The sequence below is a fragment of the Benincasa hispida genome, chromosome 7 (assembly GCF_009727055.1).
Source record: "Benincasa hispida cultivar B227 chromosome 7, ASM972705v1, whole genome shotgun sequence".
NCBI lineage: Eukaryota > Viridiplantae > Streptophyta > Magnoliopsida > Cucurbitales > Cucurbitaceae > Benincasa > Benincasa hispida.
Window position 1 is genome coordinate 36,031,862 of NC_052355.1, and position 72,089 is coordinate 36,103,950.

At 35.6% G+C, this 72,089-nt stretch overlaps 1 protein-coding gene across 2 annotated transcripts; it reads left to right on the top strand.

The window, feature by feature from the left end:
- The first annotated feature begins 14,976 nt into the window (after window positions 1-14,976).
- Window positions 14,977-53,958, top strand: LOC120081376 (nuclear pore complex protein NUP214). Of its 2 annotated transcripts, none has more exons than XM_039036195.1 (16): window positions 14,977-15,349; window positions 15,442-15,650; window positions 15,796-15,964; window positions 16,866-17,012; window positions 17,820-17,944; window positions 32,046-32,158; window positions 32,378-32,514; window positions 39,259-39,424; window positions 39,590-40,445; window positions 40,952-41,104; window positions 48,102-48,159; window positions 49,087-49,235; window positions 49,316-49,440; window positions 49,928-50,273; window positions 51,322-51,496; window positions 51,889-53,958. In XM_039036195.1, exons 1-16 carry the CDS (start codon window positions 15,136-15,138, stop codon window positions 53,799-53,801), a joined length of 5,055 nt encoding a protein of 1,684 aa, XP_038892123.1. In that variant the 5' UTR covers window positions 14,977-15,135; the 3' UTR covers window positions 53,802-53,958. The 2 variants fall into 2 exon arrangements, with proteins under 2 accessions (XP_038892123.1, XP_038892124.1); XM_039036196.1 differs by having other exon boundaries at window positions 49,102-49,235.
- Window positions 53,959-72,089: the final 18,131 nt, after the last annotated feature.

A 72,089-nucleotide genomic window follows, 5' to 3' on the forward strand; every position in this document is an offset into this window, starting at 1 on the left:
AAACTCACGAGCACTAATGACTGACTTTACAGAACAACTTCAAAACTTCTAATGATATGATAAACAATTGAATTATCATGATAATTGATATACCCGAATGCACTACGTACCCTTCAACCGCTTGCCAATTCCTGAAGCTACATATTAAAGGGGTGAAGTGTATGATAAATTTGGATGACAATTGAATTGTTACCATTGAGAATTAATCACCAAACTTAAACTTCATTGAGCCAGACAAGAACTCTCATTTTTGGGTGTTTGCCTCACCAACATGAGTTGAGTTGAGTTGGTATAATACATGAACTCATTGTTTGGCCCACCAAATTTAAATATTGGTGGAGTTGAGTTGGTATATTTTACTAACTCACTTCAATTCACCCTAACTCTCCCTTCTTCCCATGTTTTCAATGGCTCCACCCGTCGGCCACTGTCACATCTGAGAGCTAACTCCGGACTCCGACAACCATCTCTGATGACAAACTTCGGTGACCAACTCCGGACTCTGACAACCACCTCCGATGGAAACTTCGGCGACCAACTCCAGGCTCCGACAACCACCTTCGATGACAATTTCGACGACGAAATCCGGACTCCGACAACCATCCCCGCATGACAGCTTCGGCAACCAACTTGAGCTCCAACAAACTTCGCGCGACCAACTCCGACAACCAATTCTAGCCTCCGACAACCACCTCCGGTGACCCAACTCCGACGACCACCTCCGTGCTACCAACTCCATCGACCAATTGGCTCCGACAACAAACTCCGATGACCAAGTCCAACAACTACCTTTGTAGACTCCGACAACCACCTCTGACTACAAACTCCAATGAAAATCACCTTCGATGATCACCTTTGAGTGAGCAACTCGGACGACCAACTCGTTCGACAACCACCTTCGACGACAAACTCTGACAACAAACTCTAATACCACTTTCATGCAACTAACTTTGGACTCTGACAGTCACTTCCAACTACAATTTCTAGCGAAAATAATATTCGACGATCAACTTCGACGACCACTTTCGTCCCACCAACTCTGGGATTCGAAAACCACCTCCAATGACAAACTTCGAAAACCAACTCCAATACTCCTTCATGTGACCAACTCCAGGCTCCGACAACCACCTCCGGCTACAAACTCCCGCAAAAATCATCTTCGATAATCAAGTATGTTGTAAGGTCATTGATTATATATATATATCATTTTGTCTACATTAAGTAGAGTATTTAAACGTAATGAATTCACATATCAAATGAGTGTTAAGAATATTTAGACAAAAAATATGTATGTAGTTGAAAAGTATGTAACAAAAAAACCATAAAATGAAAATTTGTTTCCTGGAATATTTTCCAGCAAAAAAATTTGTTCTCTAATGATCCTCCAAATTTAGAGGAAATTAATGTAAAATGGTTGAAGAAATGTGGTGAGACTCCATTGGCTATTACGATGATGGGGAGATTTAATTTAAAAAAAATACATAGAGCAACAATAAGAAAAGAAAAAGAAGAAGATAATAATGAAACTCAGGAACAAAAATTGGTTAGAAAGTTTTGATTTCGCTTTAGTTTCTCATTTTATTTAACCATATTTCTACCAGAAATCTAATGGGTTAATTGTTTTTCATTGCAAAAAGAAAAAATCTAAAAATTAAAAGAAAATAATTGTAATTCATATTTTATGAAAACAAAGATAAGTAGAATTATTGAATGAAAAAATTTCAAAACAAAAATAGTAATCATAAAAGCATATTATTTAAAGTTCAAAAAACTGCCTTAGATATCCAGGACCCTAAACATAGGCATATAACCTCTACAAACATATGAACTCCAGACATTTTATTTCAACTCAGCATCCCAATAGGATGTGAATATCGGTGTTTACATAACCAAACAACTTCATTGAAAACAATATCAATCAGTGTATACAGGGTATGAATGTTGAAGTCCGTAAGTACATTTAAACAAAAAAAACAAAAAGTCAGAAAATCTTGCCAGGAAAGAAATCAATTTTTTTTCTCACTTCTTGGTCATCTTCGGCTTCTTCTTGTTCTGTTTAGCCTCCTTTCCATTCTCTGCTTCTTTGATTACGTCAAAGATAGCCCATTACACCCAAAATTTCCTCATATTCAACAGAGAGGAGCAGTATTCTGTTTTTTTTCCCTTGTAATTTGCAACTGAATCCTCAAGTTCTCTTGATCATTTCTTGCAATATAACGGATCCTCCTCCTATCAGATATTCGGATTTCATCCTAACCCATCCAAACCTAAATAAATAAATAAATAATCATAATAAACAATAATTCAAGAATCATCTAAAACCGAAAGTTCATAAAGAATCGCAATCTGATTTCTAATTTCCTCCCTCGAACCAAGAAAAATGTTTAGAGTTTAAAACTGAATTAACGAAAAGCATGCTATTAGGGTTTAGATTTTTTAAAATTCAAAAACTACTTATATAAGAAATCTCATGCAAGTAAAGAAGTCAAAATTTTTATGAACTCACTATGAATTTCATTACAAATTAAGCACCGACTTATATAGTAGAAATTTGAATGGATGACCTCTTGAAAAGAGTTTGATAACCCACCTCTCACAAAAGTATGAAATCTAACCTCTTGATTACGTCAGATCCGCTTTTCCACAACTTACGATATTAGGATGACCATATTTATGGAATGGCAATAGTATTAGGGCATGATCATCGCGTTAGGGAATATCTCGCATGTAAAAATGTGGTAGTGAAATATGACATAAGCAAAAAGTTAGATTCACAATTTTATAAGAGTGGATTATCAAATCATGAAGCACGGGAGAGTTTCTTACATAGATAGTTGGCCAAACTTACAACCTGCAAAATTTGATTGAATAAACATCTAATTAAGGGATGCCTAAACAAGTTTTGTTGAAGTAAAAATTAAATCATTTAGTCAAATTATAAATATGTAAAATTACAATTTTTTTTTATAAAATTACAAATTTGGTCCATATATATATAAAAAAAAAAAGTTAGAATTTAGTCATATAATTTCAAAAGTTAAAATTTCATCTCTATGGTTTGATAAATAGTAAGAGACTACAACTTTAGAGTGTTTTTATCAAGCCATATGCATAAATTCAACCTTTTAAATAAAAAGAGTTAAATTCTATTTTAGTTTAATTATAGGGATGCAATTTATAACTTAACCTTAATTTTTTTTATTCAAAGTCAGGACACTAAGATTTAGTCATTTTTTTTTAATATGCTCTCTATTTCTAAGTTTGTACGCTTCGATGTAGCTTCATCAATGTTAGCTACCAAATAAAAGGATTGTTTGGAAAGACCATTTGATTTTTTGGAAATATTAATTTAAACCCATTGAAAAGCTCAATTAACTAAAAAGGAAAACCGTTTTGACCAGACAATAGTGGGTTGACTAAAATGTCGTATGGGTTTCAGGGTTTGTCAGGAAAGAAATTGTTTAAACATTTAATTGAGAGAGCTTAATAAAAAAAATGCAAATTCATAAATTTTTAATTTGAGTTATGCAAAAAGGATGAACAATCGTGAAAAATATAAGACATGCAAAGAAATGAACAATCATTAGAAATTTAAGATATGCATCGAGGACGAGCTTAATAACAAAGGTAGAACTTGATTTTTTTTATTATTATTTTTAATTTGTTTTATCTTGAGTAATTTCAAATTTGTTTTTCTCCTAAATTTTGTTATAGATTGAATTTAATTAGGGCAATGGTAAATAAAGCAATCATGCTCAAAGTATAGTATGATTTAGATTCAACTTTTAGAACCTATAACTAATATATGTTATATTTGCAATTCGCTTTAAAGATGTTGTTATCTATACCTTTATTTATTAATCCTAAAAGTGCTTCCTAATGTAATTGCAATATGAATAGCTTTATATTCCATACTTGAAAATTATGATCTTCTCATTGATTTTTTTCATCTTTATTAATAAATAAATAAGTTTTATTTTATGATAGAAAAAGTCCATCTTATAAATCATTTAAATCATCGAACTTGAATATCCATCTTATAAATCATCAATCTTGAACGTCAAGTGACAGATGTTACTTTAAATCATTTAATATAATTATGGTTAAATTAGAAGTTTCGTTTATGAACTTTGAAGTTGTGTGCCTATTTGATCGTTGAACTTTTTATATATGACATAATTGATAATTCAATTTTTAATTTTGTGTCTAATAGATTTTCATCTATTCAGTTTATTTTAAATTTTATGGATCTACTATAGATACAAAATTGAAATTTTAGGGGTTCGTAGGACAAATTTTAAATTTTTATAAAACCAAATCGTTAATTTCTAAAAAAGTTTGAATAATATGTGAAATACTCATTGTATCAAAACTAAAAGTTCGAGAACGTATTTGACACTTTTGAAATTATCAAATAGACACAAACTGGACTACCCCTTCGATTGAGATTGTATTTGTAATCGCAGAGAGCGATTTTAGGAAAATGCTAACGGGCTTGATTGTTTGATAAATCATATTATTAATTAATTTAAGAGAATCATTTTTTAAATTATAAGTAACATGTGAAAGTTGATAATTAATTTTAGATTCAGTTTTTCTAAAAATATATTAAATTTTTAACCATTTACATAAATGGACAAAATACACTTTTGGTCAGCTTTTAAATGTATATTTATTTTATCCTGAATCTTGAAAATAAACATTTTAGTTGTCAAAGTTTTAAAAACGATTCTAAATCTTGCGAGGAAAGAAACCGATTGTTTTTTTTTTTTTCACTTCTCGGTCATCTTTCGACTTCTTCTTTCTTTGTTCTGCCTCCTTTCCATTCCCTGCCTCCAGTTCTTTGACATTAAGGATTACGCCAAAGATTGTTTTAGGATGTAATAATGATGAGTTATCTCAACTTCTATTTTGAAGAAATAGTACAGTCTATTTATACATAAAGTAACTCACTTGGAAATCTAAACAAATAATAAATTACAGATTTATGTTCACTACCATTTTCGGACTGTAAGCTTTTTATCATCTTTCCAAATTGATTTTAGCCAGATTTACAAAATGATTAAAGGCAGCTAAAGTATCGCTTTTCTGTTTCAACGGGTAAATCCAAACAAATCTGCTAAAATCATCAAGTAGTGATAGAGGAGTACGTCGATCCACAAAACACCACTAAATTAGCTAGTTCAATCAAGAATTCCTTGAATAGAGGGGGGTTTGTTGGTTTTTGAAAGGAAAATAAAAGAAAGTAAATGCAAAGGATATCAATTAAATGAGAGAAGAGATTTACAGCACAAAATAGTTCTTGTAAAATTTTAATGTAAAAAATTTCTTGGGAAAATTTGTTAGATAAGTTAATTTTATCATTGATCTAAAAAAAAAACTTTATGAATATTCATTATTCCATAACCTATTAGGTAAACCCTAATGACCCAATTAATTAAGCCAATTCATATATTTTTCTTAAGTTGCTTTAATATCTAGGGTTTCCATGATTATGACATTCAAGAAATCCTATAAAGTAAATTCTAAGAATGATTAATTTGAATATTCTAAACTAACAATTTCAAGCAAGAAACACGGAAATGAAGTCTTAATCCATATCCATGCAAGAATCTAAATTTTTGTAACTAATCTTACAATTATGCAAAGAAGCTAGGTAAGAATTGCCGACAATAATTTAATTAAATTGAGGTGTCAATTCTTTTCTATTAAATTCCATTGAAATTATGCCTAAGAATATTAAAGAACGATGAAATTCATAAAGGAAAATTACAAACAAAAAAAAACTCAAGAATCAATACTAGACTAAACAAATTTCCAAGAAAATTGAGTTACCTAGCCATGGATAGAATAAGTCTTCAAGTAATCCATTGAAACTGAGTAAGATTTGAATGAAAGAATAAAAAAACTCTCGAAAAGTACTGCTGAAATTACAAGAATTCTCTCAAAAAGTGTTCTGAATTTCGTGAAATTTTTTTGTCCCTCCTCCAATAAATCTGAAAATTTAATATTTATATGATAAGTGTAGCGGAACTACGCCGAAGTGGAGTGTAACGATGCTATGAAGACCTTAAACGTAGTTACCCTGATGTGTTACACTTCCTTGTGTAGGCGCGATGCACTTCCATCAATGTCCGTAGCGTAATAACGCTGGGAAGTAGCATCGTTACGTTGTCCTATTGTGCAGCTTCTACCTTAGAGCGTAGCGTGAGCATAACAGGAAGATGTCATTAAGCATTGTTACGTTCTGATGTGTGCCTGATGTGCGCTCAGTGTCACAATCGCTCTTTGCGGAAGCTTCTCTTAGCGATTGTGCGGCACTTGTTCCCGCTCACGAACAAGTCAGCCAACTCGAATACGAACTGTCGGTGGCACACCGAGTGCCTCTCGCAAACTCCACCCCCGTTTTAGGGAAAACGGTTTTTAGAAAACGGGTTTTGGAGAAAAGGTTTTCGTAAGAAGTTTTTGTGAGTGTGAATAAAGAAAGAAAGATTGTAGTAGGCTAGAAAGCAATAAGCAACAACAACAGCTTTATAGAGTACTACTCCGGGTATGGGGAAGTGATGATTAGTCTTATCCCCATATAGTGCATTCTGAACAAAAAGCCAACTGGCACCGCTATGCAATTGCAAAAGGGCGAGTGGTCACTTACAATGAAAATGTAAAGAAAGTAAGCTAACTAAGCTAATACGATACATGATATGAAAGTATGCTAGAAGGGGGTTGGATCGGACATGCGGCCATGGGCAACAGGCCCTGGACAAGCATGACCGTGACACTCAGCATAATGCTACGCTACTTCAAAAGTTGTTACACTGTGCAAGTTGTTACACTGTGCTTTAACGACAATTTCGTAATTATTTTGACTTTCTTCAATTTGTTTGATTTCTTGCTCCTTTTTAGCCCATATTTTTCTTAATTACTCCAAAGCACTCCCAAGATAGATTCACCTACAAAATCGATAATTTAAGTAAATGAATAGTATAAAATCAACATGTTTAGGGATAAAAGCATAACTATTTTTTAGTGCTATCAACAACCAATAAGGGCCTCAACTTTAAGGACTTTCTCAACAGATGAGAAGAACAATTGTCCACAGTTAGTACCTTATCGTAGGTGAAGGAATCAAATTCCCATGTGCTGTCGAAATTCATTTTGGAAATTCTTGAAAAATAGAGAAATTACAGAAAAATGAGATAAACATATGCATTCATAAGCATGCTTTAAAGTATAAGAGAAACATACCCTTGAAGACCTTCTTCAAAGCCTTCCAAGAACACGAACTAGGGACACTACTACTCGAAAACCTTGTTACTCTCAGGACAAGGAACATAATGGTGGGATTCTTTTTGTTTTGAAAGATCAAAAAGAAGGGTGTAGAGAGATTTTTTAGAGTGAATATTCTGTTGGAGTGGAAGTTATGACTCCCCCCATTATGCATAAACGTATAAAGATGAGTGGTCATTTATCTAAATCGAAATTGTATCCATGGAGATATAACCAAAACAAAATTGTCAAGGGATCATGCACATGATGTGTCAACGATCACGCACATGGATGTTAGCGATTGCACACTTGCGCAAACGATAATTTTGTTTTGATTGTATCTTCGTCGATACAACCTTGTTTTTCATACATTTTCTCGTGTGCTTTCATACCATTTTATCGTTTTTTTTATATGTTATCGATCATATCATGAGTGGGATTGATATAAAAACGATAAACATTTTTTTTGTCATTTACTAATTGGTGGTGTGGTCCATGTCGATACACAAACTTTTTTTCATCGATAAACAATTCCAGTTTTTATTTCTTTCTATATATGTTATCGATCATTTCAACATTCTTCTTCTCCCTTCTTCTAAAGTCCTTCATCTTTTCCACTTCCATTCAAGTTTCTCATACTCCATTGATGGCCAACCCAAGATCTCACTCTCAGCAAAAATTAAACTCTAACATAATCAAGAACAAGAACAAGAAACAAGAAACAATAACAAAACCCCATGGAAGGAGCTTCCACATAAGGAGCTTCCATGAAACAAGAACAAGAACCCTAATTAAAAGATGGTTTAGGAACTAAGGACAAAATGACTATTTTACATCTTTAAAAAGTCGCAAAAAATTTATTAAAAAGAGGCCAATTACATAGAAGTTTTCGGGTTTTGAGTTATTTTGGACAATTTTCCAAGAAAATTGGAAAATTGTCCAAAATGACCTAAAAAGCAAAAACTTTACTATGACTAACCTCTTCCTAAGAACTTTGTTTGCTATTGACCATTTTGACATGTGATACCACTTTTACCCTTAATATTAAATACTTCACCTTCTCTGTTTCCTTTGTATCTTTTGCTCTTCCCAACAAAAAATCCAATGTCATTTAAAAGTAAAGATACTTCAACATTTTGCTCAATTTCTTAGCACAAATGGAAAGAACACGAAAAAATGTAAAAAAAACAGTGGTTATTTAGCTAAAAGAAAGTTGCACCGACAAGGATATGAAAAAAAAAAAAGAAAATTATCGTACGCGTAGAAAAGGTGCGCGATCGCTGACATCACGATACGGATCTCTGATGTCATGGTGCACGATCGCATAATGGTGTGCGATCACTTTGCAATATTGTTTTGGTCATATCTTTGTCAATTTCAGTTTTGCTAAATGACCATTCATTTTCATATATTATTTCATGCTCTTTCCAATAATGTTTATAAAAAGAGCAAAATGTAAACGAATATTGAATATAAATGGCCCTACAATGTTTAAACTTCGATAAATTTTACTTTGGAGTATTAAAGTCGAAGATTGTCTAGTTTTTTTTTTGTTGTTGTTAGAATTACAAGTATGGTTGTGAAGAATACAAAAAAACATAGAAAAACGAGTAATCATTGAGCCAAAACGAATTTGTATTGATGAAGCTATGACAAAAACAAAATTATTGTATGTATAAAAGATGTATGTGATTGCTGACGTCATGGTGCACGATCGTTGGCATCATGGTATACGATCGCTTTGCAATTTTATTTTGGTCACATCTCCGTCGATACAACTTTAGTTTAGCTAAATGACCATTCGTTTTCATATGTTTTTTTCATGTTCTTTCCCATAATGCATATAAAAAATAAATTTTAAAAAAATATTGAATGTAAATGGCTCTACAACATCTAAACTTCGATAAAGGTTACTTTGGAATATTAAAGTTGAAGATTGTATAATTTTTTGTTAGAATTACAAGTATGGTTGGAAAAACTCGAAAAAAAGTATGAAAACGAGTGATCATTTAGCTAAAATGAAGTTGTATCGATGGATATATGACCTATTAAAGTCAAAGATTGTTTAATTTTTTTATTAGAACTATAAGTATGGTTGGAAAAAAACATGAAAAAATATATGAAAACGAGTGGTCATTTAGCTAAAATGAAGTTGTATCGATGGATATATGACCAAAACAAAATTGTAAAGCGATCATGCACTTGTAATAAGTGTTTATGCACCATGATGTAAGCAATCACATACCATGACATCAACGATCGTGTACCATAATGTTAGCGATTGCACATCATGATGACAACGATCGCACACCTTTTTTGTGCGTACAATAATTTTGTTTTTGACATATATTCGTCGATACAATTTCGTTTTAGCTAAATAATTGTTTGTTTTCATATGTTTTTGTATGTTCTTTCCAATTATGCTCGTAAATTGAGCAAAATTTCGAAGCATCTTTACTTTTAAATGACATTGAGTTTGTTGAAATGCCTTGAATTTGTTTGCTGGCGCTTCGAACAACCTAGTACGGGGGTCAGCAGTGCGATACATAAACTCTCTAACCTAGAGGCGCCGTTTTTTATGTAATTCTGAAAATATTCTCTCGAAATAATATTGTTCTCCCTCTACCCGTGGACGTAGTTAACGCACTATTAGTGAACCACGTATATCTGTGTGTCAATCTCCCCTACTCTATGTTCCTTTTTGTGTTATTTAATTGTCGATTTCCCAACAAACTGGTATCAGAGCCTTGTTAGGATTTTTTCGAATTTTCGCATTTTTTCGATAATTGAAGATGTCTGGCGTGAACGTAAAGATCGATAAATTTACCGGGAGGAACAGTTTTGGTTTATGGCAGATCAAGATGCGATCCCTGCTAAAGCAGCAAAGGCTGTGGGCGCCGCTGACAGGTAAGTCAAAGAAGGCTGCCATGGATGACGAAGAGTGGCAGACTCTTGAGGAGAAGGCTCATTCGACGATCATGCTATGTTTGGCTGATGACATCATCATCGAGGTCGCAAATGAAAAAACTGTCGCTGGTCTTTGGTTGAAGTTGGAGAGTCTTTACATGATGAAATCTTTAACCAATAAGTTGTTTCTAAAGAAACGTTTGTATCATCTATGTATGCAGGAAGGTACGTCTCTACGAGACCATCTTGATCAATTAAATAAAATTTTATTAGATCTGCGTAATGTAGAGGTTAAGGTTGATGATGAGGATGCTACCCTAATTCTGTTGACATCTTTGCCGCCGTCTTATGAGACTTTTGTTGACTCATATATTGGAGGGAAAGAAACTTTAACCTTAGAAGATACAAGTCCACATTGCTTGAGAGGACCGTCAGAATGCAGGAAGTTCAGTTTCAGAAAGTCGGGCATCTGGGTTAACTGCTACAGGAAGCAAGGGACATAGGAATTCTGGTAAGCAGAAGTCGAATCAGAATAAAAGGTCTTTGAAGTCAAAGGGTTCTAGATCAGATGATATTTGTAACTACTATAAAGAAAAGAGACATTGGAAAACCGAATGTCCTAAGATAAAAAGGAATCAGGAAAAGAAGGAAAAGGGTGACAAAAAGGAAGCATCTGCCTCTGTTGCACAAGTTGAGATTGATTCTGAAGAAGTCTAGATCGATTCTGAAGGAGATCTAGTTTTAGTTGTGAATGAACAGTTACATTCTGATGATGTGTGGGTTCTTGATTCTGGGGCATCTTATCATATGTGCCCAAATAGAGAGTGGTTCTAAACCTATCAGCAAATAGATGGAGGGAATGTTAGCATGGCTAATGGTGCTGTGTGCAAGATAGTTGGAATCGACTCAGTCAAGATACGAACACATAATGGTGCCTTCTACACTTTAAAAGAGGTTAGGCATGTTCCACTACTGAAGAAGAGTTTGATATCCTTTAGTGTACTCGATAGCAAGGTTTACAGTTTTGAAGGTAAAGGTGGAGCAATGTATGTCTATAAGGATTCTGAGGTAGTTTTGAAAGGCATAAAGCGTGGAACACCGTATTTTCTATTAGGTTTCATATAACAGGTTATGCTGCTGTTGCATCATCGGTCGTTCACAAGGATGATATGACTAAGTTATGGCATATGAGACTTGGTCATATGAGTGAAAAAGGGATGCAAATTCTATTAAAAAGAGATCTTCGTTGTGGGCATAAGGTGCAGGATTTTGAATTTTGTGAACATTGTGTATTTGGGAAGCTTCATCGCAGTAAGTTTCCAAGAGGTGTTCATCGTACAAAAGGGACACTTGATTATATTCATTTAGACTATTGGAGACCTTCCAAAGTTGAATCTATTGGAGGTAGTAGGTATTTCTTGTCTATAATTGATGACTACTCAAGAATGACTTGGGTGTTTATGATGAAACATAAAAGTGAAACCTTCAAGAATTTCAAGCAGTGGAAGATATTGATTGAAAATCAAACTGGGAAGAAGATCAAAAGGCTGCGAACTGATAATGTTCTGGAATTCTGTGGATCTGAATTTAATGAGTTCTGTAAAGCTGGGGGGATTGTTCGCCATCATACTATTAGGAATACTCCATAGCAAAAATGGGGCTGCAAAACGTATGAATCAGATGTTGTTGGAGAAAGCAAGATGCATGCACTCTAATGCAGGGTTGGTTAGAAAGTTTTGGGCAGAAGCAGTGAATACATCATGTTATCTGATCAATCGTGGACCTCACACAGCTATTGATTGTAAAACACCTTATGAGGTGTGGTCTGGTAAGCCTGCAGATTATTCTTTATTAAAAGTTTTTGGTTGTACTGTCTACTATCATGTTAATGAGAGTAAATTAGAACCAAAAGCTAAAAAGGATATATTTGTGGGTTTTGAGGATGGAGTTAAAGGATATAGAGTCTGGTCACCTTCTGAGAATAGAGTCATACTTAGTAGGACTGTGATATTTGATGAAAATTTCATGTTAACTCAACTATAAAGTCTTTTGTGACGTCTACTGATGTGGGAAAAAGTAGTAGTGTTGATAAACAGGTGGAGATGCAATTCACTTCAGCTGTGAATGAATTACAACATCAAGGTGGAGAAGATCAACACGTTAGTACAAAAACTAATGTGCAACCAGAAATTAATGTGCCTAGAATATTAGAAGTTGATTTACCTGAGAATTCTAGATCACGAGTAGATCAATCGAGTATAGCTCGTGATAGAACTAGAAGAGTTGGTGTTGGACCTCCTGTGAGGTATGGTTTTAAAGACATGGTTACTTTTGCATTGCAGGTTGTTGAAGAGGTGGATCATCATGAGCCATCCACCTATAGAGAAGTTGTGTCATGTGGTAAGTCTGTTAAATGGCTTGCTGCTATGAGGGATGAGATGGAATCTCTTGATAAAAATCAGACTTGGGAATTAGTTAAACGACCAAAGGAGAGAAAATTTGTCACTTATAAATGGGTCTTCAAGAAAAAGGAGGGAATATCACCTTCAGAGGGCATTAAATATAAAGCTCGAGTTGTTGCTAGAGGGTTCACACAAAGGGAAGGAGTTGATTATAATGATATTTTCTCACAATAGTCAGACATACTTTTATCAGGGTGTTACTAGCTATGTGATAGGGCTGAGCGAAAAGGGTTTTCCATGAGATGGGAAATGAAAACTATTAGCCCCACACGAGGTTTGTGAATAAGTGATTGTCTGATAATGAGCAAGGAATGTCCGTCTTTCTGCTAAACAGGATGTATTGAACTCATAATTCATTAGATACAGCATATCAGAATTTGAAACTTGAACAACTAGATGTGAAGACAACTTTCTTACATGAAGAGTTGGAGGAAGAGATTTATATGACCCAACCAGATGGGTTCTAGTGTCCAGGTATAGAAAATTATGTTTGCAAATTGAAGAAATCTTTGTATGGGTTAAAGTAGTCTCTAAAGCAGTGGTACAGACGTTTTGACAACTATATGATTGGACTTGGCTATAACAGGAGTTCGTATGATTGTTGTGTATATCACAACAAACCTGATGATGGTTCAATGATTTATCTACTCTTATATGTAGATGATATGCTCATAGTTGCAAAGTCCAAGTCTGATATTCTGAAATTGAAGAATCTTTTCAGTGTTGAGTTTGATATGAAGGATTTGGGTGCTGCTCAGAAAATTCTGGGTATAGAGATTTATAGGGATAGAGGTAAGAGTAAACTCTTCTTGTCACATAAAGGATATATTCAGAAAATATTGTCCAGGTTTGGTATGTCATCAGCTAAGCCTATAGATACTCTTAGTACTGTAAATGCTCGTTTGTCATCTGAGTTTTCACCATAGTCTGAAGCTAAGAAGGAGTACATGTCTCGAGTTCCTTATGCTAGTGTAGTGGGAAGTTTGATGTATGCTATGGTCTGTACTAGGCCTGATCTTGCCCATGCTATTAGTGTTGTCAGCAGGTACATGGGTTAACCTGGGAAGGAGCATTGGCAAGCCATTAAGAGGATTTTTCGTTACCTTAGAGGTACATCTGATGTTGGTCTTGTTTATGGGAATTGCACATAGTGTTTGGTGACTGGTTATTCTGATTCTGGCTATGCTGGAGATGTTGATAGTATGAGGTCTATGACTGGCTATGTGTTCACTCTGAGTAGTTCTGTTGTTAGTTGGAAGGTAACCTTATAACCTACAGTTACTTTGACTGCTACTGAAGCAGAGTACATGGCCTTGACAGAAGCTGCTAAAGAGGGAAAATGGCTGAGGGTGTTAGTTGGTGATCTTGGTTTGTATCATGACCAAGCTATTGTATATTGTGATAGTTTGAGTGCAATATGCCTAGCCAAGGATCAAGTTCATCACGAGAGAACTAAGTACATAAATGTAAGATATCACTTCTTAAGAGGTGAGCAGAGAGTTAAAGTGATGAAAATTGGTATTGCTGATAACTCTGCTGATATGTTCACCAAACCGGTTCCACAAGGCAAGTTCCAACATTGTTTGGACTTGCTGAATGTTTTTGAATTGTTAGTGGTCCCCTTTGTGGGACACTTTGAGGCATGAGGGAGAAGTCTGGGTACATCTGGCGATATTGATTTATGTTGCATTTGGTACATCTGTTATCTGGGAGAGAATTCAAGTCGAGGTGGAGATTTGTTGAAATGCCTTGAATCTGTTTGACGGCGCTTCGAACAACCTAGTACGGGGGTCTCGCTGACGGGGTCCAGGGGCGGCGCACCTGGTGGGTGCCCCCGAAACCTATTCAGATTTTGTATTCAACATATTTATTTATTTGCAGTTATTTACGTTTTTGACCCTAGGATTTAGAGCAGTGCGATATATAAACTCTCTAACCTAGAGGTGCCGTTTTTGATGTAATTCTGAAAACATTCTCTCGAAATAATATTGTTCTTCCTCTGCCCGTGGACGTAGCTAACACATTGTTAGTGAACCACATATATCTGTGTGTCGATCTTTTCTACTCTACGTTCTTTTTTGTGTTCTTTAATTATCGATTTCGTAACAGAATTTTTATTTTTTGTTGGTGCAAGAGAAGAGCAAAAAAAATTATTGGAAATAGAGAAGGTGGCATATTTAATATCGAGATTAAAAGTGTTATTTCACATACAAAAAGGGTCGATAGCAAACCAACTTTTAGAAAAAGGTCCGTCCGAGAAATTTTTTTGTTTTTTTGGATCATTTTGTACCTTTTTTCATAAATGACGCTATTTTTGCCTAAACGGTTTCGAAACAACTTCTTCCAATTATTTTCAAACCTACAATATTTATCAGCTTAACCCGCCCGAAGGTACTTGGAGTGCGATGCTCCTAAAACCCCAGGTGGAAGAAAGTCGATTGCTTCCAAAAACCTTCTGCAGAGCTTCTCTCTCTCGCTTCAGAGAAGCCCTTTGCAATTCATGGCTTCCGTTGATTCGCGACCTTCAACTTTAATTCCATTAGAAGACGCTGGCGAAGGAGAGCAAGTTGTAAGGAACGATTTCTACTTCCAAAAGATCGGCAGACCTGTTCCCGTCAAGCTCGGCGACTCCATTTTTGATCCCGAAACCCCTCCCTCTCAGCCTCTTGCTCTCTCCGAGAGTTCCGGTCTCATCTTCGTTGCCCATTTGTCTGGTTGGTAATTCCAATTACTTCTCCCATTGTCGTGATTACCATTGATTTTTCTATGATTTTATTTGATATTGAAGAAAATGTTGTTTCTTAAGGGTTTTTTGTGGTGAGGACCAAGGATGTAATTGCTTCGGCCGAGGAGATAAAAAACGGGGGAACTGGTTCTTCTGTCCAGGATTTAAGCATTGTGGATGTTTCCATCGGAAAAGTTCACATTCTAGCTCTTTCCACGGATGATTCCATTCTTGCTGCCGTCGTAGCTCGTGATATTCATCTTTTTTCAGTCCAGTCGCTGCTTGATAAGGTAGTGCCTTTCGCTGGAGCTTGAACATCATAGCATAGTTTCCGTGAAACGTCAGTTCGGATATTTGCATCAATGGGTAAAATGTCGCAATCATTAGTTATATCTCTTGCATGTCATTCTCTTACATGTCATTGCTGTCATGCAGGCAGAAACACCCTCTTCTTCTTGTTCTATAACTGATTCCAGTTGCATCAAAGACTTCAAATGGACCAGAAAGTTGGAAGATTCTTATCTGGTTCTTTCAAAGCATGGACAGTTATATCAAGGATCGGCTAATGGCTCTCTTACACATGTAATGCACGATATTGATGCTGGTATGCTACATACTTTTATATAGTAACTCATGTATAATTCTTATCGACAATTTTAAGTGACGTTTGTTAAGGTTCTCACGTTTTATATTTAATCACTGTATACTTCAAGAAAATGGATATTTTTGCTACATGTTTTCTTGGGGAGATGCTGTATTTCCCTGAACAATTTTTTCCCTGTCTACTGACTGCCCCTTCATTAAACTTAAACGATCTCTCTAAATCCTTTCTAGTCAATTCTTCCAGTGACTACAACTATTGTGACGACCTCTTGTCCTTGTATATTTCATTTAGTCATTTAAACTTTGTTTCTTATAAAAGGACCCTTTGTTCTATTCATATGTGTAAGAATGGTGTCTTGTAATTGAAATTTGAAAACAAGGAATCACTACAATCTAGACCTGGTTGTTATTGGTATTAGGCCTTAGGGAAACAGCAAAGGACCATTATTGAATTGAGACTCAATTGAAGGCTTAGAAATTTTAGGAAGGATGATGAGGGAACACTGCTTATTAGCGCAATAATTAGGGGAGCTAGGCCGGAATTAGGAATGTGATTGAAGATAGGATATTCATAGATTTTTGGACTCTGTTACTTTAACTATTTATCTTAGAGATCTTTATTTGTTCAGGAATTGAAGCTCATTTTTATTTTTGATAGTGAACAATTTTAATTATTGCATGTTTTTTCTTCTCTCTCTTGCATGTACCATGCTCCATGCCACTGTTTTTGACATATATCTTCTTCTTCTTCTTTTGCCCCTGATCTTCTGCCATTCCTTCCCCCCCAACACACACACACACAACAAAGCAATCGATTAGCATGTATTATTGTCAGCAAAACTTAGTGCATGTGGAGGAGCTATTGTTTTTGAAATTCTTTTAAATCTTATTTTGGATTTTAGTCGAATGCAGTGTGAAAGGGAAATTCATTGCTGTGGCTAAAAAGGATACTCTTACCATTTTCTCACACAAATTCAAAGAACGACTATCCATGTCACTCTTGCCGAGTTCAGGGAATGGCGAAACGGATACAGACTTTACAGTGAAGGGTTCTCTCTCTCCCCTCTCTCTCTCCTGTGTTTGTGTGTAAAAATGATATTTGCAGAATGTTGAAACATGAAGGTTTAATAATTGTGATATTTCTTGTATTTTACTTTTGTGATGTATCATGAGGGGTATGCAACCTCAGTATTTTCAGGTTGGCTACAAGTTGAGTTTGAGTTGTTAACTTGGAGTGAAGTACACTTGCATTCACCTCAGTTATCTCGATAGATATTTTTGCATGTTTTTAACTCTATATAGTTTGCTTACTATGGCGGATAGATTTGATTGGCAATGGTTTTCGTGGTTAAAGAAGAAAATTCTAGATTGGGGTAATTATTATTGTTATATGGGTTATTTGCCTAGAGAGAAATCATGCAACTTTTGTATCTATTGCTAATTCATCCCATTCAAGAGATTGAATACTAGCGAGCATATAAAATCTAACACATAATTAGCCAAAATAAATCTCCAACTGCTGGGTTTTGGGTTCTTCATGGCTAGTTTGGGAATTTGCCTCTTCCTTCCCCGTTTGTAATTCTTTTTCATTACTATATTATTCCTTTTCCAAAATTAAAAAAAACAATTAAATGAGGATTACAAGAGGAGTTCTTGATTCTCATTATTTCTAAATAATCCAGAAAATTTAGTATAATTAAAAAAACAAATGTCTGAAAACTGAAATAAATTGGAAACAATAATACTACGTACCATACAGAACTGCTATTTTTGACTTCAATTACAATCTTACGTTGGTCATTCTAGAAAGTACTTATGGTTACTATCTTTTAACTTGATTTGTGGTGATTGCTCAGTTGACTGTATCAAGTGGGTTCGTGCTGATTGTATCATCATGGGATGCTTTCAAATGACTGCAACTGGTGATGAAGAAGATTACTTTGTCCTAGTTATCAGAAGTAAGGATGGAAAAATCACTGACGTGAGTAGTTGTGATTTTCTTCCTTTTCCCCCTCATATTCCATTTCTATTTTCATGAGAATGGTTGTGTTCTTTATCATGCTTGTACTTAGAGATAAGGGTGATGATAAGGGTTGCATTTGACTTGAGAGGAATGAGAGAAATTTTAGAGGCTTTAAGAGGTATTGGGAAGAGGTGTAGACTCTTGCCACATTTAGTGCCTCTCCTTAGAAATTTGTAACTTAAGGATCTTTGTAATTATCAATTATCATCCTCTAGGCCTTGTTCTTTTGGACAGTCCTTTATCTTGTTAGGTCCATTGTTGTTTGACTCAGTTTTTTGGTTGTTTTTTACAAGCCCTTTTGTATTCTTTCATCTCTCTTATTGAAAGCTTGGTTTGTTGATGAAAAGACAATTTTGTACGTGGGCTTTATTGATGTTTAAGAGTTCTATTGTGCAAATTATTTGTGAGGCATTAGTTGATTTATCAATTGCCTACATTTTCTCTTTGGTAAATTATTGCGGGATATTTGGGGGGAGAGAAACAACAAAGTGTGTAGAGGGACTCCAGTGATGTTTGGTCTTTGGCAAGGTTCCTTGTTTCTCTTTGGGATTTGGTTTCAAAAAGAATGTTGTAGGGTTAGGCAAGTTGTTCTGTGAGATTAGTCGAGGTGTGCGTAAGCTGGTCAGACACTCACGGATATCATTAAAAAAAGGAAAAGAGAATAATGCTCAAAATACAATGATAAAACAAAAAGACGAAGAGAGAATCCTTTTACCATCATACATGAGAACCATGCAGAAATTGCTTAATATGGATTCAAAAAATCACTAACAAGAGAGGTACTTTCATCAAAATCACTAACAAGGAGTTGTGAAGTGTGGAGTTGTGATCTCCACTCCTTGTTTGGCTCAGAGTTTGTGGGTCCCACTATTAAAAAACATCAATTTTATGCTTTATTAACTCTCTACATCGTGGGCCCAAGAGTTCACAAGTCCTTGGACTTCACAACTCCCCTCTTTGCCCCAAATACCCCTTAAAGTACAAAGCAGGGGAGAGAAATCTGATTATCCCTTTTGCTAAAGAATACAATGGTTGGAAAGTTATTAGAGAGCTCCTAGGTGATTTCTTAATTGGGCCACAAAATGAAGAGGAAGTTTTATTGAACAAAACTAAAACATAAAGGAAGTTCGTCTTTTGTAGACGCAGTGAAGAAAAGTAATCAACCTCAAGTTAGAAGCGGGGGCCTTTTGAGGTGTGATGACTTGTTTGTCCCAATGATGTCGAGAGAGAGGAGTTATTACAAGAATAGACTTCCATGATGATGTAAAAATTTTGGAGACCCTTGAAAGATAACTAGAAGAAGTCTTTGCTAATAGACCTTTTACACGTAGATAAATGCTTCTTTTGTGTCCATTCATAGATTGTGCAAGATTGTTACCAATGAATGTGGGGTGGGCCACTTTTGATGCTTTCACCATAAAATGGGAGAGATGGGATACTTAGGAACACTGAAAAACTTATGCTATCCATTCATGCTTAGAAGTGGTGATCAAAGTACAAGGAAACTATTATAGATTTATTCCGTTTGAGACGAGAATATTGATGGAGATCAAGCCATCAATGCTTACGTTTATACATTTCAAGATAGTGATTTACTTGCTGGCAGAAAAGTGGAGTTTCACCATGGTTTCTCGTCGACTACGATTGAAATTTTTTTATGGTTCTGGTGGCCGGTTGAGACTCAACCTGAAAGTTGTACGATGGAATTAGTCTCCCCACGATGGATTTTTTTACCATGAACTTCCATTTCACAGGAAAAGGACACGAGCTTTTGTGTTCCAGAAAGGCATCTTGTCAAAGAGTCAGATTTAAGGAGGCATCAATTAATGACTCATGTATTCCAATGTTTGCCAACGACCATAGAGCTCTCAACTCTTTCCCCCTTCTTTGAATCAAATTTTAGGTCATGCAAACTTCCTTTTTTAAATGTCAAACAAGAGGAAGCTTTGGTGGTTTAAACATCGTTCGAAGCTGCTTTTCCAAAGATTTTCTCTATCATTTAAATAGGAAGCTTTGGTGGTAGAATATTGGGATGCAACTTAGGGAACCTAGGATTTGGGAATTAGACGAAGGTTGTTTGATTGTGAGATGTAGGCCTGGAATTGGGTGGGTTGAGTAGTTGGAGGGCTTTCGGTTGGGTCAAATAAAGTAAGGAATTAGATGGTCCTTTGATGCCTCAAGCTCTTTTTCCACCATAAGAAGTTAGAGGGCTTTCGGTTGTGTCAAGGAGAGGATGGAATTAGGTGGTCCTTGGATGCCTCAAGCTTTTTGTCCACCAAATCCTAGTATTTTGAACTCGACTATCTCGCCATATTTTAACATGCACTATGACAAAGGTGCTTTGGGATTTCAAAAATTCAAAAGGTGAAGGTTTTCCTTTGGTCCCTAGCACACAAGAGCTTATATACTCGGGAGAGAATGCAATCACAAAGTGCCCTTGCACCTTAACACTTCTATTTGCCATCTTTGTTTGGCATGCGCTCGAGTCACTAGACCATACTTTCTTACACTGCCTCTTGCTACACAAAATTGGGACGTCTTTTTGGCCTTTTCGACTTGCATGCCTGTCTTCCCAAGCAGGTGGATGGGTGGTTACCTGAATCCCTCAACAGCTGGAGTTTGGAAGGAAAGTGTTCAATCACCGGTTAACTCAAAAGCTTAAGTTGTTGGGTGTAGGTAAATCTAATATTATATCATCTAACACTCACTTGTGGACGTGGAATATGTAGACGACCCAACAAATGGAAATCAATGTTAATTGGGGAGGAAATAACATTGCAGGAGTTTGAACACATGATCTCTTGATCACCTTCTTTGACACCATGTTAAATCACTGATTGGCCAACAAAAGCTTAGGCCGATGAACAAAGGTAAATTTAATATTATATCATCTAATAGAAAGACTTTATATGAAGATTTGCTTCTTGATCCCTCTAATGGGGTTCATGGATTGAATGTATCAAGTAGACTTTTGAAGATAAGTCCACTTTTGCCTCTTCTTTTTCCCCTCTTGTATCTTGAGCATTAGTCTTTTCTCATTGTAGGAAATCAAGCTAAATGTAGGTGATGAAAAGTAATAGAAGAGAAAGAGAAGAGAGACATACAACAGTTTATATGGAAAACCCTATAACAGGGAGAAAAAACCACGATATAAAATGTTTCTTTTTAATTCTCTGATATAAACAATACAAGGAGACTACACATATAAATAGAACAGTAGTGCAAATGTGGTGGCAGGAGCAGGATCGGTCAAATCGTCCGCAGGGCATTGGTAAAAGGAAAAAACGCCCCTAGGGCAAATTCCCCCATTTTCAACACTCCCCCTCAAGTTGGGGCATAGATATCAGTAAGATCCAACATGCTAACACAAAAATCAAAAGTTTTGTTTGAGAAGCCCTTTTGTGAGAACATCTGCGATTTGTTGACTGGAGGGAATGTAGGGAATACAAACGCTGCCACTGTCTAGCCTTTCTCTGATGAAATGTCTATCAATTTCCACGTGTTTTGTTCTTTCATGCTGCACTGGATTGTTTGCTAGCTTATTGCGGCTTTATTGTCACAATAGAGTTTCATCAGGAGATCATTGTCTTGATTGAGATATGTTAGGACCTTTTTCAGCTAGATCTCTTCACATATTTCTAGACTCATGGCCCTGTACTTTGCCTCCGCACTGCTTATGACAACGACCCCTTGTTTCTTACTCCTCCAAGTAATGAGATTATCCCACACGAATACAGTACCCAGATGTTGACTTTCTATCTACAACAGAACCTGTCCAATCAGCGTCCGTGTAAGCCTCAATGCACCGTTTGTCAGACTTCCTGAACATCAACCCCTTATCGGGAGTAGTTTTCAAATATCTCAGGATGCGTTCCACAACCTTCATATGTTCTTCGTAAGGAGCTTGCATAAATTGACTGGCTGCACTGACAACGTAAGATATGTCTGGTCTAGTATGAGATAGGTAGATCAATCTCCCAACAAAACGCTGATATCTTTCTTTATTAACTGGAACACTATTATTCAAGTTACTGAGTTTAGCATTAACCTCCACAGGGGTATTAACTGGTTTACAACCTGTCATACCTGTCTCCTTAAGCAAGTCAAGAGTGTATTTTCGCTGAGAAACTTAAATCCCTTCTTTCGACTTCGAACTCCTTCAAGCTCATTCTCCTCTTTAGCTGACAATCTCTATGGCATCATCAACCAGATATGACAATGTCATCCACATACACAATAAGGACCGCAATTTTCCTTGATAACTGACCTTTTTGTAACAGAGTGTGATCTGAATGCCCTTGACTGGGCCTTGAGATTTCACAAAGGTAGTGAATCTGCCAACCCAAGCTCTTGGAGATTGCTTCAACCCATACAAAGGTTTTCCTTAGCTTACAGACTCTGTGATTGAACCGACTCTCGAACCCCCCAGAGGGAGGGGGGGGGGGGGGGCACGCTCATGTAAACTCCCTCTTCCTAAATTGGGGGGGGGGGGGGGGGGGGGCACGCTCATGTAAACTCCCTCTTCTAATTCTCCATTTAGAAAGACATTTTTTACATCAAGCTGATGAAGGGGCCAATCTTTGTTAATTGCTACTGATAGAAGGACCCGGACAGTATTTAACTTTGCCACTGGGGAGATAGTCTCGGAGTAATCTATTCCGAAGGTTTGAGTAAAGCCTCTGGCAACCAATCTCGCCTTGTACCAATCAATTGTTCCATCAGGCTTGTACTTTATTGTAAACACCCACTTACATCCAATTGTCTTGGGTCCTCTAGAAAGGGTGACCCGATCCCAAGTATTATTTTTCTTAAGTGCTCCCATCTTCTCCATAACTGCAGTTTTCCATTTAGGAATCTCCATTGCCGAATGTATAGTGCTTAATTATGTCTAGGCTTGTAGTAAGGACCTTGAATTCAGGGGACAGATTGCTGTAAGATAGGTAGCTCTGCAGTGGATACTTTGTGCAGGATCTAGTACCTTTCCTCAAGGCAATGGGAAGATCGAGAGAGGCATCATAACTTTTCTTCTCACCCGACTCCCCACCACATTCAGCCTTCTGCTTAAGAGTCTCATCTTCTGAGGAACCTTTTGCACATTCACCCTCAAGAGTATCATCTATTGGAGTAGTTTTTTCGAAATTGTCATCATTTGCAACCACAACTTCATCGCATAAGGTGTCCTTGGCACAATCATCGGTACTGTCGAGGATTTCTCTGCTTTCACCCTCATCATTTTCAACACAAACATCGTTATCACTAGAGGTAGGAATACCAGTACTTGGAATTGATGCTGGGTCCAACTCATGGACCGGAGCCGGAGAAGTAACAGGCTACACTATTTTCTTTCTGAGATTCATCCTATAGTATGTTATCCATGGAACTTGTTTGGTCGGAAGGAAAGTCTTGTCAATATCTAGGTTCAGGCTCAGGAAGAACACTCCCAGGTTTAGACTCGGGAAGAATAATCCCAGGTTCATCATAACCCTAATGAACTTGGACTCCAATTAGTCTCTTCACTAGTACTCTCCCTCTGAAGATGATTAATGGGAAAGAAAGGTTGATCTTCAAGGAAAGTGACATCCATCGAGATAGTATTTTCGTGAGGACGGGTGATAACATTTGTACCCACGTTGATGAAGGGGATACCCAATAAAGACACACTTCTGAGCGGGGAGAGTGAGTTTAGTGCGATTAGGACCATGGGCATGGACAAACACGACACACCCAAACACCCGAAAAGGGACATCAGGAACAAGGTGGTTATTGGGGTAGAACTCCTTGAAACACTCCAGAGGGGTGTGAAACTTTAAGATACGGGAAGACATTCGGTTTATCAGGTGGGCTGCCGTTAAGATAGCATCCCCCGCCAAGTAGGACGGGAGGGAAGTAGATAACATAAGAGAGCGAGCGACTTCAACGAGATGACGATTTTTTCGCTCAGCCACCCTATTTTGTTGAGGAGTGTACGCACACGAACTCTGATGGACAATTTCCTTAGAGGCTAAAAATTCCCAGAATGACTTATTGAAAAACTCACAATCGTTATCACTCCGAAGGATGATGATTTTTGCATTGAACTGGGTTTTCACAATGGTATAAAACTGTTGAAATACTGATGAGACCTCAGACTTATCGGTGAGAAGGAACACCCAGGTAAGTCGAGTGTGATCATCAATAAACGTCATGAACCAGCGTTTGTCAGTAGAGGTAGTGACGGGTGAAGGACCCCAAACATCACTATGAATAAGAGTGAACGGTTTAGACGGCTTATATGGTTGAGATCTCAATGAGACACGATGTTGTTTAGTCCGAATACACACATCACAAGTCAGACCAGAAATATTAATATTATGAAACAGATGGGGAAATAGATATTTCATATATTGAAAACTCGGATGCTCGAGACGGAAATGACATAACATGTAATCTTTTTCGGAAGTAGAAAAACAAGATGAAAGCAAACTAGTCCTATCAAATGACCTAGAAGAAGTATTTGCATTAAGGAAATAGAGCCCCTTATCATGCCGAGCAGTGCCAGTCGTCGTTCTCGAGCTCAGATCTTGAAAAACAATAGCATTGGATGAGAAAGTGACCTGACATCCCAAATCTCTCGTAATCTTACTAACAGATAATAAATTATAAGAAATTTTGGGAACATGCAACACATCTTGTAAGGTTAAACCCTTAAAATGTGAGAGATGACCCTTTCCTGCCACAGGAGCAAAGAATCCATCTGCAATTCTGATTCTCTCGTTACCAGCACTTGGACAATATGAAATGAACTGGTCAGAAGAGCCGGTTAAGTGATCCGTAGCCTCCAAATCTAGAATACACGACTTGCTACCATTAACACTAATAAGACCAAAGGATTGAATCGTACTTGACTGGGCAATCGCACTGACATCCACAGCACTGGAGTCATTTGGACTAGTTCCCTGATTCTGAGGCTGAGAGTTGCCATTAGCTGACTCACCTACTAACGCTCGTCCGGACCTTGACTGATGTCGTCTACTATTAGGCGGATGACCATGCAACTTCCAACACTGATCTTTGGTGTGCCAAGGTTTTTTCAGTGTTCACATACTGGGGGAGGCTTACTGTTCTGTTTATCATTAACAGGACCAGGACCAGATATTTTAAATGTAGCGGAATCTGTCAAAGAGATCAGTAAATTGTTCATGGCAACTGGACTTGTCTTCCTCCAGACGAATCTCAGAACAAACTTCCATGAGGGACGGTGTCGGACGATGGCCTAAAATTCGACTCTGTACGACATTGAACTTAGAATTCAGGCCTGCAAGGAAATCATAGACCCGATCGGTTTCGTCAAACTTGAAGTGTTGCACTCCTCCGCAGGGACAATCCCAAACCATCTCACGACATAGGTCCATCTCTTGCCATAGTAACGACAATTTATTGAAGTAGGCTGTTACTTCCATCGTTCCTTGTTTGCATTCATGAACTTGCTTGCATAAGGTGTAGAGCTGAGAGGCATTTTGTCATTTGGAATACAACTTCTGAACGGCATCCCAGATGTCTCGAGCAGTAGTAGCATATAGTAGGGGTTTTCCTATTTGAGGTTCCCTGCTACCTATTAACAGAGATCGAGGTAAAGAATCCTCCCCCTTCCAGATACGTTCTTGAGGATCACCTGGTCTTGGTTTCGGTATCTCACCCGTTAAGTACCCAAATTTATGACGACCCTCGAGGGTCATCTTGATAGATTGTGACCAATAAAAGTAGTTTTGACTATTCAATTTTTCTCCAACAATAAAACCTGCAGAGTTTCCCATAGACCCAGACAATAAATGTGCTGTAGGTAAAGTAGGGAAAGAGGTTATGGGATTTTCGGAGTACATCGGTAGATTAGAAGGGAAATCTGATTGAATACCTGAAGTCGTCTTAAGTGCTTCTCTGAGGCGGCTATCTGTTGTTGAATAGACTCGTTTTGTTGTTTAAGCTGAAGTTGAAGTCGGGTGAATTGTTCTTGGATCTCACTGGGTACTGTACTGCCTTGCGCTCTTGGGTGCATATAGTCAAGTTTCTATCCAGGATACGACGAAGATGATTCTTCTACCTCAAATCTGCCATCCACAGGAACTTGTTGACTGAGATTGCCACCCAAGCTTAGCTGGAACGAAAGCACGGTCGGTGTTGGACAGTAACCACGGATGGGATCAACGGACTTCGGTTAGGATCGGGTACAGATAGCAGCTGGGATGGAAGTGCTGCGGCCGGAATCGGCTGGGTCACGGCTGAGGGGGTCCATGTGCGCGGTAGGGTTGGTCTAGAAGGCTCCGACCGGTTGAAAGTCGGATGGGTCGGGCTGGAAATTGCCAACTGGCTGGCGTTTGATTGTGGATGGCTCGACGCGAAGCTAAAAGCCGCTAAACATCTGGCTTCTGATCGTCCAAGGCCCGCCGTGTGGGTTCGTTTGGTTGCTGCGCGGGTTCGTCTGGTTGCCGATCCAGTTGGCTGCCTGTCCTCCTGATTGGGCTGATCCAGTCGGCTAATGAAGATGTGGTAGAATCGTCTGGAAGTATCGTTCTATGGCGTTCTATACGACAGTGGCTATATCGGTGGTTTTGGTACCATTGTTGTCGCCAGATGACACTTGTGATTCTCTTGTTTGGTTTTCCTCAATGGTGGCCAGGGTTTCATCTCCATGCTTTGATACCATGATGAAAAGCAATAGAAGAGAAAGATAAGAGAGACACACAACAGTTTACGTGGAAAACCCTATAACAGGGAGAAAAAACCATGATATAGAATATTTCTTATTAATTTTCTAATTCAAACAATACAGGGAGACTACACATATAAATAGAACAATAGGAAACCCTAGGGCACTGGTAAAAGACAAAATGCCCCTAGGGCAAACTCCCCTATTTTCAATGGTAGGAAATCAAGCCACAATTGTAAATTAGAGAATTAATTTAGATTATTTCCTTATATCTTGTAATTTTATTCTTTCCTTATAAGTGTAGATTAGCTTAATTTCAGCACACTAATTGATAATCCTCTTGTATATATTGAGTCTTTCTCAATCACTTAAGTAATAAGAGAAAATATCATTTTCTATACCTAGCTTCATGGTATCAGAGCCAAGGTTCTGACCCAACCAACCGTCTTCCAAATCAATTTCACTGTTGACCAATTTTTTCGTCAATCAGATCAGTCTGAAATTGGTCCATTCGTGTTGTTCAGTCTCATCCTGTTTGCATCACAGTCGTGCATCACCTATCACCGCCACTCTTCATCCTCACCATCTTTATTTATCCTCGCACGAAGTCCCATCCTTGCAAGGTTGAAGCCTTCACCGTAGTAGCCTTCACGCGACATTCGTCCTCCAGATTTGGGTTGATTCCTACTCTCTAGATATGTACCTCAACTCCGGCACCGCCGCCGATTTTAAATTAATAAAGTTTTTTTTTCTCCCTCTTGTTTCAATGACAGGAGAAGAACTTCAAGTTACCAACTTCACCGAGAACAACAATACTGAAATAACATGCACAAACTGACAAACTCAAAGGCCCTAATTATCTTCAATGGTCTCAATCTGCGATGATGTTTATATATGGTCGTGGACGAGAAGACTATATCACGGATAAGGCAACTTCACCTAAATCCGAAGATCCAACGTTTTGCATATGGAGGGTTGAAAACAATCAAGTTATGAGTTGGTTAATCAACTCAATTACTACTGAAATCGGAGAGAATTTTCTCCTATGTTCAACCGCCAAAGAAATTTGGGATGCTGCTCGAGACACCTCAAATCAAGAGATCACTGCCGAACATTTCCAGATTGAGATCACTCTTCAAGATCTCAAACAAGGTGACTTATCAGTTACAACTTATTACACCACTTTATCTCGCTGTTGGCAATAGTTGGATTTATTCGAAAATCATGAATGGAAATATTCTCTTTCGAAAAATTGTGGAGACAAAAAGGATTTTCAAGTTCCTTATGGGGCTTAATAAATCTCTAGATGAAGTTCGTGGTCAAATCCTCGGTACTAAGCCATTACCTAGTCTTCGAGAAGGCTTTTTTTTTCTTTTCTAAAGCTCGTAGAGAAGAGAGTCGAAAGAAAGTAATGATGAGCCTAACTGAACATCCTCTTACTCCAAGTGGATCTACTCTTATTTCCCAACAAGATCATGATCCACTCGCTCTTGTTGCTCGAGGTGATAGTCGGCAGTGCAAAGGACGACGACCATTGTGCGACCATTGTCATAAATTGGGACATATCAAAGACACTTGCTGAAAATTACATGGAAAACTCGCAAGCCAAATGCCGCAAGATCAGACCACGAAACTAGGGCCAATGCTGTTGTTTCTGAAACTTCAAACCAACAACCACTGACGAAAGATTTGTTGGACCTGCTCCATCAATTGCTGAATAAAACAAATCAACATTCAGTAAGTGGTTTTGGGACTGGGCAACTACAAGGTATCCAAAAGCCTCGTGCTCTCCATACTCAAGCCCTTCCATCTGAATGGATAGTGGACTCTAGAGCATCAGATCATATGACAGGTGTTAGATCTTTATTTTCATCTTTCTCTCTCCATACAGGAAACCTTTCCGTTCGAATTGTTGATGGTACACTCGCTAAAGCAATTGGGATTGACAGTATTCAAATTTCAAGCTCCATAATTCTTAAATCAATACTATTTGTACCACAATTGGAGTATAATTTGTTATCCGTGAGTAAGTTGAATAAGGACTTGAATTGTGAAACTAAATTCGTTGCCAACTTTTGTATTTTTCAGGACCGGGGATCCTATCTCCTCTACCATTGAAAGTTTTTGGATGCACTGCATTTGTTCATATACATTCCCACTATCGTAGTAAACTTGATGCAAGATCTATGAAATGCATCTTCTTCGGATACTCTCCAAACAAGAAAGGGTACAAATGTTATCATCCTCCAACTCACCAATTCTTTCACAACATGGATGTCACATTTTTTGAAAAACAGTCATATTTCCCAATTCTACGATTTAGGGGGAGCATTCTGATCTTGAATCACAAAACTGGGACTGTATTCCTGACTTTCCTCTAATCTCATTTTCTGAAAATGATCACGTGCCTTCTTCTGAGCAAATTCCTTATGAAAATGCTCACGTGCCCTCTTCTGAGCAAGTTTCTATATCTACCTTTGAGCCTGAACTGCAAGTATACTCACAAAAAGCAAAGGAACGTGAGAGAAATGAAGTACAATCTACACAAGTTCAGCAAAGTCAAGATCTAAACCAAAATCCTAATGTCTCTAAAATAGGACACGAGACTTCAAAAGATTACATGGACAGACCTATTGCTCTAAGAAAAGGTGTTCGCTCATGTACTCGACATCTTATATAGTACCACTTATCTTATACTAATTTGTCATCACTTTTTAGAGCATTTGTGACGTCACTAGATTGGGTACAAATTCCAAAAACTGTACAGAAAGCATTACAAAAACCTGAATGGAAAGCAACTACTCTAGAGGAATTGTAGGCCCTTGAGAAAAATGGAACATGGGTTCTTACAGATTTGCCCCCAGGTAAACGCATAGTTGGATGTAAATAGATTTTTTCAACCAAACATAAACCAGATGGCAGTATAGAGAGATTCAAAGCTCGCCTTGTGACCAAAGGATTTACCCAAGCTTATGGATTGACTATCAGAAAACCTTTGCTCCAATTGCCAAGTTAAATACTATCCGGGTATTTCTTTCTATTGCTGCCAATTTAGATTGGCCATTATTTCAATATGATGTAAAGAATGCATTTTTAAATAGTGATCTAGTAGAGGAAGTGTACATGAATATACCCCCAGGATTTGAGGACAAATATGCTAGAGGAAAGGTATTAAACTCAAGAAGTCTCTTTATGGACTAAAACAGTCACCTTAAGCCTGGTTTGAAAAGTTTACCACTGTGTCGATTCTGTTGAAACAAGATGGCTATACTCAGTGTCAATCTGATCATACTCTATTCATCAAACATTTCTCCCCAAGTAAGATTACCGTGTCAATAATATATGTTGATGATATAATTCTTATAGGAAGTGTTTCCAATGAGATAACTCAGACTTAAGCAACTCTTGTCAAAGACATTTGAGCTCAAAGACTTAGGATATTTAAGGTACTTCCTAGGGATGGAGGTAGCAAGATCAAGCAAAAGAATTTCTGTCACTCAACAAAAATACACTTTAGACCTCTTAAAAGAGATTGGAATGAGTGGTTGCAAACCAGCTGATATACCTATGGATGCAAATTCAAAACTTGGAGTTAATCCCGAAGATGAATCAATTGATCGCGACAGGTATCAACGATTGGTGGGAAAATTGATATACTCGACTCACACCTGACCAGATATTAGCTTTGTAGTTAGCGTGGTAAGTCAATTTCTGAACAAACCTTCTAAGAAACATATGGAAGCTGTGTATAGAATATTGAAATATCTCAAACATGATCCTGGAAAAGGCCTTATGTTCAGAAAAACTATGACTAGATCACTAGAAGTTTACATGCAGATTGGGCTGGATCCCCTATTGATCGTAAGTCAACGTCGGGATATTACTCCTACATATGGGGTAACTTAGTAACCTGGTGCAGCAAGAAACAACAAGTTGTGGCTCAAAGTAGTGCTTAAGCTGAATTTTGATCATTAGCTTATGGAATTTGGGAAGGAATTTGGCTAAAACGCCTTCTCACTGAACTTCGAATTAAGACTGAAGGTACTATAGAAATACTGTGCAATAATCAATCTGCCATAGCCATTGCAAGAAATCCAATACATCATGATAGAATGAAGCATGTCGAGATAGATCGTTACTTTATCAGTGAAAAGATTGAGACAAATACTATAACTTGAGATATGTGCCATCCCAACAACAAGTCGCCGACATATTAACTAAGGCTTTGCATCGACCAAACCTTGGTGGACTAATTTCCAAGCTTGGAATGACTAGCATATACCATTTAGCTTGAGGGAGAGTATAGGAAATCAAGCTAATTATGCAACTCTAAATTAGAGAATTAATTTAGATTATTTCCTTATATCTTGTAATTTTATTCTTTCCTTATAAGTGTAGATTAGCTTAATTTCAGCACACTAATTGTTAATCCTCTTGTATATATTGAGTCTTTCTCAATCACTCAAGTAATAAGAGAAAATATCTTTTCCTATACCTAGCTTCATTCATTATTTCAATGAAAAGTTTCGTTTCTAAAAAAAAAAAAAAAACAAAAAAGATAAGTCCACTTCTTTTTCTACTTTTTGAGATTTTGTACAACTAGATGCTTTATGGTGGAGTCATAATCACATTAAATTTATTTGTAATGGATTCACTCCATGATCGTTCATGATTGGAAGGCTTTTTGTCCGTAGGTTTCTTGAGTGGGGAGCCCTCTTTCCCCAGCCTTTACGTCGTTTTGTTCCTTTCTTTCTTTCTTTCTTTTTTTTGTTACAATCAAACCAAGGAAGGGATTTATCATGAAATATCCTATGGTTCCTGTCAAACCAAATTTTGGAAAGGAGAGCTTTGATTGGGTCGATCATAGTTGAGCTTTATTAGATGGATCATGTGCAGTCAATCTTATTAGTAGAAAAGGAGTAGTTTAGACTGGAACTAGAGTGGATGGGCAGATAGTTGTTTGAGGGGAACTTTAGCAGTATTTTATCAAGGGAATGATTGTTAAGGTTGTGACTGAACTCCTCCATGGATTAAGAAATGGGAAAGAACAGACAGGAGTGGATTTTATTTATTTATTTATTTTTGTCTTGACAAAATCTTATATTTATCTGTGAATCATGTATTATGTTATTCTTATTAGTGCCCTAGATTCAAGGTCAATCATATTGGATTAAGCCTTCACCTTCGTTTTCTTGGTTGTAAATTTGTTATTATTATTCTGATCTTCTGAATGAGAATTATGTAACTTTATCTGAATTCGACAGTGAAAGTTGAGAATTATCACAGTATCATAAACCGATCAACATGATGTGGTTATTATGTTATTTATTTATTTTATATGTTAAGTAGATTAATTTTTGTAACCCTCTTTTGTAGGTTTCTTCAAACAAAGTTTTGTTATCATTTCGTGATATACATTCAGGTTTCACTCGTGACATTTTGCCTGGTGATAGTGGGCCTTGTTTATTGTTGAGTTATTTGGATAAATGGTATGCAGAAATGACTTGATCTGATTTAAGCTCTGAATGTTTGAAATTGATTTTTTCTTCAAATTCCTTATTTTCTTTACTACTTTTTCTTCATTTAATAAAGTTTTGGTTATCACTTCTTCAAATTTTCTTTCTTCTTTCTGTTACCGTGGGATTAATTTTTAATTATGAACCTACTTGTCAAGTTTATTTATTTTCTCTTTCTTGATTTGGATGCAGCAAGCTCGCAATTGTTGCAAACAGGCTCTATATGGAAGACCATATTGTGTTGCTTGGTTTGTTGCAAGAGGTTGAGAACGAAGTTGCAGTTATTAATATTGATAGAAATACCTCTCTCCCGAAGATTGAGCTTCAAGGTTAGTGATCTCATGATTCATGTTCTGAAAGAATTCTGAAACTTTATTAAAAAATGATGCTGATTGCTGAGTAGAGGATATAACCTAAAGTTACCTATATAAAGCATACAAGTCAGCCTAACAGCTTGTATTTAGCTCAAAAAATAACTAATCTTGCGGACCTATTTGTTTAGAATGAGATATAGCACCTGGCTCATCAAGAAGGTTTGCTTTTTATAGCTTGCCGGGGTGTGTGCGACCTTATGGGTTTTTTGAGGGGAGCAGAATTTAGAAGGGTGAAAAGGGACCATAGTGAGGTTTGGTCTCTTGTTCGCTTTCATGTTTCTTTATGAGATTCGATTTTGAAGACCTTTTGTAATTATTCTGTTCGTTTAGAATGAGAATAAGATATAGCACCTGGCTCATCAAGAAGGTTTTGCTTTTTATAGCTTGCTGGGGTGTGTGCGACCTTATAGGTTTTTTGAGGGGAGCAGAATAATAGGGTGTTTAGAAGGGTGAAGACGGACCATAGTGAGGTTTGGTCTCTTGTTTGCTTTCCTGTTTCTTTATGAGATTCGATTTTGAAGACCTTTTGTAATTATTCTGTTATTTTCCTTGATCTTCCTCTCCTTAATTGTGAATACATGTGGTCCTGGGATAGGCATCCCCATTCACTCATTGATTGACAGGTTTGTCATCACTAAAGGCTGCCTAGATAAGTATGGGGAAGGCTAAGAGAGTTACATCTGACCACTTCCCTATCCAACTAACTCTTGGTAAGCAGAAATGTGGTCCTACTTATTTCAAATTCCACAATGGTTGGATGGAACACTAGGCTGCCTCAGACACGATTTTATTCAGAAACTACCAGGAATTAAAGATGTGGTAAAAGAATGGAGTCACACCTTTGGACAGATTGTAGACACCAAAGCCAATTCACAGATGGAGCTAGAAATCATTGGTTCCTTAGAAGAAAATGAACCACTGGACCCTGAAAGTTCTTAAAGAAGAGTTGATAGCAGATCTCAGCTTCTCACCCTTGCTGCCAATGAGTAAAATATGTGTAGACACCTCTGTAAGTTTAAGTGGCTAACTGAAGGTTTTTTTTGGATAAGGCACATTTCATTCTTAAATGAAATGAGGAGAAACCCCACGCTATTTTCAATTGGAAACAAGGTAAGATAAACTAAAATGGGCAAAAAATAAAAAGCAGTAGACAGCCAAATCTATTACATAAGAATGAATCCCTAAAAAGACGACTGTTGTGCTCTCCCCAAAGAGACCAAAAGAAAGAACGCAGAATGAACAACCAAACCATCTGTTTAGAAGCCCCAAATAGATGACCCACAAAAAGAAATGAAAGGATATCATGAATGTTATTTGGACACACTGAAAACCATCTAAAAGCATCCCAAGTAATATGCAAAAAATGGGAAGCGAAAGAACAATGCATAAACAAGTGAGCAGGAGTCTCGTAATTATGTTGACACATGATACACCAAGAGGGAAGGGACTAAGACACATGTAAAGCATCCATCGTTGTAATCTATCAGCAGTATTAATAGCACCAAGCTGAGCTCCCATAGAAAAAAATTAGTGCATGTTTTGGAGTGATTTTGAAATTGTTAGAGTCACTTTTGTCATGTTTAAATCACTCCAACAAATGACTTTAATTTCTCAAAATTAATTTAATATTTAATTTTATACTTTTAAATGCAATTTTCATATCATCATAATTGGTTGTGAATAATTAAAAACATGTTTGAGAGAGATTTTGAAAATGACAAAAGTGATTTTAACTATTTTAGAATCAACTCTCAAACATGCCTTTTTCGTAGAAAAATGATCTTGCAAGATGATAGAAAATAGATCCTTTGTGTGAGGTGCCATTGAAGCCATCAAATCAGCCATAAGAGATTTAACTGAAAAAGATGAAAAAGGTTCAAGAGACCACGACCTAGAATCTGGAGATGAACAGAAACGAACATTAGATAATAAATGAGATAAGGTAGCCCATTCCAATGTCTCCAAATCATGAAAATTTCAGAAGAGGCCCAACCAAAGTTCTGAATCAACATTCTAGTAACTGGCAACCGTAGCATTAGGAAAACATGCAAGTCGATAAAGACGAGGACATGCAATCGAAAGAATACCACAACTAAGCCATGAATCCTTCCAAAAAGATATAGTAGAGCCATTACCCATATGATTAGTAGCAACAACAAAATTAACAATATGACTAATATACCACTAAACAGATTTGTGAAAATCATGAGAATAGCAAGGGTCCGAACACACAATTTACGATAATACTTGGCTACAATAAACTGTCTTCACAAAGCATCAAGCTCAATAATAAAGCACTGGATCCATTTAGCCAAAAGGGAAATTTTATGATAATGAAAATTTCCAACACCAATACTACCCAATAGTTTCGGACGTTGAACAATCTCCCAATTCACATTGTGAACTCTACCATCACCATGAGAGCCTTCCCAAAGAAAAACCACGAACCAGTTTATCATCACTCTTAATGATCTCTGAGGGAGCACGGTATAAGGACCAATGATAAATAGGCATGTTGGAGAGAGTAGCTTGAATAAGCATATGCCAAGCACCCTTAGAGATTAAAGAATATTTTAAATTGTGAAGTTTATGATGAATTTGTTCAAAAACCGGTAGCTAAAAGCCAATAGACTTGGAATTTCCACCCAACGATAAACCAAGATATGTTGCAGGCCAGTTATCCCTTTTACAACCAAAAAGTATTGAGGATCTAATCTCAATCCGATTCATTGATATTAGTGCCCAACAACACTGTTTCTCATAAAAAAGATGTTAATGCCCAACAACTCGCTCTTAGCAAGATTAATTTTCAAACTAGAAGCACATTAAAAAATATGAACTGTGAGATGAACCAAACTTTCTTCTCTTTTGTCATCGTCTTCGAAGCTTTCCCCTTAACACAACTAAGTTATAATTTCATAAGTAATAGTAACTTTACTTCATCATGAGACCTCACAGATGAACCAATGCTTGTCAATCTGCAATTAAAAATAATAATGTATTATCAACAAATTGAAGATGGCTCAACGTGAGAGGATTGACTAATAGGATGGGAACCAATAAGACCGAAAGATGAACTATGCTCCATAAGACGACTCAAAAAATCTGCCACTAGAATAAATACAAAGGGGAAAAGTAGGTCACCTTGTCTGATACCATGAAAATGAGTAATATTTCCCCTTGGTTGACCATTGATAATGATAGAGAAGTTAGCACTTAATTGGTGTAATTTGAGTATCTCTTTTGTAATTGTAGTTTATTTAACCTACCGTCCAATTAAAATTCTTTATTCTAATCGAGACGGATGATCTCATAATTTTATAATTTCATTTTATCAATGAAATGCTTATGTTTCTTTCCTTTTTTTTTTTTTTTTTTTTTTTTTTCGTTTCTTTTTGATAAGAAACAAAAGAATATATTCATAAAGGACTGGGGGATGAGATGACCCCCTTCCCCCCGCACTAATGTGTAAAAGCCTTCCAATGGTTGAAAATCATGGAAAGGCTATAATTACAAAAGAATTTGGTGTAATTGGTGCACCATCAAGAAGCTGTATGTTGAACAACAGTCCAAAAAGAATAAAAAAAAGCAAACTTATCTTAAAATTTTTTACCATTCCTTTCTTTCCAAGTGCACCATAAGAGGTCCTGTGAAACGCATCTCCAAAGGATATTCTCTCTAGCATCGAAAGGACTATCGTCTAGCCCACCAAACATCCAGTCATCAATTTTGCTTGGGAGGCAGCAATCCCAAAAATACAAGATAAGAGATTCCACCACTTATAAGCAAAGCCACAATGCAGGAAAATGTGATCAAGGGACTCCTCAGAGTTCAAGCAAAGGCAGAAAACAAAGGGGCTAAGAGAGGAGTTTTTAAGCTTCCTTGGGAGCTCTTCGTGCGTATTTAGGCTTCTATAAGCAAGGGACCAAAGGAAGAACTTCACCTTTTTTGGAATTTTGAGCTTCCAGGCGAGACTCACCATGGAAAAATTGAGGGAGAGTTTCTCTGAGTGATATTCAAAAAGGTTGTTCTAGTTGTGAACTTCCCTGAGGGATTTAAGTTCTAGTTAAGGCAATCATGGTCATTTTGGGGTATCCAAGTATTCAAGATTTCCACTATAGCGATCATATCACCCAATTCTCTATCCCAAACATTTCTTCTAAGGCCAAGATCCCAAGACTGATTAGAAGCGCACCTCTAAGTTCCAATTAAGGCAATCATAGTCATTCTGGGGTATCTAAGCATTCAAGATTTCCACCATAGCGATCTTATCACCTAATTCTCAATCCAAAACATTTCTTCTGAGGCCAAGATCCCAAGACTGATTAGAAGCGCACCAACAATCAGCAATCACAACATCCTTTTTCAAGGACAAAGTAAACATGTTGGGAAATTTCCGAGCGAGGGGTTCAGAGTCGCATCATCTTTCCTTCCAAAATCTGATAATTTTTCCCGTCACCTACAATAAAATCCAGAGCCATTTCATAAGGAGTGCATTGTTCTTTTGAGGTAGAGTTCCAATTGACAAGGTGTGAAGTGGGATTGGAAGGTCCCTGTTCCAAACAAAGTCTTTAATGATCTTCTCAAGGCGATTGATAGTAGTAACCGGAGATTGCATAAGTGAGAAAAAATAGCACAGATGACTGTTAAGAATCGATTGAGCTAAAGTCAGTCTGCCATCTTTAGAGAGGGAAATACCTCTCCATCTGTCCACCTTCAATCTGAGCCGTTCCTCTAGGTTTTTCCAAGATTCCTGTGCACTTTGATTACCACAAATAGGAAAACCTAAGTAGGTGAAGGGAAGGTTGTCCACCTGGCACCCAAACTTAGTGCCATAAAGATTCACTTCCTCTCTTTCAAGGTTAATGCCAATAATGGAGGTTTTATTAACATTAAGAGACATCCACGACCCTAAAAGGAAGAGGTTGACACCTGATCACCATGTTGAATCTTTCTCCCACGAGCAAAAAAGAAGGGTGTCATCCGCATATTGAAGGTGGGTTAAATCAAAATTCATAGTACCAAAGGAGAATCCTTTGATAACCCTCCTTTCGTTGCAATAATGGATAAGACTACTAAGGGCATCACCCACAATTGTGAAGAGAAATAGAGCTAGAGGGTCTCCTTGACGCAGGTCCCTTTTGGCGAAGATTTTACCTCGCGGTATACCGTTAACAATGATAGAGAAGTTTTCAAGGATAGGCAGCCCTAAATCCATTTCCTCCATCTTCTACCAAACCCCTTAAATTTCAAAATCGCATCAAGGAAGGACCAGTCAATCTGATCATAAGCCTTCTTGAGATCTAGCTTTAGGAAGGCTCCTTTTTTCCTGATAGAATTCCACTCCTCAAGGGACTCAGATGCAGTCAAAATAGCATTGAGAATTTGCCTCCTTTCCACAAAAGCCATTTGAGAGTCATACACAATGGAAGGGAGAACTTTTTTCAGCCTCTTAGCAAGCACCTTAGAAATAATCTTGTAAAGGGAGGTGACCAAACTAATAGGTCTGAAATCACTGACTCGTGAAGCCAACTTCTTCTTTGGGATAAGACAAACGTACATCTCATTGCATTGCTTGTTGATAATACCGTTTTAAAAAAAATCTTGGAACACCCTTATTAAGTCACCCTTCAGGATGTTCCAAGATTTTTTTTATAAAACTCGCCTGTCATATTGTCAGGACCAGGGGATTTAAGGTTCCCCAAATAAAAAACCACATCACAAATTTCGCAAGGAAGAGAAGTCCTGAGGACTTAAAGCCCACCATTCGGGGCCTTCTACTCCATACAGGCTGGAGTAGAAGGCAAGGATTTCAGACATAATCTCATTTTCATTCAAAAGAACCCGACCTTCGCTGTTTTCCAGAGCAGAGATGATGTTTTTTTTTCCAGAGCAGAGATGATGTTTTTACTTTTTCAAGCCGAAACCCAATGGTGGAAAAAGTTGGAGTTCTCTGCCCCCTCCAGAAGTCACTCTAACTTACTTTTCTGGGCCCAAATTCTCTGCTCTTTGATGATGACCTCCATAAGAGCTCCCTTACAATCTTCTCTAGCTTTAATATCATCTTCCGAAAGAGGTCTCATCTCCTCCAGAGATGATCTTCTCAAGCAAAGATTTCTTTTGAGAAAAAGAAAAGATGTTTCCAAAGACCTAACTCCACGCTTTAAGATTCTGTTTCCTTTCAAAATAAATAAATAAATAACATAAAGATCAGGAAACTTTGGCCTCTCTATATCAAATAATATAGCTATTTCTTGTTCGTTAGGCTGGTCCTTATTCAACTCCTTATATGCTATTGTTTCTGTAGGCCCACTTCTTGTTTTCTGGTTAATGTTGGCTCTTTTATATTCTTTCAATTTTTTTTCTTAATTAAAGTTTGGTTTTTCGACTTAACAAAAAATAGTTCCAATTTGGTAGTTTGAGTTATAATTTGAGACATTATATTATCTGATCATTTTATAGCGATTCTTCTAACAGTTGGTTGCATTATGTTTTCTTTCAGTGTTTCTCTTTCTATATGATTTTCCCCATTTACTCATGCACACACAAAGTATTTTTGTTAGAAAGTTGGAGTTGGGTTATGCAGTGAACTTTTACGTACACATTTATTCATGCTCATTGACTAGGTTTTTTATTTTTGTATTCTGCAGTATCTCTTCTTCTGTGATATAATTGTATCCCATTCTTGTTTTGTTTCAGCGAATGGTGATGATAATTTGGTAATGGGGCTGTGCATTGATCGAGTTTCTCTTCCTGGGAAGGTGATAGTTAGAGTTGGATTTGAAGATATGAGAGAAGTCTCGCCATATTGCATCCTTGTGTGTCTTACTTTAGAGGGAGATCTCATTATGTTTCAATTTTCTAGGTACTGCCTTTTATGTTTTAAAACGTCGTTTGTTATCGTACCCAAGGCCCAAGTCTATTTTTTCCTTGGATAAATGTTTCTATCTTTAGCTTTTAATAGCAGCCTGAATATTATGATTATCGCTCCTGATTTCCTTTTACTATGGGTTTTCAACTTTTCATGCAGTGTCAATGAAACAGAAGCTCCACATGAGACCGTTCCTGCTTGTGATGAGGAGGAAGATGATATAATAGTGCCTGCTGATGATCGGTCTCAACTCTCTTCTGAATCAAAGAAAGAGTTTAGAGAAGCAAACAATGATCTTAAGATGCAGGTTATGGAAAAAATCGCAATCAGTAGTGAGATTCCTGGGGAAAAAATTAAAATTTCAAACGACATCAAGTCTTCTAATAATGATCAAAGTCTAGTATCTAAAATAGGTGAGAGTGCAACTGTTGGTGCAGAGAGTAATACTAAAAGCCGGAAAGCAGATTCTTTCATTTATTCACAATCATTGAAGTCTTCTGTCCTGGAGAGATCCAACTACGAGATTGGGAACTTTGACAAGCCTGTTCAAAAATTTGGTCTCGGGCCTGTTTCTATTTCAGGGAAGTCTGTGGATGTGCATAGCCAGCCCTTTCCCAATGTAAAAGAATCAACGAAAAAATTGGGGTCAACTGGCTTGTTGGCTGCTTCTGAGTTATCCAGCGATAAAGCTATATTTTTAAATAAAATTGATCCCGTATCTTCAGTCTTAATTCCAAATTCTTTTCAAAGCAGCAAAACTGAGAATTATGTACCAAGTTTTGGTACAGCGAATTGTTTCGCAGGTTTTGCTGGAAAACCTTTTCAACCGAAGGATGTTCCAAGTACATTAACACAAAGTGGGAGACAAGTAATGGGAGGTGCTGGTAAAATTGAATCTTTACCAGTGATACGTAGCTCACAAATATCATTGCAAGACAACTTGCCGGGGAAAATTTCTAATGAGAAACATGATGGTTCAGACCGAAGTTACAGCAATGCCCCCCTGGCAAAACCAGTAAGTTCTGAACGAAATTTATCCAAACATTTTGCCAATGTGAACATACTCAATTCTAATATAGGAATGACTTGCTTTAAAATCTTCCATTCTTTTGCTTGCTCATACACCTCCAATCTGTCGTCTTTGGAAAAGAAATCTTTATAAAGATAATATACCTCCACTCCATTTCTACTAGTATAAAGGGAAGAGTGGATAAAATACTTGCATGAGCTTTCCTGTCCCGATATATTCCTCTTAGGAACATCTTGAATTAGAAAATAAGATTTCCCCTTCGTATTTTTTTGATTTGGTTAAATGATGGTCCCTGTATGTGACTAACAAAATAATGAGGCCACACGTTTTCATATATGGCTTCATATTGTATATTTACCATATAAGTTTCAACATATATGACTTCATATTGCATAGGCAACTGAAAAGCGTCTCACCCCCATAGCTGTGTTTCCCCTTATAATTTCTCAAGATTTTTTTCTAGTTTCTTCAATGCTTCCTTTTACTTTCAGATGAAAGAAATGTGCGAAGCATTGGACATGCTTCTGGAGTCTATAGAAGAGCCGGGTGGGTTCTTGGATGCCTGCACTGCTTTCCAGAAAAGCTCCGTTGAAGCTTTGGAGCTTGGCTTAGCCAGTCTTTTAGATGAATGTCAAATATGGAAGGTAATTGTCAATTGTTATTTTATATTACTCTCTCTTTTCATTAATTCAATGAATGAGGCTCATTTCTGTTTAAAAAAAAAGAAAAAGTTTCAGTTCGTTAATTATTTTCTCCTTTATTTTGTTAGACAGAATATGGTTATTAATTAGTGTAGCCTCATTATTTATTGCTAAAAGTACTAGATTCAGGAAAGGAGAAAAATGTGAAAAAGATATGTATGGAGTAGAAAGTGGTTGCAGAGCTTCTCATCCTAATAGTAATGGTCTGTGTAAGAGAATCAGAGATTAGCAGAGGAAAGAATAGAGAAATGACAATAGCTTGATGGAAGCATCACAAAAAAGAAAATACTTGAAAAGGAAAATGTATGCTATGAGAAAAGATGGCCAGTATTCCTTTCCTAGGGCCCAACAACGGGTCCTGGATACCAACTGAGGATCAACTAACTATGTTTGATTAGAAAGTTTAAGAAAGAGCTGACAAAAGGTAATAGGTAATTGATTTACAAATTACTCGATCTTAGAAAACATCAAAAGTATAATTCAGGTTTCAAGTCTTTTCTAGGAATGGGACTCATCGAAGATTTATTGCTATGATTAGTTGCTTGAATTTCTTTGTTGATTGTTTACTCAGTTTGCTGTTTATGTGGATTTAATGGGGTTTCTGTAGACATCTAATGTTATATTGTATGTTGAAGAAATTGGCACAAAGGAAGAGAAACAATCTCTTTTTGAAGAAAGAAAGTTTTATTTAGAAATATACAAGGATGAACACTTAGAAATTACTCTTTCACTCTCAAGGCACACTCACATTTCTACACTAACTCTCCAGCCTTGCTTGGCTCACATATGAGGCCACATCTCCTATTTATAGGCATGAGATCCTTGGACCTAGACTTTTCTTAGATCTAACTAATTCTAGATAATTCTATGAGATTATCCTTATCTAAAGGAGTTCTCTATAATTCCTTGGAGCCTAAAGAAACCCTAGGATATTTCTAGATCTTTTCTTTGAGATATATATTTACATATTTCAACCTAATTCTAGAAAAGTTTATTCTACATACTTCAATAGAAGCTTCTAGAATAGTTAGAGTTGCTTCTATTTCAACACACCCCCTCAACACTAACTATTCTAGCTTTTTCCATCATCTCAAATTATTGTTGAAACTTTGCATGCTTAGATGCTCTTAGCCTTTTGGCACTATGTCCCAACATCTATGTCTTCTCAATGTGTCCAGTTCTTCCATGGCCTTTCTCCATTGGATATTCTATGACGCTTCTTCGTATGTCGTTGGTTCTTCAAATATTGCTAATATTGCGTTTGCATACCTGGAATTTGGTATTCTTTGCCTGGTTGATCTCCGTAATTGTAGTTCTCGATCATGTGCACAACCATGCCAAGGACTTAGCGTCCTTAGTTGCTCTTTTTCGTCTTCGTCATTTTTTTCTTCTCTTTCTATTGGAACCTGTTGCACTTGGCTTATCTCTCTCTTTTTTTTTTTATCCTTCTTTGAAAGTTTTCTCATCCTTAGGTGTATTTTTTTATTCGGGTGCCTGCCATGACAATGTTTCATCAACGGTTAACATTTCTTGATGTATAGCATTGTTCACCAACAAAATCAATGCACTGTGTCCTTGGGTGCTTTTGCTTATCCATGTAGGTGCCTGCATCTAACATGATATAGATGGAGTCCACTCCTTCTCCCTCCATTAATAGCGTACCACTGATATTGAGATGTCGGTACACCTTGACACCATGAGGTCCAAACACAGCGAAGTTGCTTGCTGATGTCAATTGAGATACTGACACCAAATTCTTCTTCATTCTAGGCACATAAAATATGTTCTCCAGTTCCACTTGATTGGAACTAGAGCAAGGCATTATCATAGTTTTGCCAATATGGGCTATTGGCAACTTCGAGTCGAATGCAGTTACAATAACTCGGCTTCCTTCGTACTCAACTGTGTTTTGCAGCTTCCTCTTATCTCCTGTCATGTGGTTAGAGCAACCTGAATCAACAATCCAGTCATTTTCATAATTTATCTCTTCTGCATGGAGAGTCAACACTTCATTCTCCACCACATTGGATGTGGACTGGGCTTGCATATGCTCTAGCAAAGCATGCCTCTGCATCCCATTCTTCTTCACTGATGCTTTCACCCTGGGAGGTGACGGCGTTGCTTTCTGCTGCCTTTTTCTTTCAACGACAATCTTTGGCATAATGGCCTATCTTTCCACAGTTATAACATTCACCATTTTTTCTATGCTCGTGATTTTGATTAGTTTTACTAGCTCCCCCTACTTGAGAGTGTTTTGGAGTTTCTTCATCACCTTTTGATCCTACTTTCTTTTGATATTTTGACTGACCTTTTCTTTAGCCACTATAGAGCGCTTCTTCATTATTGCTCTTTATTGTGACCTCCGACATTTGCTTAGCCAATGCTTCTTGACTGGTAAGCATATTTTCTAAGTCAATTAGAGAAGGTTGTACTGCCCAACCTTGAATAGCAGCAATAAAGTTTCTATATTCAGGTGTAAGTCCACGAATAATAATTCTTCTCATCCCTGATTCTGAAATCGCGGAAGTAGGATCCAATTAAGAGATTTCCCGACATAAAGTTTTTACCTTGGTGAAGTATTGGTTGACAGGAGCTTGTTCTCTAGAAATTGCAATCTCGCATCATTTTTCTTCGAGAAAAGTGAGGCAAACGTGTTCCATGCTACCTTTGGTGTCTCCACTGTATTGATGTGCTCCAACATTTCTTCATCAATTGTTGTTTTGATTGCAAACATGGCCATACTTGCCTTGATATTCCATTTCTTCAAAGCAGCAGTAGCATCCTCAGGTGGACTGACTTCAGTGCCTCCCACAACATCTATAGGCCTTGGCCTTAGAGATACGACTTCATGCATGTGGACCATGTTTTGTAGTTTTGAATGTTGAGCTTTTTGATTCCTCCAACAACTTGACGGTCTCCCATCACCTTGTAGTGATGAATGCACTCCATGAGTAGCTGTGTCCCAGACAACAAGCTTCACAATCCCAGACTGTACTCGATCTTCAGAAGCTCCACCACAACAACCTATGCTAGCTTGGCTCTGATACCACTTGTTGAAGAAATTGGCACAAAAGGAAGAGAATCTCTTTTTGAAGAAAGAAACTTTTATTTAGAAATATACAAGGATGAACACTTAGAAATTACTCTTTCACTCTCAAGACACTCACTCACTTTTCTACACTAGCTCTCTAGCTTTGCTTGGCTCATATATGGGGCTACATCTCCTATTTATAGACATGAGATCCTTGGACCTCAAGGAATAGGATTTTTCTAGACTTCTCTTAGATCTAACTAATTCTAGATAATTCTATGAGATTATCCTTATCTAAAGGAGTTCTAAAATTCCTTGGAGCCTAAAGAAACCCTTGGATATTTCTAGATCTTTTCTTTGAGATATATTTATATATTTCAACATAATTCTAGAAATGTCTATTATACATAGTTTAATAGAAGCTTCTAGAATAATTAGTGTTGTTTCTAATTCAACATTGTTCTTTTGCATATTATCTTTGGAATAATTTGTTGTTTTGGATTAATTTTATCAGTAGTCAGTATCAATCAATTCTTGTGAGAGCAGATTTGGTTCGCACTCAGGTATAATAGATAAATATTGTGGACCCTGGCTAGATCTCTCTTCTTGAGTGACAGTGTCCATTTTTTTTTTTTTTTTTTAAATTATCCTTTATGTTACATTTTTCCTTGATTGGACTCCCTTTCTCTAGTGGCAATCTTCCTTTTCGTGGGCTTAGCGTTTTTTTTGGATGCCATTGTTTTTGTTTTTTTTTCTTCCATTTTTCCTCAGGAAGTTTTGTTCTTTATAAAAAAAAAAAAAGTGTAAGACCCCTAGTTATGGTAATATTAGGATTATGTTAGGTATCCAATCTGCAAATAGTAAAATACCCAACAAGACAATTCCCAAGAAATAGAGCAAGGCTCTAGAACGATTTATTTATATACTTCTAGGGAAAATTACAATGGAAATTAACAACAAGATTATAAGAAAGATAGCCAATAGAACAGTGACTTACCAACACTTTCAAGAGGGCTGGAAATCCTCTCCCAATATTTCCAAAACTAGAAAATCCCACTAAATTCTTCATACCTTTCTCTCACCCCTCTCTCCTTATTTATAACTGAAATTCATAACAAACTTACTATCTAATTACTTATATGCCCCTTCTAACCTCCCTACTAATATTCTACCAATATTCTTATTATTTCTATAGCTAGGGGCCTTACAATATTAGTAGAATATTAATATAGTTATCAGGAGGGCATATTAGTAATTAGCTATTAGGTTTGTTAGGGCCCTTTAGTTATAAATAGAGGGAATGGAATGAGAGGAAGGCATGAAGAATTTTATGTGAGGATTTCCTAATTGGGAATTTGGGAGAGGATTTCTCAACCCTCTAGAATGTGTTGTGTATTATCTTGTTACTATTTCTTTTAATATTTCAATATATTTTCATGCTTGATTGTTCTTGAGTCCATTCCTTGTTATTGAGTTTGTTTCTGTTAGGAAGGTTCCTAACAAATTGGTATAAAATGTAAGACCCCTAGTTATGGTAAGGATTTATTAGTAGAATATTAATATAGTTATTAGGAGGGCATATTAGTAATTAGCTATTAGGTTTGTTAGGGTTTTTTAGTTATAAATAGAGGGAATGGGTTGAGAGGAAGGTATGAAGAATTTTATATGAGGATTTCTTAATTGGGAATTTGGGAGAGGATTTCTCAGCCCTTTAGAATATGTTGAGTATTATCTTGTTACCATTTCTTTTAATATTTTAATATATTTTCATGCTTGATTGTTCTTGAGTCCATTCTTTATTATTGAGTTTGTTCTTGTTAGGAAGGATCCTAACAAATTGGTATCAGAGCTCTTCTTTCTTGGGAGTATTGTTTTTACTATGGGTCGAGGTCAGAGGCTAGAATCAGTGTTGTTGGAGATACAAGGAGAGATGAAGACAATACAACAAAGAATCAAGTAGTTTCAACAAAGAGACAGAGAAAGAAAAGAAAGATGAGTAGCAACTATTGAAGCGGAGAAAGAAGAATTGACAAATAAAAGGTCAGAAAAACAAGAAGCGGTTGTTGCTGGAGTTGAACTTGAAGTTCCCAATGAGCTTCTAGTGGAATGCTTATTTGTGGAGGGATCTTCCCGAATATTGAAAGGCATCAATGAAGGAGTGGTGCTTATTCTAGCAAGATCCGTTGAGAGAAAATGGACACCAAAGATAGAACGGATGTGGTCGAGAGAAACAAAAAGTAAAAAAGAGGAAGGTGATGAGAGGCTCCATAGCAAAGAAGAAAAAGAGAAAAAAAAATGAGTCGAAGATGGAGAAATCAGGGAGGAAGAGAAACTTGATTGTTCGTGTCCATCGTCGATGGCGAAAGGCGAGATGGTCAGAGACAAGGACTCGATGGAAATGGAAATGCCGATCAGAGGGAGTAGAAGCTCCAAAGAGGCGAAGTGATTAACAAAGGAAAAATAATCGAACGAAGAATTGTTGGAAGTTGAACTATTTGAGGAACAAATGGTGGAGAAATCGAGATATCAGATGGAAGAAGAATCGACGAATGCCAGCATGGTTGGTGATGAAATTTCGGAACTAGCATTAACCGTACTACATTGTGTTCTGCTCACATGTTGTCAATCTGTGTCATTATCGAAGCACTCACCGCCGACCATTGCCAAGGAGGCTGAAGAAGACGATGAACAGGAAGGCGGGAGAAGAAAATTCAATGGGTAACAAGGGAAATTATACGATGAGAAAGAAGAAAATTATAAAGAAAGCTAGGGATACCAATGAAGGAAAAATTAAGGATGGACGGCTTTCTGTCTGCCACTGGCGTCGAGGGATTGTTGTGGGTGAACCTTAGGCAGGTGTTTCTCGAGGTGGTAAGCATTGTGGGTGGTAATGTTAGTTTTTTGTTCGATGTCCGGCGAGCTATGATCGTAGCAGTTGAAAGGTTGTGCGGTGGAGGGGAACATCTTGATGATCAGACGGATGTGGGCGAATTGGGGACAGCGGGAAAGATGAAACTAAGGCCAGAAGTATACATGAAGGAGTTGTTGGAAGAAAAGAAAATGCAGAGAAAGAGGGCGTGGGCAGTGGAAGGAGACAAAGACTTGAAGATGGTGCTGTTTTCTTTTTCTATGAAGAGGTGGGATGTGTCGGGAGGTGAGGGCAACAAGTGGAATAAAATTGCAGAAGTTGGATATGGGCTGCTTAATCGGCTGAACATAAATGGATTAGTTGAAACCCAAATTGGACACTTTTCTTTCCAAGGAGGCTGGTGATTTGGGTTAAGTGTTTTATCTCAATTAAAAAAAAAAGAAAAAGGAAAAAAAAAAAGTAACCGTCCTTTTTTTTTTTGTGATCTTGTTTTGTAAGCACACCTTGAGGACAAAGTGTCTTCGAAGGGGTGAGTAATGTAAGATCCCTAGTTATGGTAATATTAGGATTATTAATAGAATATTAATACAGTTATTAGGAGGGCATATTAGTAATTAGTTATTAGGTTTTTTAGGGCTTTTTAGTTATAAATAGGGAATGAGTTGAGAGGAAGGTATGGAGAATTTTATGTGAGGATTTCCTAATTGGGAATTTGGAAGAGGATTTCTCAGCCCATTAGAATCTACTGAGTATTATCTTGTTACTGTTTCTTTTAATATTTCAATATATTTTCATGCTTGATTGTTCTTGTGTCCATTCCTTGTTATTGAGTTTGTTCTTGTTAGGAAGGATCCTAATAGAATGCCCTTATTTCCTCCCTCGAAGTTTAGGTTATTTTTAATTCTTGCAATTTGAATTATATATGCTTTAATTTCGGGTTCTTTGTTTAAGGCCCCTTTTCTTTTCTTCTTTACGATATCCCTTTCCTTGCTATTAATAGATTTATCTAACATGCTAATTTCATTTTCCTCTCTTTGTAGAGCACAATGAATGAACGTGCGCAGGAGGTACAAAATCTCTTTGACAAAATGATACAAGGTATTGGAACCTCAATTTTTTGTTTGTTTATACTACGTTATTGATGGTTACCCTGTTGCCGTGAAGCGTTCCTTGTCAATCTAGCTAATATTGGAGAAGTGCCTTTTGTTTTTGAATGCATTGAATATTTGTCGTGAACTATAAAGTTCCACGTATATCCCTACATTCAAGCTAAAATTTCTATCTAAAAATTCTTATGGGTTATCATGGGAATTTGATTGAGATTTGCGAATAATAAGGCAGGAGATCAGGAGTACTGGGATTTGGTTGAAATATGTAGCAATCAAGTTGACTTGGTTAAATATCAAATTGTAAATCATAATGAATTAGGGCCTGTTTGGTAGACAACTCAGATCCGGTATTATGGTTCTCAGATTCTCTGAGCTCAGTAAATATGTGTATGGTTGACAATCTGAGTTCTGTTTTCGGAAATTGTTTTTGGATTTTGTGATCCAAACAGTGCAAATTCTAAAAACTAGCTTTTTTATGTTTTCAGTGTATCCAGATTTTGAATTCAAAATTTTAAAATGCAAAATTGTATTAAAAATGATAAAAACAATAACAAATATACTATTTCATATTATAGACTCAATTATTTTTGTTAAATTATCATATGTAATATATTACATATTATATATTATATGATGTTACAAAATAATAATTATACGAAAATTTGAACGTAAAAAAGTTCATAAATTAATTAGTAATGGTTTATATTCAACCTAGTATGTAGTGAGTAACTAAATATATTTTCAATCATATTTTGAAAAAATTATTAAATTGGAATTTAATTTTTGAATCTGCTACCAGACACATATCTGAAAACATGAAATACAACTCTATTTTTATTTTATTTCTTGTTTTCAAATTGTCTATCAAACAATTCCTTAATATGCACACAACTTCATTTATATTTTACATTTTCAGTTTATTTGGTTTCAGTTTTGTCAAAGAAGACATACATTGAAGGTATTGTTATGCAAGCTTCCGACAGCAAGTATTGGGAACAATGGGATCGTCAAAAGTTGAGTTCAGAATTAGAGTTAAAGCGACAACACATCTTAAAGATGAATCAGGTAGTCTATTCTGTTTCAAAAGCCAATGAATTTCCCCAATTTCAGATGAGATTGACGCATGTCTTTCTTCTTTTTTCCAGAATATGACTAACCAGTTAATTGAGTTAGAAAGACATTTTAACGGCCTTGAATTGAATAAGTTTGGTGGAAATGAGGAAAGTCAAGTGAATGAAAGAGCTCTTCAAAGGAAATTTGGTTCTTCGAGGTACTTCCAATCCTTTTTTTCTGGCTCTTAGATGTAGAGCCTTATCCTTCTTCTCTCTTTGTTCTTCATTTGTATTGTTTTGTTTCTATGCTTTTATTTATTCACTCATTTCCGGAGTTTTTATCTTTTGAGTAATAGTCTCTTTTCATTATATCAATGAAAAGTTTTGTTCCTAATGTTGAAAGTCTTGCCTGAGCATGATGATTGAAATGAATTAATTTAGTGCTGTTTTTAAATATAGGAAAATGAGCCAACTTATCACCAAATCTAGCAAAATATGATATCAATGATAGACAGTGATAAATAGTGACATTTATCAGTGTTTATCAATGATAAATAGTGACATTTTTCTATATTTGAAAATATTTCCAGCAGTTTTGCCATTTAAAACAATTACCTATTAATTTATTCTCTATTGTCTTGCACTTTTCAGCTGGTTTTTTCTTGAGTAGCCTGACACGGGTTTCTTCATCAAAATTTGTTGCAGGCATAGTCATTCATTACATAGTTTGAATAACATAATGGGATCTCAATTAGCAGCAGCTCAACTTCTTTCTGAAAGTCTATCAAAACAATTGGCTGCACTCAATATAGAATCACCCTCTTTAAAAAGGCAGAGTGTCACGAAGGAATTGTTTGAGACTATTGGACTTACTTATGATGCTTCTTTCAGTTCTCCAAATGTGAACAAAATTGCAGAAACTTCTAGCAAGAAGCTGTTACTTTCTGCTGATTCTTTTTCACATAAAGATACATCGAGAAGAAAACAGTGGAGTGGAACGAAAAATTCTGAAGCAGAAACTGGGAGAAGGAGAAGAGATTCACTCGACAGGGTACTGTTCCGTTGAACTTCTATTTTTCTATTTTTACCTGTGGTTCATATAGCATTTTTTTGTTAATTGAAAATGAGATTCATATTACATGAATAATATAAATATGGATTAAGTGCCATATACGGAAGATGGTCCAGAACTTGGTAAGCTCTCTAACCACTTTTCTTCATATGTCTGCCCATGGGCTTCTTTTATAGAATGTAGTTAGAACAGTGGTTAGAGGATGCGTATGGCCCACTTTTCCTTGATGGTAACTAATGAGTTCTTGTATGAAAAGTATCAGAGTGGTGTCACTCTTGCTGACAAGAAACCCTTTACAACACTGCTTTTAGCTATATTTTGGGCTTCCCCTTTTAACATAGTCACATAAAATTTAAGAGAAAACAATCCCCGAAAGCTCTGAGCTACCTGCAAGAGTTACTATTGTACTATTATGGTTTTAAGTTTTGCATTCGTCATGTTGTCATGTCTATTAGTTGTTGGGTCTGAAAATACAAGTATACTACTACCAACTAATATTCAAATTTAAAGTATTTGCATCTAAGAATGGCCATCTCTAGTAGCAGCATCTACATGAAGAATGATATTCATGTACTTCCTCCATAAAAGCCTATGGTCTCTGAAGTCTTGCATTGCAGTCAGGAATGCACGAACTGAGTGTTCTTTGAATTTCTTATCTCCATCCTCTCAAGTTGATCATTCATCTATCTGTTCTTAGCAGGTTCAAAATGGGATTGTTTATCTAGTACTTTCTCTTTAAGAGGATTTCCTTCATCCCATTCAGTTTTTTATTTTTATTTTTAATTTTTTACAATTAATAACAATAATAATAATAAAAACTTTTAAAAGAAAAGTAACATCAAGTTCATTGTCTATGTGCTCATAAGCAATTATCCTTTTTCCTTGTTAGATTTTCATGACTAACATATCTTGCAATGAAGTGCACAATCTGACATGGCTGATTCTGTTTTGTACTCATAGTCTAATAATTATGCAGACTTATTATGCTTTTGTGTCCTAACATTTATTCCTAATAAAATTGATGCAGAACCTGGCTAGTGTCGAACCTCCAAAAACAACTGTTAAGAGGATGCTTTTGCATGGAATACCCTCCTCTGATGAGAAACTATTTCGGTCTCATACACCTGACGGGGCAGCAACAGTTGCATGGCCAGCTAGTCGCTTAACATCATCTATGTCATCATCATCATCCAAAAATGCAGGTAATCCCTAAGATGAAGCGTAAGCGGAAGGTTTCTATGGTCATTTGCTTGCTTGCAGATTTCACAAATTCTATAAAATCTATTTCTTGTTCCTTTTGAGTTTTGAATGTTTCAGTTTGTGGGTATTAATAGGAGATTTCTTGGTAATAGTAATAGAATGTTGATGAGGGCATAGTGATAATTAGCTAGAGGTGCTTTGGTTATAAATAAGGGAAGTTGTGCACCTTAGGAGGGGGAAATCATTTTGGTATCCTTTGTAGATTTGTTGAGGGAGAGACATAGTCTTCATGAATGGCTATTGATATTGAAATAAAGTTATTTTTGATGTTTTCATATATTTTTCGTGTTTTGATAACCTAACATTCAAGCTTATATTTATTTTACATATGCAGGACATGACTCTGAGAACCCAGCAACTCCTTTTATGTGGGCTAGCCCTTTACAACCATCAAATATCTCCAGACAGAAATCTCAACCATTGCAAAAAACTAATGCTACAGCGCCATCACTGTCGGTATTTCAATCATCACATGAAATGCTGAAAAAAAGTAATAATGAAGCTTTCAGTGTGACTTCAGAAAACAAATTTACTGAAAAGTCGAAAGCTTCTGATTTCTTCTCAGTCACTAGGACCGACTCTGTTCAGAAATCTAATACAAACCTTGATAAAAAACCATCCATCTTTACAATATCATCTAAGCAGATGGCGACACCGAAAGATTTTATTGATACCTCTAATTTGGACAATCAGAAGACTGCTAACTCAAAGGAGAGGCATACAACTACAAGTCCACTTTTTGGATCTGCAAATAAACCTGAATCTGCATCTGTTGGTACGATGTCTTCTCTGGTTCCTACTGTTGATGAAGCAAGAAAAGAAAAAAGGTCACTGAAGACGATTTCACCATCAGTTCCAGCACCAACACCAGCACGGTTCAATAGTCCTTCAAGTTCATCGACTTTATTTTCAGGATTTGCTGTAAGCAAACCTCTTCCTAGTTCTGCTGCTGCTATAGATCTCAATCAACCTCTTTCAACATCAACCCAATTGAACTTCTCCTCTCCAGTTGTTTCTGTTTCTGATTCCCTATTTCAGGCAACTAAGATGGTATCAACATCATCTACTCTATCTTCCTTGAATCCTATATTGGAGTCCTCAAAAAAAGAGCTACCTGTTTCGAAATCAGAGGGTGATACTGAAAAGAAAACACCAGCTTCAAAGCCTGAGTCTCATGAACTGAAATTTCAGCCTTCTATAACACCTGCTAATAAAAATCATCTAGAGCCAACTTCGAAAACCCAGACAGTTCCCAAAGATGTTGGAGGACAGATTCCAAATGTAATAGGGGATGCTCAACCACAACCGCCATCTGTTGCTTTTGCTTCATTACCTTCACCAAACTTAACTTCTAAGACTTCTGGTAATGGTAGAAATGAAACTTCAAACGTGACGGTTACTCAGGATGATGATATGGACGAGGAGGCTCCAGAGACGATTAACAATGTTGAGTTTAATTTGAGCGGCTTGGGAGGATTTGGAAATAGCTCTTCCCCTATGTCAGGTGCTCCTAAACCAAATCCATTTGGTGGTTCATTTGGTAATGTGAATGCAACCTCAATGACCTCTTCCTTTACTATGGCATCTCCTCCTAGTGGAGAGTTGTTTCGGCCTGCATCGTTTAGCTTCCAGTCTCCATTGGCTTCACAAGCAGCATCACTACCCACAAATTCAGTTGCATTCTCTGGTGGCTTTGGCTCTGCAATGGCTACTCAAGCCCCTTCGCAAGGTGGGTTCGGTCAGCCTGCTCAGATTGGAGTAGGGCAGCAAGCACTTGGTAATGTTCTTGGTTCATTTGGGCAATCAAGACAGCTTGGTCCTAGTCTCCCTGGAACTGGTTCAGGATCCCTTGGCAGTTTTAGTGGTGGCTTTACTGGTATGAAACCGGTTGCAGTTGGTGGGTTTGCCGGTGTTGGTTCAAGTGGTGGTAGTGGTGGGTTCGCTGGTGTTGGTTCAGGGGGTGGTGGCGGTTTTGGTGGTGTTGGTTCGGCTGCCGGTGGTTTCGCTGGCACAATCTCAACTGGTGGTGGATTTGCTGGTGCTTCCGCTACAACGGGAGGTTTTGCAGGTGCTGCAGGCGGTGGTTTTGCAGGTGCTGCAGGTGGAGGCTTTGCAGGTGCTGCAGGTGGATTTGGGGCGTTTGGTAGTCAGCAAGGAAGCGGCGGTTTCTCTGCTTTTGGTGCTGCTGCTGGTGGAGCTGGAGGAACTGGAAAACCTCCTGAGCTTTTCACCCAGATAAGAAAGTAGTTTCATGTTCACTAATGATAGGCAGAGGGTAGAATGTATATTTATTTTTGTTGTAACACCAGTTTTCAGCTTCTTCCTCTGTTTTTGGGGTCTTAGAAAATCTTCACATTATTGATTCAGGCATATATATGTTTTTATTTTATTTTATTTTGAATTACTTCTTGTTTGGTTTACTGTTCTGCTTGTAATTGTTATTAATTTGAGGTTATTTTGATTGTTCATTCATAACATGTACATTTAAAATAAAGTCCTGTTTATTCTTAGGATTTGTAGTGCAATGGTTCAAAACCAAACAATTTCCTTAAAAAATTATAGGAATTTTTAAAGGGAAAAAAAAAAAATCTCTAGTTTGAGGTTTCATTTAAGAATGAAATTAAGAGAATGGAAGAGATAATTTTTGGAATGGAAATATCACTTTTACTTTTATAATTTGGAAATTTTGTACGGATGATCCATTTTTTAAGTTCAGAATGTCAAATGACTCATTTATTTTAAAAAATAATGTCAATTGATCATCTGCTGACATCATTGCCATAAAATGCTCCTACCTCTTTGTCTTCTTACCTTTTTATTGAAAATTGACAAAAACTAAACTCTTCAAAGATAATGGCTTCGTATCGCTTATAAGTTTCGGACGGTCCCGCTGCGTTTGAAATCCATCATTTGGGATTGCTAAATCTTCCAGACAGATCGAATTTGATCAGTAAGTGATTTCAATCTATGCCGATTATGTCTTAAATTGATCAGTAACGGGGAAAGTATGGGTCGTTCTGGGGTTTAGAAATGTTGTAAGCCTATGGTTTTTTTGTTTTTTGGTTTTTGATATGTTATGAGGTTGAAGGCGTTAAAAAGAGAGAATGTGAGTGAAATTGGCGAGAGTGATATTGGAGAGAGTGACATCGGAAAGGGTGGGTCGTTCTGGGGTTTAGAAATACTGTGAACCTATGATTTTTTTGTTTGTTTGTTTGTTTTTTTTGTTTTTTTTTTTAAATTTTGTTTTTGATGTGGTCTGAGGTAGAAGGCGAGTAAAAAGAAAGAATGTGAGCGATACCAGAGAGAGCGACACAAATTTGACAATATCTAGTGAGAGTGGTTCTAGTGAGATTTAAACAGAATGTTGTGTTTACAATTTTTTTTTCTGAAGGAATTACTGATTGAATCTTTTTTCATGCAAGAGTCATTTAAGATGTCAACACGTTTCAGAATACCTGTAGTCGACCGATTTCCCGATCAAATAATGAGCTTGACCCACATTGCTAATGCAAACAAGACTGTGAAGGAGAAACTTACCCCACGACAATTAGAGACGTTCAAGAAAACAATTTTGAGCGATTTGTAGACATTGACATGGTGTTTAACGACCAAATTATCCACCATATGTTGTTGAGAGAAATGAAGAGCATGAGAGCTGACTCAATGAGATTCTCTGTTGGCGGAAAGGTTGTCACATTTTTGAAGGATGATTTTTTGTTGATGACTGATTTGTGGCGATCCTCTACGCAAGTTGATAAGAATGAGGAGTCTTCATATGAACTTGCAATCAAGTATTTTGGTAATCGAGTGATGAAGGACACATTACATATCAATCTACTAGAAGAACAATACAAGGAGTTAGAGTTCGAAGATGATTTGGATGTTGTGAAGATCATCTTAGTGTACTACACGGAGGTTGCAATGATGGGAAAGAACAAGCAGAAAAGTGCAGTGGAACTTAAACGATCTAAGGACGTTCAGATCATAGAGTATTACAACAATCTAGACTGGGGTACCATTATTTGGGAGAGGACACTCGATGCTATAAAGACTGCATTGAATGATAAGATTAGTTTATATAAGACGAAGGTGAAAGGAAATAAAAATTATGTCGAAAAGTACTCTTTGCGTGAATTTCCACAACCGTTCCAGGTAAATTTGCTTAACATAATAAACTTGTTGTTTAATTTAACATTACTATTATTGTTAATATATCTTAAATCTTATTTAGGTATGGACGTACAAGATTCTAGCAGTATCGATAGTTGGAAACATTGCTGAGCGAAGAAGCAAGGTGGCTTTGCCTCATATATTACGATGGTCATGCTCCCATTCAGTGTCCTTTAAAGTACTCGATAGAGACATATTCCAGTCTAACAATGTAAGTGTACTCTATACATAATATGTTTATTTGGTTGTTAAATTGACACTAACCATTTTACTGGGATGTTAATGCAGACAAAAATTAAAGAGGGTCTTGTCATGACTGACGCTGAGAGGGAGTTTCGGGATACCCTAGTGGACAGACGACCTATATTTGATCTAGGTGCCAATGATGATAGTGCTGAAAGCAGCAGTAGGTCGAGTAGTGGAGGTAGTTCTGAAAGTGATAATGATGATCGTCATGGAGGTAACAATGATGAACACGAGCATGTTGAGCACGAGGATGCTGAATGTGGAAGGGTGGAGGTAGGAACATACACACCTAGTGATGATATGTTCCATGATGTGGTGAGGGACGTACGCGATGAGGATGAGTTGACCCCACCTAATGTCCATCCTGCGGATTCCTATAGAGAGCGATCTATGGATGAGGAGTGTCCCGAGCATGCTGGCCAAGGGAGGGAGCCAATGCTAACGATTCTGTTTATTTGTACCTACAGAGTATTGATAGCTCACTATCGAGGTTGGATGACCGTATATCGAGTTTAGATAGTCATGTTGGAGTTGATGCTCTAAATCTCATAGGGTCCTATAGTTTGTAAACATTGTATGAACAAACTCTTTATGTGATAATAAAATATATTATGTTTTATTCACTTTGTCTATAAAATATGTGATATTTTAGTTGCATTAATCACAAATCAATAAACTAACATCCAAGGTTATCTTTATAAGTTAAACATGTATGTGGAGACATACAAGTGAATCATGTTTAAGTGATAACCTAAATGGTCTGTAGTAGATGGATAAGGCTGAGTACCTTATCCTGGTGACACTACGAGTATGGCCCACTTTGTATGTGTTACAATTGTTGTAAAGTGCTACAAATGATTTAATCTTGATCATTCATGTATTAGATATGCGAGCGGGGATATTCTATACAAAAGAAGTTTGTATAAGACTAGACCACGAAATGTTTAGTTTCATTATATAACACCGTTTATAATAGAGACTTACATTTTACCAGGATGATGATAGGTAACATGACCTGAATCTTGAGTGAGTTGTGAACTCTTGCCTATGAGGGCGGTTCTTTCATTTGTATGGATGATAGAGGCTAAATCGCCGACTCAACAAGCCTACCATTTTAGGGATTTGTTTGATTGGAGAGTTGGGAACACAGCTGCACAAGATGAAATTCACTCTTTCTTGCTCCCCTAAGGGTTGATTTTGGGTCTTGAACAATGTGGTGTCACACCCTCTTCTGACCCAAGAGAGGTTTAGTCATAGTAAGACTATGATCTATTGGTCATTAGAGGGATCAGTGTACTTAAGGAGTTAGATGTAACTACAGGGCCAAAACGATAATTTGGCCCAGCTGTACTTACGAGCAACTTATGAAGGGTCATCGTACTGTTGATTGGTTATATCCAATGAACACAGAAATATATCTGTAGTGCGATACGTTGTTTTTAACTCTACCCAGAAATATATTATGAAAAGAACCTAAGTATAAGTCTACCCGAAATAGAACACTTCAGTGTCAGTTTAATAACTTCTATATGATAGAGTTATTAAAAAACTTTAGTGGGAGATTAATAACATATACGATACGTTGTTTTTAACTCTCACGTCTCTAAGAGTTCACAATCCAGATTTAAGTGGTACTTCGTGTCACCCTGGGAGTGACCTCCCTACGGAGAGTATTTTTTTAGCTTAAATGTAGATTTCAATGAATAGGAGGAAGTTGTTTCAAGTAATATATCATAATACGATAAATAGATTTCAACTGCCACGTCTCATATAGTTTACATTGTGAGATTCATATGATGCTTCGTGTCACCCTGGGAGTGACCTCCCTACAAAAAGTTTTTTGTATGAGTCAATATCAAGGTAAATGGAGGAAGTAGTTCATAGTAAGTGGGTGAAAGATATGTGTCAATATATCCTGCGGTCTCCTCCATTAGTCTGAACCGTGAGATTCCTATGTTGCGCCTGCTGGTTAGCTTTAAGCGGCTCTTTACTAGTTGTTTTAGCAACGGCTATCCCACCGGAGGGTTGTAACATAGGATTCGAAACAACCCAGGCTTCAGTAAAATGAATAGAGTCTTATAGTTCCGTCTTGGATGTTGTCTTCTAATTCGGAGGCAAATTCATACCGTTCTACAGAATCTCAAAATGGCGGGTCACACTTACAAGAATTACTAAGTTGTTAGTAAAGATCTTGATCGAAAACGATAACTAAACGACTATAGGAATAAGAGTTATTCCGGAGACCAAAGGAATAAAAGTTATTTCGGGGATAGTGTTTGGTCAAAATTGTTTGTTTTAGTGAAGGAATATTTGACTGCACCACGGTAGCATATATTCTGACTCACTAAAATATCGTTGCAAATAAATAATGGTTATGGGTACATTATTACTTTTTGCTAAAACTTGACTTTGGATTTAGTTACAATTTGCTAATTAGATTTTGTTTGAATTTTATCAGCATGTCGAATTCTAGAATACTCGCTTCCGATGTATATAACAGTAAAATCAAATCAACAAACAAATTACTAACGGATGATTATACCAAAAGAGTTTTAACAGAGGATTGTCCTCTATCTCCCAATTCATTTGAAATTATGAATTATGTAGATGAGAATGCTGAATTCGAACAATAAGATAAATATGATTTACTTGTTATCGAAGCATGTTTAGTTGGAAAACGATAAAATCTGGATAATTGATCCAGGTGCCGCTAATCATGTATGTACTATCTCACAGGAAACAAGTTCCTGGAGACAGTTGACAGAAGGTGAAACAATCTTTAAGGTAGGGACCGGGGAGATTGTTTCAGCCAAAGCAGTGGGAGATATGAAGTTATTTATAGAAGATAAGTATATTTATTTGAAAAATATATATTATATTCCTTCTATGAAAAGGAATCTAATTTCTGTCTCCTGTTTGCTAGAACAAAATTATAAAGTTTATTTCGAAAATGGTGAAGTGTTCATCAAAATGGGAAATAAATAGATTTACTCTGCAAAATTAGAAAATAACTTGTACATGTTAAAACCAACTGAGGTCAAAGCTGTTTTGAACATAAAGATGTTTAAAATTGCTGGGACTCATAAGAAGAGGAAGATTTCTCCAAATGCCTATCTTTGGCACTTGAGACTGGGTCACATAAATCTCAACAGGATTGAGAGATTGATTAATAACAGTCATCTAAATAAGTTGGACGACAGTTCATTACCACCATGTGAGTCTTGTCTTGAAGGTAAAATGACAAAAAGATCTTTTTCTGGAAAAGGTCTTAGAACCAAAGAACCCCTAGAGTTGATTCACTCAGACCTTTGTGGGCCTCTAAATGTTAGAGCAAGAGGAGAGTTTGAATATTTCATCAGTTTTATACATGATTATTCAAGGTATGGGCATATTTACCTAATGAACCAAAAGTCTGAAACTTTTGAAAATTTCAAAGAGTATAAGGCTGAGGTTCAGAACCAATTAGGTAAAAAGATTAAAACATTTCGATCGGATTGAGGTGGTGAATATATGGACACAGAATTCCAGAACTACTTGATAGAACATAGAATTCAGTCTCAACTCATAGCCCTTGGCACACCCCTACAGAACGGTATGGCAGAGAGGAGAAATAGAACCTTGTTGGACATGGTTCGTTCCATGATGAGTTACGCTCAATTACCAAATTCTTTTTGGGGACACGCAGTTGAGACTATAGTGTATATTTTGAACATAGTTCCCTCGAAAAGAGTTTCTGAAATGCCTTACGAGCTCTGAATGGGACGTAAAGGAAATTTACGTCACTTCAGGATTTGGGGTTGTCCAGCACATGTGTTGGTGCAGAATCCTAAAAACCTGGAACACCGTTCAAAAGTATGCCTATTTGTACCTACAAAAGAACAAAATGTGGTCTCTTTATAATCTCAGGAAGATAAAGTATTTGTATCGACAAATGCAACCTTCCTGGAGGAAGATTATATAAAGAACCACAACCTCGCAGTAATGTAGTAATAGAAGAAATGTCCAGAGAAACGAAAAATGTATCAACAACAAGAGTTGTTGATGAGTAGGTCCTTCAATAAGAGTTGTTGATAGAGCAGGTCCATCAACAAGAGTTGATGAAACGAATAACTTCACATCCTCTCAGAGATTTAAGAATGCCTCGTCTAGTGGGAGAGTTATGCAACAGTCTGACCAGTACATGGGTCTAATGAAACTCAAGTCGTCATACCAGATGATGGTTAGAGGTCCAATTGCTCTTTAATCAAGCATGAACATGGACAAAGACCAATGTATTAAAGCCATGGACCTTTGAAATGGAATCTATGTATTTCAATTCTGTCTGGGATCTTGTAGATCAAACCGGAAGGGGTAAAAACCATCGGTTACAAATGGATCTACAAGAGAAAACGAGACCAACTGGTAAGGTACAGACCTATAAAGCTAGACTTGTGGCAAAGGGTTTACCCAAAGAGAGGGGTTAGATTTTGAAGAAACCTTCTCTCCAGTTGCCATGATAAAGTCTATTAGAATACTCTGTCCATAGCCACATTTTATGATTATGAAATATGGCAAATGGATGTCAAGACAGCTTTTCTGAATGGCTATCTTGAAGAGAGTATCTATATGTCTCAACTAGAAGGGTTTATACACGCAGGATCAAGAGCAGAATTTGCAAGCTGCAATCGATCCATTTATGGATTAAACCACAGCTTCTTCGAATCCTGGAATATGAGATTTGACGTTCATCTATGCAATATCAATATGCTTGGCTTTGAGCGATAAAATGCTTGCATTTGATGAAAGTGCCCCTGTGTATACAAGCAAGGATCGTTACAAAAACTATCCTATCGCTTTCTCGGTGGGGTTCCGTAGTAGAGTCATCACAACTTCATGGGAATGAGGTAGAATATCTAGCTGACTGTTAAGAGCATGGTTGGCTCACAATTAATGAAAGATTAGGAGAAAGCACAACATGTTCTTGGAATTCGGAAATAGTTCGATAATCAGTCAAGACAAATATCATAGCTCAAACTTATATGACAGATTGTACCTGGTAGCAAATCCAAGCAAGATCTATACTAGAACAATGAATCACTTGTCTAGGTAAAATGCAGATTGAAGATCTTAGTTCCTGAGATCAGTCTAAAGCATCCCCTAAACATAAAAGGTATTGAGGCAAGAATGAATCAAAATCTCCATATCATCCTGAGTTGAGAGTTTTGATATAATGCATGCTGTGTACTTATCCGATAGTATGCTATGCCAGTGACTAGGAATCTTGATCATGAGCAGATTTGATCGAGCAATCTTGACATGTACCAATTTGGACTCTGTTAAAAATATATGAGTAATGCTATTGGAAGCAACGTAGAGATATAATATGCTCGTGTATGGTCAATGAGAATCATGATCCTTTACTGGAGACACTGTGATCTCTGACTTTCAATCAGACCGAATATTGATTCGAGAGGAATGTCAACATTCGGTGTCAGTTATCTACACTTCTGAACGAGGTAGCAGTTGTGTGGAAGAGCATCACAACAGGGTTGTATTGCGCGACTCCACAGTGGAAGCTGTAGTATCGTAACTGCAACGTGAATTCACAAAGAATACATCGTTGATCATTTACAAGGCCCTCCCCGGCTAAAGTATTTTGGAGGTTTAACCTAGTAAGGATAGGTCAACGAGTTTTTATAACATTAGGCCAGCAGTGGAAAAGAAACTTGATGGATATTGTGATGCCTTCCAGGTTCTATTCTGTATTTGTACCATTTTATTCTCTTTTCCATGTAAAACTTGACATATGCAACATCATATTTGGTATACATACTTGATCACTGGATATTATTAGTCCAAGTTGGAGTTATGTTGAGTTCTGCTTAAATGTCCTAAAGAACTCCGCAGTTCTGTAAAATGATAAACACTTTGCTATCTATTCTAAATACTTGTTATTGATACTCATAATTGTAATGAAAGCCTAATCCTATAAATCTAAGACCTCATGACTATTGAAGTGAGACCCTGAATATCTTTATTATGGTAAGACACTAAGAGTGAGGGAACCGAGTATCGAGTAAATAGTCATATAGATATGAAATCTATGGACTATGAATAGAATGGTTGGGTACGCTAATTGTCTAGGATAACCCTTCGGATGCGGCCTACTCTGTAGTCTTATGTCAAAGAATTGATCAAAATGCTACATTACGACTGTGATCCCTAATTCGTACATGTTATGGACGCATTGAGGAGTGGGCGGCATCCTATGCAATGAGTTTGCATAAGATCAGAACCAAGAAATAAGTCACTCTTACTTTTTTAATAAACAGTGTGTTTATTTTAAGACAGACATACTTCACCTAGATGACCTAGGTAACTCGATCTTTAATCCTGAGCTAAATTAATGAACTCTTGTTAAATTCGGGAATTGCCCTTAATTTGCATTAGTTGAAGGGTTGCTCCAACAGCGGCCGACTCAATAAGACTCCCATTTCAGGGGTAAGACCAGATAGATAGCTGGGGACATAGGGTGCAAGACGGAATTCACACCTACCCGATTTAGGGATAAGAGAAATGTTGTTCTCTCAAGTACTAAATCCAGGTCTTGAACAAGGGGCTCCACCCTCTCACTGTGTTGAGAGAGTTTGGTTTGGTGATTTGATCACAAACCAGTTATTCATTAGATGATCAATAGGGACTTGAGAAATAAGACGTAATCTCGGAGGTAAAAAAGATATTTGACCCAACCATTATTACGAACAACCTGTGAAGGGTCGACTTGTTGATTATGGTTAAATCATTTGGACATAATATATCTACAGTGAGGGGAGTGCAACTATGGGCTTTAGTGGAATGACCCATTAGTTAACGAATGGAGATCAATTTGGTCTAATGAGTTTAGCCAATTAATCTCGGATCGTTGGAGCCCATGATCTGTAGGTTCGCAAGGTTCTCCTACTAGCTCGTAACAGACTAACTCTAGAATAGCATGATAAGTTAATTTGAAACATTCAAATTAGAATTAAGAGAATTTGTAATTATATGAAATATAATTATGTTTAATTTTAGAATTAAACGGAATAGGAGAATTTATATATTTAAATATGATTTGAATATATAAAGATGGATATGTGTTAAAATTAATTTAATATTTGATATTAAATTAATTAAGTTTTATTTAATAATTAATTTATGAAATTAATTAAGTTTTATTTAATAATTAATTTATGAAATTAATTAAGTTTTATTTAATAATTAATTTATGAAATTAATTATTTTTTTTCTTTTTTAAAAATCAAAATTTGATTTTTAGATAAAATTGAAAAATTGGAAAACCAAAACACACTTAAATGGAAAAATGGTTTTTTCCATTATCCATCACTTAACTAGCTCACACATATAGCAATATATTTGCCTTGTCTTCTCCAAGCCCTAGCTGCAACTCATGCAACTCTTCTCTTTGCATGTTGATCTGCAATATAATGAAGAAATTGCAGTGAAAATCGGGCATGCAATATATAGAATTTTGAGAGAAAATTTGGTTTGAAGAATGGTTCTTCAACAAGGTTGCTGCAGTGAGCTATTCTCCTTCATCCCTTGATTCAAGCTTGTTTTGAGTCCCACAACTCAATCTAGAGCACCAAGAGAATAGTGGAGAAGTTCTTGAGGTGGTCTACAACAAGATATGGAGAAGATAGTAGCTGGAGATGGAGCTTTGAAGAAGTTCTACAAGAGGTATGTCTTGAAACCCATTTTTTCCTGCAGAAGCATGCTTTTGTATTATGCCAAAATTAGTGAATTTGAATGCTTAAATAATCCTTGTTCTTCTGCTGTTGTTGATACAATCCTACAATTTGTAACCTTGTAAATGTGAGATTTAAATTCTTCATACTTCAATGTAACAGGCATAATGATTCCTGTCAGCTTGTTCTCAATATACGAACTTTCATTCTTATCCCAATCACCTCCATATCAAATAAGTATACACTTTTCTGTCATCCTATAAAGCAAGAGAACATTTGCTGTTAAGTTGTACATGCAATTGAAGTGTACTCTCGCTCTCTTTCTTAATCTCGCTCTCTCTCTTACTCTCGCTCTCTCTCACTCTCGTTCTATCTCTTGCTCTCTCTCCCAATACAAAATTTCGTAATGCTTAATTCCTACTTTTCCAAAAATAACACAATAAAAATAATGAAACAAACACCTAAATAATGAAACACCGTTCTGGAAAACGTGTTTCGTTCTGAAAAAGCCTCATCTTGGAAATCTCCATTAAAAAAAACTTTGTTAAAAAAAATCGTCGAAAACCAGGGAAGTAATCATCGTTGAAATGGAATTTAGAGTTTAAAGAAATCACCATTGTATTATGTTTAGGTATTATTGATTTGAGGCTTCAGTCATAAAAATTGTCAAATCATTCGTACACTGACAAACAATCACATCAAACCAGGGAATTTAAAGCGAGAGCGAGAGTGTTTGACCAGACGAGAGCGAGACTTATAATGTGAGGCACTTGTAAGGGCAATTCACATAATCTGGTAAGGTGATGATGTTAGTAGAGAGTCAATTGACATTTTGGTCCCAAAAAATAGGTCATCCATACAAACTTTCTTTATAATTTCTAAATTATCTTTGGAATTAAGATTAGCAAGATTGTTTATCAAAGCCTGTTTTTAATTCTTACAAATAGATAATACAAAAACAGAAACGTTAAGATCCAGTTTGGTAACCATTTGGTTTTTTGTTTTTGTTTCTGAAAGTTAAATCTATAGACATTACTTTTCTTCTAAATTTCTTCTTTAGTTATCTACTTTTTAACAGTAGTTTAAAAAACCAAGCCAAATTTTGAAAACAAAAAAGTAGCTTTTAAAAATTTATTTTTGTTTTTTAGATTTGATTAAGAATTCAATCATTGTATTTGATAAAGATGCAAATCAGGGTAAGAAATAGAGAGAAAATAGACTTAATTTAAAAAAAAAAAAAACGAAAGGATTACCAAACGAGGCCTAAGTAATTTTAGTTCTTATACTTTCAAATTTGTTTTTAGTTAATGTATTTTCAATAACTCATCAATCTTACATAATGGATAATAATCTTTTTAAAGAAAAGCAACATTAAACCAGCAATAGAGGCCAAGCACAAAGACCAAAATAGTATTTTAATCTAATTATTTAGAATAAAAAAGAAAAAAGAGAGAAAAACAAAAAAGAAGAGATTTAAAAAACAATTAAAAAAATAGAAAAACGTCCATTTAATAAGTTTAATCAACAAGAGACCTTAATAAAAAAAAATAATAATAAAGATTTTAAGAAAAGATAAAACAGAATTTGATAACATCGTCATGTTTATATTTAAAAATCGATGAGAAAAAAGATATTTCCGATCCATTTCCGTAAAATTATTTGTTGTGAATGCTTACCTTTTGTTGGTATGTCTATCATCTACAAGCTCTTTAAATTGTTGGTATGTCTCATCAAACTTTGTATGAATTTTAAAACTATCAACATGATATAGAAGAAAAAGTAACAAGTGAAAGATAGATCAAATATTCAAACAAAGATTAATGGTAGAGCAAAGCAATGAAAGAAATAACAAAAGTAAATTACTAAGATATAACCATGCAAGTTTTTGCAAATTCTAGAAAACAAAAGTTGACTCTTTTATAGTTGTAGAAGACCAAAAATTTCTCTTTTTTTATTAAAGATTTCAGTAGCATAATTCCATCCGCCATTATATCTATTATATACTGTCATTGATTGTTCCTAATTTCATCTATTAAATGTCCTAAATGCAAATAATGCAAATGATATTTCCAACCAAGAACTATTCATAGAATTTAACTTCTCCACCATTACCCATCTTGAAAAATAGTGCATCTTTATATGTTTGCAACATCATTAGCAATCAAAATCCTATGAACTCTGCTACTATCATTATGCAAAGATCTACTAATTCCTCTGCAATACTCGTAAAGACTCTAGAATTAGTATATCGTCTACAACCATTTAAATACTAAAGCTTTACCTTCTAATGCTGTCAACTCCTAAATCTGTCAAAATTAATCTACCATATTCCAAGTAAATAAAAGGATTTTTTCATCACTATCAACAGCTCAACGCACTTACATACAAACTTTTTTGTGGTTTATTATAAATAAATGTCAGTTTCAAAAGAATCTTAACATGAGCAAAGTAATAGATAACACTAGAAAATAGAAAACCATTAAATGGCAGCAAGAGACTTTTCTTTGCCTCACACTTATAATTAAGGAAATTAGTTGTCAAGATTCCAAGTATCTAAGTATGGTTTGATGATCAAAATATTGGAAGATTGCTTTGATAAAGTTTGGTCCTTGGAATTTCAGAGGAGCAGTTAACTTTTTAGGTAGAATTGTAGTAGCAAAAGTTGTTTAGAAGCTCAATTGATATGAAAGCTTGAGGATTTATCAATGAAGACATGCATCGTTGAAGATCTTAGAAAGGTTCAAGAGGTTTTTGATTGTGGGCAAAATTGATACAAGAAACTAATGAAGCCATCAATTTGATAAAAATGTGATAGTAATCTAGCTCTAAATAAACTATTAGTTGTATAAGTGTTATGGTTAAATAAATTAGAATCTTCTAAGATAACCACAAGCTCGAGAGATGAACTTGAGAAGAGAGCATTTTCAATCCTAAAACTTCTTACAAAGTAATTTTAGTAGAGTCAAATAATAAGTCACGGATACATGAACTATTTGAAAATGGTTTTACGCACTCTAATGTTTTGCCTCATGCGGTCAAGTTTTGTTTATCGAGGAAGAAAATATGGACCATGCGATTATGTATCAATTGCTATTAATTGAATTTGATAGTGTAACCAGATCAGGGGGATGCAGGAGATTATCAGGATCGTAAATTGTCAAATTTGGATTCTGAATGTAAACCCAACAAAAATTTTGAATGGTTGCTTCTTTTGCTAATATTTACACTAATTTTGCAAATAGTTTTATTTTTTATTTTTCTTTTGTCTTTAGTGAGTTCCTTTTGTAACTATGCAAGTGTTTTTTTTTTCTTATTAAATTTTAAAGATTGTATCTTTACCAAAGATGGAATAAAGAAGGAAAAAAATAAACTAAAAAAACAATGGTATGCAGTACAGAATAGATTAAAATACTACTTTGATCCATACATTTTGGATTTTTTTTTTCATTTTAATTCTTATACTTTCAAATATTTAATTCTCTATATTTTCAATAACACATCAATTTTATATAATTGACAATATTTTTTTTAAATGAACATTAAACTAGCAATAGGAGATAGATTTAATATTTAATAAAAATATATGAATTAAAATTAAACAAGTTATAAAGTACAAAGACCAAAATGATAATTTACCTTCAATTTGAGTATTCTATTTTTTGTTTCATTTGTCAATTCTATAAATACATTTACTAGGAATGTTCAAAAAATTCGATGACGAACTTATTATTTTATTAATTTTAAAATGTAAATTTTTCTTATTTATGATATAGTTATAATTTTTCTTATTTATGATATAGTTATATTTTCATAATTTTTTTTGGGTTGTTATTGTCTAATAACTCCTACAAATATTTTTTTAAATATGTTGGAAAGAAAGTTTTCATATATAAATCGATACTGAGTTGCTAATTTTAATTTAACATATGGAAATTGTTAATTATTTTTTCTTAGATGGTCATTTTGCCTTTTTTAGGAAAAATAAATAAAATAAAAGATTCAATAAACCCAAATCAACCCCATACTTTATAGCTGGGTTTACTATTTCACTAGCGTTGAAGGAACTTACATCCAAACGAATTTGGTTAAGTTAAAAGTACTTTTAAATTTTCATTGCTAATTATTATTTATAATTGAAGGTAAAATAGTTTTTTTTAGAAATAATAATATGTCACAATTAGTTTTTAGAACTTTTCATGTCATTGCTAATTGTAAATTTTATAATCATCTTGAAACTTTTAACTTTTTTTTTTCTTTTTTTTTTTTTATAAAAGAATTTAAAACCAATTTCAAAATGTTATAATTTAACTTAAAAGTTTGAATTTTATTTCAGTTTATCCCTTGGGTTCAATTTCTATATTAAATTTTTTTTTTTATTAAATACTCACTATCAATCTTTGATATTAATAAATATTAAACTTCACAATTATTTCAAATTAGTTAATATGCATCCAACACCAAAAATTAAAAGTGGGTATTTAGTGAAAAATTGAAGTTAAAAAGTGTAAATCTTGAAACCTATGAACCAAATTGGAAAAAAAAAATACTCAAACCTCAAAACCTCAAATTGTAACATTTTAAAATCTAAAAAAATAAATTGAAATCAATCACAAAACTTTTACAAACAGATTATTCTAATTCATTAGTAAAAGAACTTTGATCGCGATTATAGTTAGAAACAAAAGAATTGTTACTCACTGTTACCATTTGTGTCATCTAAATGCAAATAATAACACCATAATTCATGTATTTAAAAAAAAGGAATGAATATCTTACTCAAGATTTCAGTACCTACCTTATTAGCACAAAAACAAATCTCTAACTAAAAGTTCGATACACTTTTTTAAACCAAAGTTTAGCTCAGCACAACTATCCTAAATACAATAATAACACAAATCTTATTGGGATTTGTGCCTTTCGGCTCGTAATTTATTAGTTGATTAATTTAATTGTTAATTAAACAATATTAATTTATCAACCGAAAAAAAACCAAGGTTATTGGAAGTCTTGAACATGTATGTAGTTGACATACGGGTGGATCGTGTTCAAGAAATAACCTAAAGGTCCACAGTATATGGATAAGATTGAATGTTTTATTCTAGTGACATTATGGATACAACTCACTTTGTAATAGTTACAAACGGTTTGATCCAAACTATTCATGTATAGACATGTGAACAAGGGCTTCCTATACAAAGTGTTTGTATAAGATCGAACAGTAAAATATGTAATCTCTCTTTGTCAATTTGTTAATTGATGAGATCAATATTTCATAGGATGTTCATGTGTGACTCGATATTAATCTTGAGTGATTTATGAATTCTTGTCTGTAATGTCAGTCCTTTGATTTGCACAGGTGAAATGACCCAAGTTTTCGACTCAATAAGCTTACCGTTTTGGGAATTTGACTAAATGGGGAGCTGGGAACATAACTTTACGAGATGAAATTTGTTCATCCCTGCATAGGATAAGTAGATGAGTAGTTCCTTTAAATGTTGATTTCGAGTCTTGAACAAAGGGCCCCACCCTCTCATTGGGGAAGAACTTAGTTTACGGTTGAATTATAAACAAATTGTTCATTAGAGGATCAGTGGTACTTAAAGAAAAGATGTAATTACAAGGATAAAATGGACATTTAACCCAGTTGTAATTATGAACAACTTGTGAATAATCGACTTACTTATACTGATTATATCCATGGACACAACTTATCATACAATGCATAAGAGTTCAACTATGGGTTTCTAGTGATTTGTCCTGTAGTTAATGAATGAAGGTTAATTTAATTAGTTAATCTTAGATCATTGAAGCTTATAATCTGTACGTCCATAAGATCCACTTGTTAGCTCACCATGGACTAACAAGGATCAACTATGTTGAAAGAAAATTTGAAATATTCAAATTTATGAGAAAAAAATATCAATTGTATTGAATACATTTAATTATTTATTATCAAGTTTATTTGAATGAGATTCAAATGGTAACTTTATAATATGGAGAATTAATTTATTTGAATATGATTCAAATAATTAATTATTTATTTGTTCAGATCTATGTAAATAAGTAAATTATTTAATTTGAATAAGATTCAAATTAAATAGATAATAGGAGAATTAATTTATTTGAATAAGATTCAAATAATTAATTATTTATTTGGATGAGATCCATATAAATAGATCATTCAATTTAAATAAAAATTGAATTAAATAATTAGATGGAGAATTGATTAATTTATTTGAATTAGATTCAAATAATTAGTAATTTAAATGGGATGAAATTCTAGTTAAAGATTCTACTAGAGATAAATATTTAAACATGACTTAAATATTTTAAACCATTTATTATTAGATATTTTTGTGTAGATATTTATTAATATTGGATATTATTAAATATTAAATTAAAAATCTCTGGTTATCTTAATAGGATTAGGAGTAGTAATATAGTTTTATTTTAGGAGCCCTCATAGAATACACCCTCTATGAGAATAATCTCTACAATTACTCAAGAACTCTTCGTAGAGTCATAACAAGGAACATCTCATGGAATTGGAAGAATTCAAGAAGGAGACAACTAGTTTCAAGAGTAGATTTTGTTGCAATTGTAGACGACAAAAGTATGTTGTTTAACTTATTTTCATGTTTATTTGATTTTTAATTGTTTTAAGAAATCAAAGAAAGCAATCACACTCGCCGAGATTCAAATTCCTTCAACTTGTGTCTGAGAAAATATTTGATTCTGATTCGAATTAAAGGTTAAGAATGGTGGGTTACTTTTAAAATAAATACATGAGATTTTAATTACGGTTTGCAAAATTGATTGTTTAGGTATATTTGGGCATTAGATTTTAAAGCTTTGATTAGATCAATTGTAAAACACTCGAGGGTTAGGTTTTTCCTATATATTTTTAATTTATTTTGATGAAAAAGTAGTGTAAAGTTTGAAAAAATCGTGTATTTTTCGAATTTAAAGAAACCTGGAAAATCTGGAAATTCTGCTGTGCGTCATCTATTGTGCGCCATTAAAGCATGATTAAATTTAGGTGTTCCAAACCCTAAATTTTGATGGCCAAGGAAGAAATTGAAATCCAAGATATGTCTTAAAAATTCAAATTATTGTAATATATTTTATCTTTAATTTATAGGACATGCCCAATATATCGATTCAATTTTGTTATTTTAATTTAATTATGCATTTCATATGATTTAATTTTTTTTTTTAAATGATACATAAAATATGTCATTTAGATTAAATTTTCACAATAGATTAAACATATGATGCATATTTTAAATATAAGTGTTATATTTAAATTGTTAGGATAACTCCTAATTCTTTGTATATAGAGATTCTCTTTTACTTAAATATAAGTGTTAAATTTAAATTATTTGGATAATTCTTAGTTAAATGCATATAAAGATTCTCTTTTAATTTTAGATTTAAGAGTTATACTTAAATTGTTGTAGAGATTCTTCTAAATAAAATATAATTGTTATATTAGATAATTAAATAAGATTGCATGTTTAGATAAAGATAATTTTAATTTAATTTTATATAGTTTAAAATTTTAAATTATCTTTATAATTTTCTAATGAGATTAGAAATAGTGCATACTTTTTTAATAGGATTAGATCTTACTTAGTTAGAGATAAAATTAATTTTAATTATATCTTTATAATTTTCTAATGAGATTAAAAATATTGCATGCTTATCTAATGAGATTAGAATATTATTTGGATAAAGACAAAATTATATTCAAATTTTAAATAGTTTAAAACTTTGATTTATCTTTATTAAAATTCTAATGAGATTAGAATAAAGTAAATTGCATGATTATCTAATGAGATGAGATTAAAATAGATCTTTTAATTTAGTTTTAAATAATTTTAAATGGGTAAATTAAAAAATTTAAATCATAAAATGTTGTCTATAAGGAAACTCTGTCTAAGAAAGTTTATGTCTAGGATTGAGATATTTTAGCTTAAAAGAACACCCCTACCTGAAAATTGACTTGGGAGTTGAATTAGTCAAACTTTTATTATAACATAATGTGATTAGTTTATTAAAGAGTTTAATAAACTTTGATATTTCACATTATATCAACTATCCAGAAAATGACACAACATTGAAATATATAAAATATAAGTTTGTCTAAGTAATGAAGCTCCTATTTCAAAATACTTAGTTGGGGAATAGGTATATATGATATATTGTCTCTCCTATGTTCACACCATGAGACTCATATTTGGCCTATGCCTTGGGAGCTTCCCACTTCGGATGGTGTTTACATGAGTCAAGATCAAGATGAATTAGAGAATGTGTTTATAGTGAGTGGGAGAATACATGTGACAACATGTTCAACAGTCTCCACCATTGGTTACAACGTGAGACTCATGCTTGG

Bases quoted from the DNA above. Each gene is read 5' to 3' on its own strand.
- LOC120081376 (XM_039036195.1), top strand. From the start codon at position 15,136: ATGGCTTCCGTTGATTCGCGACCTTCAACTTTAATTCCATTAGAAGAC. The intron at 39,425-39,589 runs GTACTGCCTTTT...CTTTTCATGCAG, and splicing joins ATTATGTTTCAATTTTCTAG to TGTCAATGAAACAGAAGCTC. The intron at 51,497-51,888 runs GTAATCCCTAAG...TTACATATGCAG, and splicing joins ATCATCATCCAAAAATGCAG to GACATGACTCTGAGAACCCA.